This window comes from Acomys russatus, chromosome 12, assembly GCF_903995435.1.
Source record: "Acomys russatus chromosome 12, mAcoRus1.1, whole genome shotgun sequence".
Taxonomy (NCBI): domain Eukaryota; kingdom Metazoa; phylum Chordata; class Mammalia; order Rodentia; family Muridae; genus Acomys; species Acomys russatus.
The window spans coordinates 18,381,837-18,453,686 of NC_067148.1; the positions used below are offsets into that span (position 1 = coordinate 18,381,837).

At 40.3% G+C, this 71,850-nt stretch overlaps 2 protein-coding genes across 8 annotated transcripts in view; one reads left to right on the plus strand and one right to left on the minus strand.

Moving 5' to 3' along the window:
* The first annotated feature begins 3,087 nt into the window (after positions 1-3,087).
* Positions 3,088-58,825, plus strand: Creb1 (cAMP responsive element binding protein 1). Of its 7 annotated transcripts, none has more exons than XM_051153939.1 (9): positions 3,088-3,215; positions 21,593-21,714; positions 28,477-28,623; positions 29,307-29,348; positions 36,578-36,678; positions 40,089-40,231; positions 46,328-46,510; positions 48,449-48,599; positions 57,566-58,825. In XM_051153939.1, exons 2-9 carry the CDS (start codon positions 21,601-21,603, stop codon positions 57,708-57,710), a joined length of 1,026 nt encoding a protein of 341 aa, XP_051009896.1. In that variant the 5' UTR covers positions 3,088-3,215; positions 21,593-21,600; the 3' UTR covers positions 57,711-58,825. The 7 variants fall into 7 exon arrangements, with proteins under 7 accessions (XP_051009896.1, XP_051009895.1, XP_051009898.1 ...); XM_051153938.1 differs by having other exon boundaries at positions 3,186-3,331; XM_051153941.1 differs by lacking the exon at positions 57,566-58,825 and adding an exon at positions 49,272-49,722 and having other exon boundaries at positions 3,186-3,331.
* Positions 58,826-66,753: 7,928 nt separating this feature from the next.
* Mettl21a (methyltransferase 21A, HSPA lysine) overlaps positions 66,754-71,850 on the minus strand; it is a 6,557-nt gene continuing 1,460 nt past the window's right edge. Inside the window, exon 3 of the mRNA XM_051153945.1 lies at positions 66,754-67,312. Coding sequence (XP_051009902.1) covers positions 66,915-67,312 — 398 coding nt within the window. The 3' untranslated portion in view covers positions 66,754-66,914. The remainder of the gene's footprint in view (positions 67,313-71,850) is intronic.

Genomic DNA, 71,850 nt, shown 5'->3' on the forward strand with positions numbered 1-71,850 from the left:
GTAAAAAAGACAGAGGGAAACCTGCCCTACACACGTATTATAAGAAAACTGAACCAGCTGGACATGGCGGTGCACGCCTTTAATGCCAGCACTCGGGAGGCAGTGGTGACTGGATCAATGTGAGTTCGAAGCCAGCTTGGTCTACAAAAGCAAGTCTAGGACAGCCAAGGCTACACAGGGACACCCTGTCTCGAAAAAACAAAACCAAACCGGAAAAAAAAAAAAAAAAAGAAAAAGAAAAAGAAAAGAAAACTGACAAATAATTACAGGTATGCTGAATCAGAAAAGAAAGTGACAGATTACAACTTGATGAGAGTAAAGCATTCTAGCTGGGCGTGGTGGCGCACACCTTTAATCCCAGCACTTGGGAGGCAGAGGTAGGAGGATCGCTGTGAGTTCGAGGCCAGCCTGGTCTACAAAGCGAGTCTAGGACAGCCAAGGCTACACAGAGAAACCATGTCTTGAAACCCACCCACCCCCACACACAAAAAAGTAAAGCATTCTGGGGAAAGGAAAGCATCATGCAAAAGCCTTGAGGTGAGAGCCTGCCCTTGAAGGGAAAGGAGAAAAGCCTGCAAAATAAAGACTAGTTAATATGGCTGAAGAACAGAAAGTAAAGGAGACAGTTGGAGGTGGCAGAGACAGATCCAGAGTTTTAGCCAGTGTTTATGAAGAAAAGGGCTTTCGGCAGGGTAGCGACCTGTCAAGATCGATGCCACTACAATTCATTTGGTAGCAGGGCGGCAAAACAGACTGGAGGGAGGCAGGAGCACTTTTCGAGAATGCAGATGGTGGCCACCACTGCAGGACCACAAGCAGGAGATGAAGGCAGCTTAGCATAGAGTGGTGCTGAAGGAATGTTGAGTGGCCTGGGGGTTAGAGGTCACGCAGCCAAATTTTCAGGAAGCAGACAAGCCACCTGAGCCTAACTTGTGTCAGAAGCGGGCTAAGTTTCTAGTGCACTTGAAGAGATGTCCTGACCCTCTTACTGAGCTAAAGATGGCGAGAGGGAGGTAGGGAGGGAACAGGACAACAAAAGGTGGGGAGGACTGACATCCTGTGGCCATCCATCCACACGGACCTGTAGCAGAGGCTGAAGACCAGAGAGTCTGAGAGAGAGGAGAGAGAGAGAGAGAGAGAGAGAGAGAGAGAGAGAGAGAGAGAGAGAGAGAGAGAGAGAGAGAGAGAGAGAGAGAGAAAGAGAGAGAGCATCTCAAGGCAGTAGAAGAGGATGAGACCACAGAGGGAAAGAGACTGTGGTGGGACTTGTGGAGGAGCAGGGCTCAGAGGATTCCAACACAGGAGTCAGGGATAAAGGAGAAGCTAGTTGTTCAAGAGTAGGGCTAAAAGGAAAACTGGCCAAGAGAATGCTGGGACAGTCTTGTAAATGAAGGACTGAAAATTTTGCTAGGGAGGAAGAATGTGACAGTTCAGAGCCACTGCAAATGGAGACGGGTGGTAAGAGACAGGTGGGACTCTGAGAGGGATTTAGGGAGGACTGTTTTTTACTTTATTTATTGGCCACGCATACTACTGTGTACTTTGATGTCAGTGCTGAGGTCAAAGGGCAACTTGTGGGAGCTGGTTTGCTCCTTCTACCATGTGGGTTCTGGCACTTGACCTCAGATTATCAGGCTTAGTGGCTAGGGTCTTTATCCATCTCACTAGTCCCAGAGATTTTTTTTTTTCTTTCTTTCTTTTTTGGTTTATCGAGATAAGAGTTTCTTTGTGTAGCCCTGGCTGTCCTGGATTTGCTTGGTAGACCAGGCTGGCCTCAAATTCACAGAGATCCACCTGCCTCTGCCTCCCCCAGTGCTGGGATTACAGGTGTGGGCTACTGCACCAGGCTCCCAGAAAGTTTTGTTGTTGTTGTTTTTCGAGACAAGGTTTCTCTGTCTCGAAACTCCCATTGATCCGCCTGCCTCTGCCTCCTGAGTGCTGGGATTAAAGGCGTGTTAGCCACCATGCCTGGAAAGATAAAGAATGGAAGAGGTGTTAGAATGTTGACAGTTCTGGTTAAGGAGCTGGGAGTGGTGGTGTAAACCTTTAATTCCAGCACTGGAAGGCAGAGGTAAGTGGATTTTTGTGAGTTCAAGGCCAGCCTGGTCTACAGAGTGAGTCCAGGACAGCAAGGGCTAGATAAACCCTGTCTTCAAAAACCAAAACAAATAAAACAAAAGGAAAGGAAAATCAATGACTTTTCAGTGCAATGTCCCTGGGAAAACAGGGATAAGACACAGAATGAAAGCAAATTCAGTGTTAGAAAAAGTCAGTAAGAGCTGAAGACCAGCAGGAACAAAATTATAGGAAGAGGGCAGAATGGCTCAACAAAAAAGGTAAAGAGCTGGTGGAGAGAGAGGAAACCTCAGAGAGCGGTTGCGGTAGTTGGAGGCTACGGAAGTCACATTGTGAAGTTTCAGGGTGCAAAGGGTGGCAGCTGCGCCAACGCAGCACGCAGCCGCAGCAGAAAAGGCAATGCAGGATGCTGCCTGAAAAGAAGGCAGGCGGGTAGGGTGAGGGTTTATTTCTAGTATTGGCAGCCGCACCGACCAGGGCAGATCACTTCTTGGGCATCGGCGGGAGGACTACGTATCGGGGCCTCTGGCCGTCCGCCCAGCAGAGCTGAATCCAACTTGCCACATGTTCCCAGCAAAGAACCAGCTCGCCCCCTAACCCCCCATGCAGACAGTTCTCTGCAGATCCTCCTGGTCGGTGGCCCGTGTCTGCACCCTTTCTAGCGTCCCCTGCGGCTCTGGGTCCTCTCGAAGTGTCAAAGTCTCCGGGCGGCCTGCTTCCGCCGCAGGAGCAGACCGCGCGGGGTTTCCAGCAAGTCCCCGCCACCCCGGGAATCCCCTCATCTGGCCACACACAAAACCGGCTTCCTCCAAATTTCCTCAGCAGGCGTCCGAAGCCTTCGCACAGCCGCCGTGAGGTTTGGGCGGCTCCTCCAGAGCCGGTCCCAGACCGCCTACACCTGCCTTCCGAGAGCAACCTTTTCGCCGCTCCCGGAAGGGACCGAAGGCTTTCGGTAGGTTCCGCAACTAGCGCGGGGGCGGGGCCTCTCGAGCGGCTCCGGGCGGAGCTCGGCTGTTTCCGTGAGTGGCCGCTGCGCACTCGGCACTGGGCGGCGCTGGCTGGCTCCCTGGCTGCGGCTCCTCAGTCGGCGGCGGCTGCTGCTGCCTGTGGCCCGGGCGGCTGGGAGAAGCGGAGTGTTGGTGAGTGACGCGGCGGAGGTGTAGTTTGACGCGGTGTGTTACGTGGGGGAGAGAATAAAACTCCAGCGAGATCCGGGCCGCGAACGAAAGCAGTGACGGAGGAGCTTGTACCACCGGTAAGAGGAGCAGGAGGAGGAGGCAGGAGCCCGAGAGAGCCGGGGGGACGGAGGGGGGCCGGGGAGGCGCCGGACACCCGCACTCGGGGCCTTCCCCTCGCAGGAGGGGCCGCGGTAAAGATGGAGCCTCCGCCCGAGCCCCACAACACCGCCGCCGCTCGCAGCGAACAAAGAATAATGGCGGCGGACTGGAGCCAGCGGCTGCCGGGCGGCAGCGACTCTGCCTGCAGCCAGCGGCGGCGCTCATGGCGGGGGGCGGCCGGGGCGGGGTGCGAGCGAGCGGGCGGTCGGCCGCGGCAAGCTGGCGCCCGCGTTCCCGCCGCCGGGCCGGGCCGGGCCGGGCGCGGAGCCGGAGCGGAGCCGGAGCGGAGCGGAGCCGCCCCGGGGGAGGCCGCCCGCCACCGCCGCCGCCCCCCGCTCCTTGCCGCCGCCTGCCAGCCCGCCCGCCCGCTCGCTTGCTCTCTCGCTCGGGCAGTGCCGGGCTAGCCGCCCGGGCCACCGCCTGGGTGCCCGTGGGGGGTGGAGAAGGAGGAGGAAGAAGAAGGCGACAGTTGAGGGCAGAGGAGGTGAAGGTGCTGCCACCTTCGCGGCGGTGCCCGCTCGGCGAGCGGACGAGCCACAACGTCCGACCTGCTTTCCTCTCCGCTCTTTGTGCAATAAAGTTCGAAACCCAAGGTTTTCTCTGGTGCTGTATTTTATTCTTGCCCCTCTGCCCTGTTCCCACGCGGTTGGAGAAAATCCTTCTTTCTGCCCTTGCCTGTTTTAAGGGGGGTTTAAAAAAAACACTGTTTCCCTCACTCCTCGGTTTTGAAGACGAAGAAGAAAAACAACTCGGTAGTCATGGAAATCTATTCTTTTGGGAAGGAAAGGGGTGCTAAGAAAACATATGTGCAATAACTTTACAGAAACTGTTGGGATCTTGTAAAAGGGAAGCTGGTGTTTGAAAACAGTTTCGGTTTTAACCCTTTTCAGTAAGATAATAATCACTTGAGGTCAATCGTTCTGAAACCTTTCTTAGAAGCGAATATTACCCTAGGTATTTTTTGTTTTATACCACTGGGGGAGGCAACCTTGCCAAGGTTTCTGAGTCATCCGGATCTCCCCTTGCTCACTCACTACCATGTTTTCTCATGTGCTTGTCTAAACTTTAATGGAGGGTTGATATAATTCTCACGCTAAAAATAGTCGTTGAAACTATTCATTATTTGTGTATTCCCAGTCTGAGGTAGATGACAATTTAAGCCAGCAGAGGTTGTGGTGTTTCTTTTTTCCCTCTTCACCTAGAATATTGGCAAAGGGGACTGTCACAAAGTCATAGACACATTAAAGACAGAAAGACATTTTTAAAGGACATTGCAGTATGACCTATTTAAACCTGCCATATCCTCTCAAAAGTTAAGGGTTTGTTGCTAGCCTCAGTTTGCATCGCATCTGCCTTCTAAAGATTTAGCATAAGAGACTTTTGGGACATCTATTAAAATCTTGTGCCCCTATGGATCATTTCCCAACTGAAAAGCAAAGCCCCAAATCTTTGCTTTGGAAACGCACAGTTGGCTTTTAAAACAACCACTTGAATTGTGATTGATTTCGTACAAGGCTTTTGGTTAGGAATACATATTCATTGGTAATAGAACCATTGCGTTTGATTTTCTTGTGTGTGCTAGTAAGGACTCTGAAACTTGACTTTGTTGCATTGCTGGTCTTTAGCAACTCAACAATTTGCCATTGTCAAGAAAGCTAAGACGCAATAGTGGGAGTGTTTCCATAGGATTTGAGGAAGTTATAAACGGTAATGATAGTAAAATAGTTTTTTTTTTTTTTCCAAAAGCTTTTCAACAAACCAATAGTGATGATACGTGAAGATGAGTCTTCCCCTGTGAGAATAAAAGAAAAATTCCCTGATGTGTCTTTTCTTTAGTGTTGAGATATTTAAATTTTATTTATGGAGTCTTTTATGGAGAATCAAATTGACTCTCAGCAATTGCAAGTGAAACTTGGAACACTTTTGGTCTACATTAATTTTTAAGCATTCACATGGAACCTGGCAATACATTGTAATTCTCCCCTAGGTCAGTGAAAATTATAGCAGCATCCTCTTCCTTCTTTTATTTATTTATCTATTTATTTTTATTTTTGGATGAACCTGTGCATTTAGCAAGCTAATGAATTATTTGAAAGATTTACCTAATGGACACTAAGTGAACATTTCCATTTGGAATTTAAAACGAGTTTTAACCACTTTTGAACAGTTTTTCATATAAGAGCCTCAAGAAACAGAAACCTGATCCATAAAATTCCTTTTTCCACTTTTAGAAACTTATTTGTCAGATCTGAAATTAGGAGAAATTTCAGTTTTCTTAGAGAAGTAGTTGTGTCTCATAAGACTCATTGGTTTTGTGAATAGTTGCAGGACACCAAGCATTTTAAAAGCATATATGCCTTTAAAAAAAAAAAAAAAAAAACAGAAGAGAACATTGTTTACTTGTGACAGTGCTTATACTGTGTCACTGAAAAGTAACATGTTAATCATTTCATAAACAGGTTAGCAAGTACAGCCATATAAACTTGCCTACTAGACATTCATGTAAACATCTTGCTGTGTTACTTCCAGTGTTGGCTCCTTTATTTTGAATAGTTAGAGCTCAAATCTGAGCTTAAGAATATACAAGGTATCAGAAGATAGACAATTACAGCAGTTTCTCTGTGCATGTGTGTGTGGACTTGACTGTACTGTCAGAACACGTGACAGTAACCCATAATGATTAGAATATTTAATAACGTCCTGTGATGGGCAGCATAATGAAAGAGCAGCCATTCGATTTGGGGAAAAAAAAAATCCTAAGTCTGGGTTTGAATCCTAGCATTGCCAATCCTGTCACATGCCTGCACTTGGGGAATTTTGTGACCAAAGGAAAGTAATCTAATTTCTCTGCCTCAGTTTCTTCATTTGCAAAATTACAATAATAGCATGTATTTCTGGGATTTTTGAGATAAATAGTGCTTTTCCTAAGGTGGTTCTTCAGCAAATAACTGTTCATCTTAGCTTTTACCTACTTTTGGGGCTTTCTATATATGGGTGTCTTAATTTCTCCAAACTCACTGTATTTAATATACTGGGGCAGAAAGACCAACAAACCCAATTAGGAATTTCACTCTCTTTACTTTGAAGGAACTGTTGGAAACAGTTATTTGTCATTAGAAAACAAAGGAAGGAGACCACTTGGGAAGGTAAAAAGGGATTGGGATTTTTTTTGTTTGTTTTTATATTTTTAGTTTTGTTTTTAAAAATTACTCAGTTGTAGTACAAAATATAAAGTATAGCAAAAGTATCCTATATTCTGTGGCATCTCGCGTTGCCTATGTGTTTTCAGAGATGCTGCGTCCATATTTAAGTAAGCGTGTGTATCTCCTTGTACAGACAATGACAGACTCTACAGCTTGAATCCTCTTCTCCTTCCCTCTTTGTCCTTCTGACACTTCCCCGGGCTACTTATAATGGCTTAGCAATTGGTTTGTATAAACACATAAAGCCCCCTTTAAAAGCTCTTTAAGTTTTATGTGTATGTATGTATATTTGAGTGTATGAATGGGCATCCTGTCTGTGTAGGAGTTCAAGATGGTCAAGACATTGGATCCCCTGGAACTGGGGTTGCAGGCAGCTGCGAGCCACCATGTGGGTGTTGGAACCAAACCTGGGTCCTCTGAAAGAGCAGTACGCTCTTAACTACTGGGCAGTCTCTCCAGCCTGAGCCTTTTAAAAGAAGCAAATCTATTAGCCATTTACTAAGCTGCTTCATGCATGATATTTTAAATTGTAATGCCACCAAGCTTGGTAGTAGTGGATACTTTTAATCCCAGCACTTGGAGCAAAGGCAGCTGGATCTCGAATTCAAGGCCAGCCTTCTCTCCAAAGTAAGTTCCAGCCAAGGTTACATAGTGAAACATGGTCTCAAACAAAAGCTTTTAAGAATTATTTGAGTGAAAAATAATGGAATAGTTTGTCTGAGAGAGGAACTTTACATTTCAGCTGCTTTATTTTTAGCTCTGCTTTATAAACATTTTAAAAGATTAAGATGTATATAGGGACAATCTGTGCAAAAAGTTAACAAAGTGAATTTACTCTGACTTGTAACTTTGCTTCATTAAAATTCTTAACACCCTGAACGGTCAGTTATTATTTTTTTTCCAAAAGAGTATTGGAAGTTTTCTCTATTGATTCAAAAAAAAAAAAAAAAAAAAAAAAAGATTGTTTCATTTAGGCCAGTGTTTTGTTTCGTTTGTAAGAGAGGATGAGTCTTTATTTTTGTTTGGGTTAGTTGAGGAGGGTCTTGCTACATAGTCTAGACTATCCTAGAACTCATTATGTAGCCCTTGCTTGCCTCACACTTGAAATCATCTGTTTTACCTTGTACCTGTTTGTGTACTAGGATTACAGTACAGATATTTTCTTTTGAAAAGGTATTCCTTAGTTTAGCTACTCAGTGAGTTTTGCATTTCTTGCCACATAGACAACAAATAGGTTGGCACACACCTGTCCCCTGAGGCTCCCACTGTCCTGCTTCAGTTTTTTGATTGTTGAAAGCCCTTAGTCAGTCAGCTGGACCAATAAACTGCATCTCAGCCCCAGCACGGCTCAGGAGCTCTTTGTTTCCTTCTGGGCTCTTCAAAGCAGTGTTAAGCTATAGTACATTTTTAGTATACGTGTTACAGATTTTCTAAATAGTGCATCCCACTGTTGTCTTTTAGTCACTAAAGAAGGTCGTCATGATAGACTTGTTTGTAGGCTTAAGGGATTAAGTTGAGAATGACAGTGTTGTGGCCATGCAGGCTGTTTTGTCTTGTTTTGTTTTTTGTTTTTCAAGACAGGGTTTCTCTGAGTAGACTTGGCTGTCCTGGACTCACTTTGTAGACCAGGCTGGTCTGGAACTCCCAGCCATCTGCCTGCCTCTGCCTCCAGAGTGCTGGGATTAAAGGCTTGCGCCACCACGCCTGGCTTGCAGGCTGCAGTCTTATAAAACTACTCTTAACTGTTACTTGGAGGGCTTCTTAGTATTGTGAAATATTAGCATACTACTTGTACCTGCGGCGTAATTAAGGTGTGTACCAAGCAGTTATAGCGATTAGATGAGTGAGAATGGAATAGATAATTGAAGTTTACAGTCAGATGTCTTCTGTGTATGCGCAAGTTACCAGTCAGGTAAGTGGTTTCTCAGTGTCTTTAGTTCTTCCTCCAGTGTAATGTTTTATTAGAATTGTTTTTGTTTTGTTTTGTTTTTCTAAACAAGGTTTCTCAGGCTGTCCTAGAACTTGTGATGTAGATCAGGCAGGCCTTGAACTCAGAGATTCACCTGTTTTCTTTCCAAGATTCTGAGATTAAAGGCATGGCTGATTTAGAATCATTGTTTCATGCATAAAATGCTCAGTTTAATTTTTTAAATTTTACAAATAAAATAAGTGTAAACTTCATCTATAAATGTAGGGTTTGTTTGTTTATTTGTTTGTTTGTTTGTTTTTTGAGACAGGGTTTCTCTGTGTAACAGAGCCCTGGCTGGCCTGGACTCTCTTTGCTGGGCTCAAACTCACAAAGATCCGCCTGCCTCTGCCTCTGCCTCCCAAGTGCTGGGATTAAAGATGTGCGCCACCACCGCCCAGCTAAATGTAGGTTTTAAGGTTTGGATAAGGGTAGCCATTTAGTCTTTTCCATCATTCAAAATGCATTTTTCCCTTAATATGTGTACACTCTTGCGTATGTTCTCTTGTTTCTTCCAAATAAGTGCATTTAAAAATATTTATTATATTTTACCTAGATTATCTATTGGATTACCTGAAAAAGATTGCCTTTCATATTCTCATTCATTTTAGCAGATAAATTTACCTATAATTTATGCACACATTAGATATTCTAGCCATGAAAATTGCCCAGAATTAAGTACTTAATTCTTGAGGCTATCTACATAAATGTCAGCAGTTGTGACTGGTCATGTGCCTCAGTGAGACCACTTACATGTAATGAACAAGGCGATTTGATCTGAATAGATCAAAGCAAGGTTTGGTAAGGAGGTGATTGATAGAGGTCCCCCCCCCCCCCGAAAAGAGAAAGAATTAATACTTGGTTGAAGGAGAGTGAGGCAAGTGGGAAGATAAAAATAGCTAAGTAAAGACTGATGGAGGTGCCGGGTGTGGTGGCGCACGCCTTTAATCCCAGCACTCGAAAGACAGAGGCAGGCAGAAGGTTGTGAGTTTGAGGACAGCCTGGTCTACAAAGCGAGTCCAGGACAGCCAAGGCTGAGAAACCCTGTCTCCAAAAAATAAAGACTGATGGAGGAGGAAAGAGCAGGTGTGAAAGTTGACTACTGATAACAGTAGTGGTGGAAAGTTCTTTCCCAAACATTAATAGATCCTCTTTGAAACTTAAGATTTGTTTAATCCATTTTGGCTTATTCCTAATAAACTGGTTATTTACATGTGAGATTCTGTTTGTAATTAAGATATAGATGTAACAAACAATGCTAATTTCAACCAGGATATAGTAAAACATTTTTCAGGTTTTTTGTTTTGGTTTTTTTTGTTGTTCTTTGTTTGTTTGTTTGTTTGTTTGTTTTTGGTTTTTCAAGACAAGGTTTCACTATATAATAGCCCTTACCTGTCCTGGAGCTCTTGTAGAGCAGGCTGGCCTTGAACTCACAGAGATCCGCCTGCCTCTGCCTCCCAAGTACTGGGACTACAGGCATGTACCAACTTACCCAGCATGGACTTTTCGTTTTGGTGTGATTTTTGTTAGTTTGTTTGTTTTGAAACAAAAGTCTTCCCACTTACAGCTTGGCTGGCCTGGAACTCACTTTATGGACCAGGTTGGCCTTGGACTCAGAGATCTACCTATCTCAGCCTCTTATGCTGAGTGCTGGGATTAAAGGTGTACCCCACCACAGCCAGCCACTGTTACTCTTAAGGGGTATCATTTTCTTGAATCAGTAGAAGCCTTATAGTTTGCTGCAAATAATAATAGTAATATCCTGCTGTTGTGTGTTGCTGTTTATAAACCTAATTTGTTCATGGAACATTTGGTGATCATCAATTCACAGTTGGTAGAATAATCACAAGAAAATTTATTCAGGTAGTTAGGAACATAATTCCTGGTTGTTAAGTGTTAGACACTGTGAGTAAAGAAGTCTGAATCCATCTCCTACCCACAGAGAACTTGAAGTACATATTGTGGGGTGTGGTGATGAAGGGACAACTCAGTGTTGTCGTGAAGAGTTTAGAAGAGAAGAAAATTCATTTGGGAACTCACTCTGTAGTTCTGGCCTCGAACTCACAGAGGTCTGCCTGCCTCCGCCGCCTGAGTGCTGGGATTAAAAGTGTGTGCCACTACCCTTGAGGCATGAAAGTTTTTATTTTTATTTCTGGTTCATCAGTTTTGTTTTTCTTCTGTTGCTTGTGCCTTTAGTATCTCCCCCCACCCCCAGCACACAGGGTTTCTCTGTGTAGCCTTGGCTGACCTGGACTCGCTTTGTAGACCAGGCTTGCCTGGAACTCAAAGAGATCAGTCTGCCTCTGCTAGTATCTTTTCTTCTTTTTAATGTCACATTTTTCCAAGTAACTCTGAATGCCCATCAAACGAAAGCACTGTTTAATGAAAAACAAGCAACTGAATATATGTGGAGCTGTATTCTGCCTTCTGCTCCTCTCCACTAATCTGCGTCCATATACTTTTTTTGGAATGACTTATGAAAGAAAATGAAGATGAAAACCAAGAATTTACAATTTTGAATATAACAAAATAACTGGCTAGTTTTGTTTGTTTTTAGTAAATTTATAGTGTCATTGGGTATAGTGTATTATAAACTACTTTATTTGGGAAATTTAGTCTTTTTTTTTTTTTTTTAAAGAGAGACTGTTAAGTTTAAATGAGGTACTCAACTGTCACAGGGAAGCATTCTTTTTTTTTTTCCTTTCTTTTTTTTTCTTTCTCTCTTTTTTTTTTTTTTTTTTTTTTTTTTGTAGCAGTATGTCTGGAAAATGTTTTCAAGGCTCTTATTAATAACTACAAAAGTTTGTCTCTAAGCATTATCAGCTTTAGTTTATAAATAGCTCACTTGGAGAAAATATTGTAGTGTAGGTCGTGGGAAAATGCGTTAATTTCATTGTTTTATTAATCAGATCTGTAGCACTGGAGAAGCCGTGGCCTCCAGCCCAGTTTCTTCTATCCCAGCCATTTCCAACTTACTAAATAGTAATGCTTGTTTAGAGGGAATGTTTATAGTAACCAGGTCATAACTATTATTTTATATTTCTCTCCTTTGATATAATATTTTGTCTCTAACTAGATTGTAAGCTCCTTGAGAGGACATTCTTTTGTGTTTTAATCTGTTACCTTCCTGGTTTTCAGCACAATAACCATTGTGCAGGAAGCCCAGAACATTTCTTTAGTGATTTACTTTTTGAGGGCCATAAATTTGAAAGTACTGGTTAGCAGTGTTCTTCTAGTGTTGTACAGTTAAAGAAAGCAAATAAAACTATTTAGATGTTTCCTGTAATTGCAGATTTTTCTTCCCTTGAGGCAGGATTCTCTCTATAGCCCTGGCTGTCCTGGAACTTGAACTGTGTACCAGGCTGGCCTTGAACTCGGAGATCTGCCTGCCTCTCCCTCCTGAGTGCTGGGATTAAAGTTGTGTTCCACCAGGCCTGGCTTAACTGTAGCTTTTTTTTTTTTTTTTTTTTTTAAGATAAAGAGGAAGTTTATTGTTTGTAGCTTAAAAAGTGTCTTGTGCTTTGAGTTTTCATTAATTCTGATGCTTTACGTAGTAGTATCTTCCTCTGAAGCCTAAGAATAGTGTTGCAGTTATGTTCATCAGAGTGACTTTGAGAAATCAGTGTCATGATAGTAAAAAAGTACATCTCCCTGGAAGGTTGGACTTGATGTTAATTATTTCAAGATCAAAGATGAAAATACTGAACTTAAAATAACTTGTCTCAAAACGGTACATAAAGAAAAATATTTTGTATAATACTATAATGGGAAAGTATCTTCCTCTGAAGCCTAAGAATAGTGTTGTGATTATATTAATCAAAATGACTTTTTGAGAAATCAGTGTCATGATAGTAAAAAAGTATATCTCCCTGGAAGGTTGGACTTGATGTTATTTCAAGACCAAAGATATGAACACTGAACATAACTCTCTCAAAATGGTACATAAAGAAAAATATTCTGGGGGACAAACATGGGAAGCGTCTTGCGCAGGTGCAGGCAGTCCTCCCGGAACTTCAGGGTTTCTGCTGGTCAGTTTTCCTCATGAGCTGTCTTTTTTACTATGTTTCAGCCTTTAGTAAATTGTGTTTCTGAGGTTAAAAAAAGAAAGAAAATATTTTGTATGATACTATAATGGTAGATGTATGTCATTATATATTTGTCCATATTTAGAGTGTGTAACACCAACAATAAACCCTAATATAAAAAAATACAATAAAACATAAAATTTGTACCATTGTGTGCATGATAATTTATCAACTTACAGAATATCCATGGTCTGTTTTAAGTATAGTCTTTTATATCTTGGGTTTTTTCATTTGCCAACTGATTGGTAAGCAACATATAATTAAAATAAATTTGGTTTTTTGCTTTTGTTTTTGTATTCTATAGAGCTTCCTTGTTGACTATACAGACAATTCTCCACTTTTATAATATTGAAGGCTGTGCGCATAGCCCTGAAGCCTGTACATTCCTTACAGACCTCTCAATATCTCCAGTAGTTTGTGAGGTAGGTCAGAGCTGAAGCCAGAGAGTGGGTTCTAAGACCCCTGCCCTATCAGGGACCTGCTTTCACTGTTCCATATCTGACTTGTAAACATTTCACCAAGAATAGCATTTCAAGACAGTTCAAAATAACTAACTAATGCTGCTGCTTTAAAAACACATGGAGCCGGGCATGGTGGTGCACCCCTTTAATCCCAGCCCTGGGAGGCAGAGGCAGGCAGATCTCTGAGTTGGAGGCCAGCCTGGTCTACAAAGTGAGTCCAGGACAGCCAGGGCTACACAGAGAAACCCTGTATCGAAAAGCCCCCCCAAAACACACACACACACACAGATCGGCGCTCAGGGTCCGTTGAGTGCAGTAGTCTCACGTAGTCTTTAGGCCTTGCTAACCACCTCAGGTAGAATGCTAAACCTTTACCTTCAGCTCTTACATCGCTTTGGGGTCCTTACAGTTTGGGGATTGAACTAGCTTATAAAGTAGAATTTAAGGATAGCTTTGCCCTCTGTCAGTGTGAAAACTGCTTTTATAAAAGTAACTACTTGTTGAAGGTGTGTAGTGTTTTTTATTTTTAGGAAATGAGCTTCAAGGTCCATTTTGTATCACTTTACATGTAGTCATTGCCTGAAGGTTCGGCTTTTTGAAAAGGCTTAGTGTGAAACTCGATATGAGGGGGATGGATGTTCGCAAAGAAAGTTCACTGGGAAGAAATGGGATACAAGTGTTGCCAAAAGAGGCCAATGGATGGCTTAGTGGGTAAAGGGGCTTGTTGCCAGGCCTGGTGACCTGAGTTCAGTCTTAGGAACCTACATAGTAGGTGAGAATTCACTACAGAGTTGTCCACTGACCGCCATACTTGTACATGCACATGATAAATGCTAAAACAAAAAAATAAAAACAAAAGAACAAGTCTAGGGCTGGAAATAGGCTCAGAGGTTGAGAGCACTGGCTGCCCTTCCAGAGGTCCTGAGTTCAATTCCCAGCATCCACTTGGTGGCTCACAACCATCTATAATGAGATCTGGTGCCCTCTTCCAGTGTGAAGGTGTAGATGCAAGCAAAACACTATATAATAAACAAATCTTTAAAAATAAATAAGTAAAAGACTAATACCATCATTTTAAAAAAATGTAATCATGTCAAATGCTACAGAGGTATGCTTTCTTGTCAGGCAGCACTGTCTCCGTGTGACCAGATAGCAGAAAGCTTGTTTTCAGAGCTATGTGTAGTCTTAACTTAAAGAAAACAAGGCAAGAGAATATTACCAGTACTTTAAAAACAAGACAAAAACTTTGGATTGGATAATGTTCGACAGCTTTCTTTTTTCTTTTATTTATTTATGTATTTATTTATTTATTTTTGGTTTTTCAATAAAAGGTCTCTCTGTATACCCTTGGCTGTCCTGGTCTTGCTTTGTAGACCAGGCTGGCCTCTAACTCACAGCAATCCACCTGCCTCTGCCTCCTAAGTGCTGGGATTAAAGGTGTGTGCCACCACTGCCCGGCCTGACAGCTTTCTCATTGAAAGGAACTACATACTAGATTTTCATAAGTGACTGCCGTAAGTAAGTTACACAGTTTACACAATCTCTTAACATTTTCCCAGTTCACTTTTGGAGATTGCTTGTATTGAGAACTGTCTTTTTTCTTAAGCTGTGTTACATGTTAAACGTGTTAAAACTGGCATTCCAATAACCTGGTAATTACAAAACTCCAGTAAACCATTCAGTACTGAAATTAAATTTTCTCTGACTTAAATAAATCAGGGCATCATTAAGCAACAGTGCAGTGTTGCTTTTGCTGCCTCCACTTGGAGCAGTGGTTAGCTCACTGTGGTATTTACAGTGGGTACAGCTTGTCTGTGAAAGCATGAGAACTATAAAGCCTTTCTTTCCATCTGGAATTTATTTAAGGATTTGTGTGTGTGTGTACACATGCGCACGCTCTAAGTTTGCAGAGCCAGAAGAGTATGTCTGATTTCCTGGAGGAGGAGTTACTTGTAACTTATAAGTTAAGGAGGCATTTGTAAACTACCTGGTGTAGGTGCTGGGACCTACACTTGATCATGGAAGAGTAGCGAACACTAACCAAGGCTCTCTCTCTCACTAGCCCCTAGAATTAAGTTAAGTTGTTACATTACAGTTGCCTTCATATTACAGGATTTCTTTTCTTTGTTATCTAGAGAAGAGAGTTTAAGTATAGATTTATTCTGTTTGAAAAAGGCCTTGGTAAGGGCTCAAATTTGAGAACAATTTACTCAACTTCGTATAGACAGCAACTTATTTTATTTATTTGATGTCTTTGCCTGTCTTGATTTGTTCTTTCAAAATACATGCAACAGGGTTAAGACATCAGTTGAAGTTGGTAAGTATTGAGTTAGGTATGTCTGTGAAATGGGATGCATATGATAAGTGAATATGCCTTTTTCTTACCTGGTTTCGAAGAAGGGTAGCTATATTTACCACCAGGATACTATTATTAGTCTCAGAAACTTGGAACATTACTCAGTTTCTATTGATTACATACGTCTCAATTCTGATAGATTAGACTTAAAAAACAGATAAAACTCAATGTTTCAGGTGAATAGCCAGGAAGAATGTGTAGGGATGGGGGTGGGATAAGGCAGGGGAGTGTAGGCAGTGCCACAAGTTACTGCCTGTGGGACCCAAGCATTTGCAACTCTTCAGCGACACTTGAGAAAAGGAGTATCCATCCAGAGGTGGAAGGATGGATGCGTTGACACGGCTTTTAAACAAGTACAAAAGAACTAGAAATTATTGTGACCCATAAACAGCTTGATCTACTTCTGCAGAACATGTGTATGTGTGTCTGTCTGTGTGTGCATGCACGTGCAAGTGTGTGTGAGTGTGAGTGCAAGTAGCTGCTGAGGCCAGAGGTATCCGTTCTTGTGGAGCTGAGTTACAGCTCAGTGTGATGTGGCTGCTGGAAGCCATACACAGGTCCTCTGAATGAGCAGCACACATTCTAACTGCTAAGTCATCACTAGCCCTAGTCAGTTTTTAAATTGTGTGCCCAAATGTGCCTTTTGCTGAAGTTGCCCAGGAAACGTCCACCTTCTATTCATGTGGTCTCCTGAAATCCCTGGAATGAGTTGAGGATGAGTTGTGATCTCCTTGGGTTGAGGAATCTTTTCCTCATTTCTGATGAGGTTATTTCCATGTTGTCAAGCAGCAGCTGTTTTATTAGTTAGAAATGCATTTCTTTGAAGTCTTATCTCACAGCGGGGCGTGGTGGCGCACGCCTTTAATCCCAGCACTCAGGAGGCAGAGGCAGGCGGATCACTATGAGTTCGAGGACAGCCTGGTCTACAAAGCGAGTCCAGGACAGCCAAGGCTACATAGAGAAGCCCTGTCTCAAAAAACAAAAACAAAAACAAAAAAAGAAAGAAATCTTTATCTCACATCTTTTTGTTGTTGTTGTTGTTGTTGTTTTTTTTTTTTTTTCAAGACAGGGTTTCTCTGTGTAGCCCCTGGCTGTCCTGGAACTCTCTTTGTAGACGAGGCTGGGCTCAAACTCAGAGATCCACCTGCCTCTGCCTTTTGAGTGTAGGGATTAAAGGTGTGCACCACTGAACCCAGCTTTTATCTCACATCTTTAAAAGAGTTAAATTTGTGAATTTAGATATAGGAGCTTAAATACCTGGGTTATAAGGAAGATCGATTTGTTTCTTTTTTAAAATTTTTTTTTTCATTTTAAAATATGTGTATGCATGTGTGAGACTAGCATGTTTGTGTGGTGCTAGCAGAAGCCAGAGGATAGCTTTGGATTCCAGAGGTTGGAGCTACAGGTTATTGTGAGCTGCCTGTCATGGGTGCTAGGAACCAAACATAGGGCTCTGCAGGAGTAAGTAAACAGTCTGCACTGCGGAACCATATCTAGCCCTGTGAGGGTGGATTGTCCAAAAATGTGTAGAATGTTGAAGATCTTAAGAACTGAGGTTTTTATGAAAGTCAGAATATTTTAGGAAAAAATAAGTGGAGGTATACAGCCACTTTTCACGTAGTGATTGTAAAAGTGGCAGTTTGACTTTCTTTGATGAGCTTTAATTTGCAGTTTGATGACAATTTGTGTTAACTTGGGATAGACACGTAGGGAGGTAGTGCTGCCAAATTTATTCCTGATTCAGCACACTGCTGTGTAGGTGCTAATTAGGGGAATTTAAACGCTCCTTGTTAGGACAGGTTCAGTGGTCAGCCTCCATGGTACAGATAATATGCCACACAGAATACCAGCAGGACTTTTACTAAGCTGGTTTTCCTAACTTCCACCCTCTGAGATGGTAGACTTTTTATTTGCCTGCTCTCTTGCCCTGCTCCTGCACTGCAGTATGCAAGCCCTAGAAGGAAAAGTTGTCTAAAGTTTTATTCTGTTTTTCGTTTTCTCTTAGTTGCTAGAACAATGCTTAACATGTAGAAGCATAATGCATATAATGTAGATTGATTGAATTTAAGTCTATAGTTAGTAAAGTATATTAGTAAAGGAAATTCTTTTGTTGTAAATTAGCCCATTACAATTTAAAAATTCTAAGTCCAGTAACTTTTAAGTGTTTTGATTTAGCTGGGTGGTGGTGGCATGCGCCTTTAATCCCAGTATTTGAGAAGTAGATGCAGGTGAATTTCTGTGCGTTCGAAGCCAGCCTTGTCTACAAAGTGATTCCAGGACAGGCAGGGCTGATACAGAGAGAACCCCTGTCTCGAAACCAAAAAGAAAAAGAGTTATGATTTAAAAAAATAGAATTGTGCATGATGGGTGTGGCAGTGATGGCAGTTAGAGGATGCATGTGTGGAGTCCATTTGGTTTTCTCTTTTTACTATTGAGGGGGCTTCTGGGAATCAAACTCGGGGTGCCAGGGTTGCATGGCAGGCACCTTTACTAGCTGAGCCATTGCCTCGGCACCAGTCTGAGTCCCCAGTCCCAGGGTATAAGTTTTATATTCTTACTTGTTCAGGACCCCACAAATTGTTTCTGATAGGTAAGTCTGTGCCTAGATACAACACTGGGGTTAATGGGAAAACTGAAGATGCTGTCCATGCTGCTGCAGTCTTGTTCTTCCCACACTAGAGGACATGAGCAGGCACGAGCTTTTGAGGTGTGACGTAAGTGCTCCTACTTCACGTGTCAGTCAGCTCAGGCCGACTGGCAGAATGGTGGTGATGTGCCTTCAAGGTGAAAACTAAGAGTGTCTGCTGCGGTTGAATCCAGGAACCTTCTCATCTGCCTAGCACCTACCAGCACTGTTTTGTTTGTTTTGTTGTTGTTGTTGTTTTGGCAATGACTATTTGTGCCATTGCCCATTTGGTTGGTATTTGTTAAAGCTAAAAGTTAACCGTTTAAAGCTGGCTCCTACCCTGAATAAGGGTCAGTAGCCACCTGAATGAGGTGGCAATAAAATACCAGCGGTTTAGTTGGAGACACCATACCAGTGAGAAAGATATTATCTAGTTGGGGTGGGGGTGGATGTGAAAATCACAGCCCTGTTTTGAGTGTCTTCAGCTATAATTACTTAAAATTTCTCTTTTATTGTAATTTAGTAATGAATCTTGCTTTCTGCACCAAAAACTCATAAAGAAGCTTTATACCTTAAATTAAAAAAAAAAAAAAAAAAGTAGTCTCAGGGTGTTGTCAATAGAAACAAGGAATGTGACCCATCTTAGACTGCCTTGCATCTAATGGTAGGTCAAATGGTAGAGTGAAATATGTGTGGGTAGCAACATAGCTTTATAAAGAAAAAAATGTGGCTTGGAATAAAGTCTTTTAAAATGATTGTATATGTTTCATTTACTGCTCCTGAAATGAGTACGTTGTCCCACATGCTGTTCCTTCAGGTCAAAAGTGTACATACATTTTGGGATAGCTAAATTGTTTTCTTCTTACATGCTATGTTTTTCTTTAAAATTTTAGAGTAAAACCGCAATGATAATTTAGTAAAGTTTCATAATTGGGTTATTTTAGCCCCTCCTCCCATTTGTAAATACAGAGTAAACAGTTTGCCCAAAATAAGTAATTTTATATTAAAAAAGAAAAGTGAGGTTTGAGAAAATGTCCATCAATGGGTCTCTCCAAATCATTATTGAAATACAGTTTTTGGGCTGTAGCGCAGAAATATTTTTCATGATTTTTGATATTCATGAGTTTTTTCTTAAACTTCAAACATTCTTTTTTGTAGTTATTTTTTAAGTTATGCTAACAAATAGTGAATGAGAACAGAGAAAGAGACAAAGAAGCACTCGGCTATACAACAAAGACAGGACCCAGAGTGCGTGTGGGTCAGCCTTGCGTACACAATGAGAAATACAGGTGGTGGTGACACATTGTAATAGGCCCTCCAGCTCCCCTTGGTCACTGCCTAAGCCCCAGATGCAGCACATCCGAGGCGACATAGGATCTGCCACCTACAGCTCAGAGCACTCATTCAGCATGATGCCTTTATTGAGAGATGTCTCAGTGTCTGGCTGGTGGACCCATGGGGATAGCACACATCTAGCTATGGCACTTAGGAGTAAGGGGAGTTACTGGTACCCTAGGAGTGTTTCATCCTTGCTGAAGATGGCAGGAGGGTGGTGACAGTAACAACCCATGACCAAGCAAGGGGCCTGTTGAGGTGCTTCATGATATCTGTCCATGGCCATGCAATGAGGCAGAAAGGGCAGCTGCTAGGACAGCACTCAGGCACCTCTTCAAACAGTCTTAAATCAAGCCAGGCATGGTGGCACATGCCTGTAATCCCAGCACTGAAGGACGCTGAGGCAGACAGGTGGATCTCTGTGAGTTTGAGGCCAGCCTGGTCTACAGAGCAAGTCCAGGACAGCCAAGGCTACACAGAGAAACCCTGTCTCAAAAAAGCAAGTAAACAAACAAGAACCACTCTCAAATCTATGTTTTCTAGAAGGAAAATAATCTTACCAGTACTGATACATAAAAATAGTACCAAATGGTGAGACTTGTCACCCTAGAGGAAATGCTGTAGATACCACTTCCGGCTTAGTGTTTAATTCCACACACCCGTTCCATGGACATACCTTCACATCTATTATTTTACTCTTTTTTTTTTTTTTTTAAATCATAAATGAGATTCTTTTCTATTAGTGTCATTACATTGTAGACAGGTTTCTTTTTATTGCATTAATTATTTTGATATCCCTCTTAAAGATAGTATTTCTAGTTTTGTGGTATTAAAAAACAAGTTCTACATCAAATACTTTTGAACTAGATTTTTGTGAACTAAATATTGAGAGTTTCACGTTGACTCATAGTTGCACTTTGGGTGATATTGGGGTGGCCATGGCAGTTACTTCTGAAATCCCAGGAGCTTTATGGCTGTTTTAAATAATGATGTTGTCAAGTCTGGCGACATTTTTATTTTGTCATCTGTGTGTTATGGATACTGGTACTTCTAAGTTTTTATATTAATTTCTGAAGGGGCATTTTATCTTCAATTTAAAGTATTATAAATAACGAGGTGTTGAATACTGGATACATTTTTGATAGTACATAATGATCATGAGGATGAATTTCAATTTTGATAATTAGCTTTAGAGTTGTTTGGTAAAGCATTGAGGTTTCTCTGTTGGAGAGATGAGTCTAGTTACCATTCATGATAAAATTCACTTTTGTCTGTTAGTATGTAGGCACTGAGTCGTAAGAGGGGTACACCAGAAGTATAACCTCCCCTCAAAAAATATTTAGAAAGGATTGCTTTCCTGGTTATCTGAAAACTTACTAAAATTTGTATGTAACTTCTGCAGCTGGAAGCTCTTCTCCCTTGGCTTTTGCTTCTCTCAGGTGCCAGAACACTACAGAAATATGTAAAACTCTTAGCAAAACAAGGTCTAAAAAGCACTAAAGTCCAGTGTTGACTTACCCAGAATTTTATAGTTAAACACAAAACGGTGTTCAGCTCCTCTCTCTGTGTGTAGTGCCGTGTTGTGCTCGCCATAGGGGAGGAGTGGAGCCTCAAGACTGTCTCAGTGTTTGGCCATTTATTCTACCTTTTACCTCTGTATCCCACTACACGGGCTTTTACAACTTGGGCTGCTTTGCCCTGTCAACAGTTACCTCCCGGGGAGCAGTTTACAGTTGCTCTGCTTCTTGCTCAGATAGGAGGATTTTGAGACTCTCAAACCTGACCCAGGCTCCTGCTTTCTACCCTCTTTCTGAACCTGACTGGTGCAGCTCGGGAGAGTCAGCTTTGCTGCCACCTCTCTAATCCTCATTAGTAAAGGGAAAGTCGAGAGAGGGACCATTCCTTATTTCCTGTTAGAAAGCAGAACCACCCAAAGGAAGACTTTGGATGTATTCATTGTTTGTTTTTGTTTTTTGAAGGTATGAGGGTTTCTAACTGAGCAGATGTCTGTTTTAACTAGATGTCTAAGTACGTTTACTAGCTGAACCGTCATGCAGGCCTATTTATAACTTGTAGTTTGCCTTTAAAGTCACAAAAGTACAAAGCACTGTAGTGCTTGTAACAAACACTCTTCCATATTATTGTAGGTAACTAAATGACCATGGAATCTGGAGCAGACAACCAGCAGAGTGGAGATGCTGCTGTAACAGAAGCTGAAAATCAACAAATGACAGTTCAAGCCCAGCCACAGATTGCCACATTAGCCCAGGTATAAAATATGTGGAGAGATTCCAAGCTGTGTCTCTTCCAAGAGCAATATGTATCCAAGAGAATTTAATTTTCAATAAAAATAGACATAGACTGAATGAAATTTTCTTAAGAATATCAGAATTCCTGCTACTATTAGCAATAGTGTATGTTTAGGAATTATAGTAATGATTAACATATTAGTAAAATGCATCATTAAACTTTAATATAGTATGTGTAGGGAGATGACCCAGAAATAATTACTTTTTTACTAACTAATTAATTGGCCCTCTCAAGGCAATGAAACCTTGATTATGACAGCTGCTTTGTTTTTTTAGTTTTATTTTGGTTTTGTTGGTTTTGCTTTTAATACCATATAGACTTACTTTGGGATGTGGGGGTGCAGTTAATTTGAAAGCTTAAGTTTATATATTCTTATACTAAAAAGCAGAATAAGGAAATTAATTGATGTGTGACTTAGTCCTAAGGATGATAGCGGCCTCTGTCCTGTGCATTTTAAACACATTTAGTCTGGTTTTGTTTGAAGTGTCCTGTCCTTAAGGCTGTCATCTCTTTTTTGTTCTCTCTTCCCTTTGCTGACATCTTTTTCTAGCTATTAGTGAAGCAATGCTTAACATAAACGCCAAATAAATAGAAACCTGCTAGGGTAAAATGTGGTATTTCCTTTTCCCATTTTTGGACACAGAATGTCCTGTGTAGCCTGGGGTGGCCACAAACTCCCAGAGATACACCCTGTGGATTAAAGGTGTGTATACTACAACGCTTGGCTGTTTTCCTCTTTACAGTGAAGGCTCTCCGAGAAAAATAATCCTGGCTAAACTTTGCTTTGTCTCCCTTCAATTTCTCCAAGAGCTAAAAATCTCCAATGGAGTTGGGCATGGTGGCACTAGGAGGCAGAGGCTGGCAGGTCTCTGTGAGTTCTAAGCCAGCTTGGTCTACAAAGCAAGTCCAGAACAGCCAGGACTGCAAGAGAAACCCGATCTTGGGGACGGGGAGGGGATAATCTCCAATGGAAGTGGCTGATGAGAATAAATCCTGGGAAATTCAGAACTCAGCCCAGCTGCGATGAGGGTGGGAGTGAGTCAGAGACTGGAACAGGAATTGTGAGTCAGAAAGAGTAAGCAGGCCGACTGGGTTTTCTCATAAGAGAGCAGGGTTCCCCTGCAGATGGCATGAGTGAAACAGCACCACATAGATAAGCTTGGGGATATGTTAGTGTATCAGATGAGGTGACACATAGTGCAGGCTTGGTAAAACCTGCACAGAGAAATCAGGGCGCATCTGAACATTTAGCTGAGCAGGCTCCTTAAGGATGGCACCCTTCAGCATGTCTTATGTCCTGCTCACCATATTCTTTCTGGCCTGGTTGTTCCCTGAGTTGACTTTATAGAGTCATCTTGGAAATGCTTTCTGCTCTCATGACTTTTTCTTAATTTGTATCCTTGATTAAGTAGAACATGTAGCTAACAGAATCTTGAGAAGAAAAGATTAACTGGCATAAGAATTCTTGGTAAGACTTTTTTTTTTTTTTTTTTTTTTTTTTTAAAGTTTTTTTATGGTCTACTTAATGTTGCTTACAAATTTTGAAAAGACTTAATTTTACTTCTTATATCTGTTATATTATAAAATCCTTAGAGCTCTACTTATAATGAGTACTAATAAATTGGTTTGTTTTTACTCTCTGTATTCAGTGGCTCTTTTATCGTGGAAACTCAGACCCTTGGTCTTGGGAGATTTCTTTCAATTAGTTGGTTGTTTTTTATATCTTCCAGAATCCTTGTGATCCTGCTATTATGCTTCTGGGACTGTGTTTTGTGGTAGTTGATTTGTTTGTTTGTTTGCTTGCTTGCTTCATATTCCTCATTTTCTTTGATGCTTTTTAGTCTTTTTGCTCTACTTCCTAGGAGTTCTTCAATACGCTCCATCCTGACTGCTGAGTTATTATTTTGTTATCATGTTTCCAAGAGTTCCTTTTGTTCCCTGGGTGGATCTTTGGTATTTTCATAGTACCCTGTGTTTCATAAGGCATTATCTTCTTTTATCCTCAGAAAGGGGGCATTTGTTTGGGGCTTCATTTTGAGTTTCTTCTTTTCACATGGCCATATAGCTCTTCATCTCCATTCTCCTTACTCTCCACTTTCCTTATAGAGGCCTTCACCAAATTGTTAACATTCTGGATGTCTGCTTGGCGTTAAAATGGGGCGAAACTAGGAGGTAGGATTGTAGCTTAGTGGGAGAGCGTATACGTACACATAGACAGCCCTTGGCTCATGCACGTGCAGTGATTAATAGACAGACCTAAAATGACTAATAAGCTACTTTGGAAACTTTGTGAATATACTTGGAGCCCAACAGCTCCAAACCATGAACTTAGCTGTTAGGCAGTGGTGGTCCTAACTGTTAGTATCTTGGATCTTCTTAAATTTGACCAGGTTCCCAGTGGTTTCACTAATCCTCTGTTTATATGAAAAGGACCTGGGAACCAAGAGAGAGAAGGGACCAGGGGTTTCATACTCACTTTCAGTCAACCTAAAGTGTTAGATGATTAAGACCCATCTGTATAATTCTCCATTCGTCTCTCACAGTGGGACAGACTTTTCTTCTACAGTGATTGAGAAATACTCATTTCTTCCAAAGAGCTTACAGTGCATCCTTTATTTATTTTCAGCCCTTCTTTTCATGCTGCTTTTTACAGTGTGGGAGCTCCTGAGCATCCGGGTTTTTGTGCTGCAAGTCAGGCTTTCCTTTCCTCTATGTTCTGACCATCTGGGGCCCTCTTAGTTTGTACCTGCTGATCCGTCTGTTCTCTAGCCTCCAAAACTACTGCCTTCTTTTCTAGTCTCCACACTTACACGATCATACATATAAAAGTGAAATCAGTTTCATGAAATATGATTTGGAATTGAGAAGGAAACATGTTCAGTTTATTATTAGGCAGTCCTCCAGCATTGAAGACTTGAAAGTGGAGTATGTGGTTGAACGTGGACTTTAAGAAAACTTAGCTTTTCTCCCTTCTTCTTGCCAAGTTACAGTTGTAGTTTTCATTTGCTCATCCAAGTTCCGTAACAAACACAGCACACTTACACAAGTAACCTTTTCTCTTTGGACGGTTTGGTGCATGTGTATAATGTGTTTGGGTCAGGGTCATCACATCTTTACCCTGCTGCTCTCACCAGGCTCCGTCCTTCCATGGTCTCTTCTAGTTTGATGCCTTTTCTGCTTGTTGTTGTTGTTGTTGTTGTTATAACCCACTAAGTTTGACTATGATTGCTTACATGAACATGAATGGGGAGTGAGCTACTGAAGCATGGACCGCTTGTCTGTGGCTATCCCGCTGAAAACTACGTCTGTCCCTCTCCCAACAACCAGCTAATAGTTCCTCACTCAGAGAACTTAGGAAGCCCTACCCCAATCCGGGATAGAGTGCTACCAGCCCCATCTTACACATGGCTCGTGCAGGTGATGAGAGCTGTAGTGAGCATGTTAGTGTCTCAGCTGTGTCATGTCCAGAACAGCATTTCTTCCCATCCTCTGATCCTTACATTCCTTCCACCTCCTCTCTACTAGTGTTCCCTGAGCCTTGGAAGAAGGTGTATATCATAGTTTATGAAGACAGTGCATTGTGTCCCTAGGCTGGCCTCTCACTTGGAATAATAGTCCCGCCTCAGCCTCCTCAGTCCTGGGATTACAGAAATTCACCACCACATGCAGATGAGGATGTAAAATTACAATAAATCTAAGTAAAAAGTAACAATAGGACTTTATTAAACAAATAACGAACTTCTATTATGTAGCCATGTTTTTACTAAGACTTTGCGAAGATACTTATGATTATTTAAAAAAAAAAAAAATAGGTTCCATGGTAGTGTGTTGTAAAAATTGAATGCATCTATGTGTCTTGAGAAACATCTGTCAAGCACGTCTCACTTGTGACCAGGCCACAGGCTTCCCAACTTAGTTGTGAATGTGGCAAACACGTTTGTAAGTGGCAGCATTACAATGTCAAATTAGGATGCCTGTGATCGGAAAGTGCTTGCCTAGCAAGCACAAGGCTCTGAGTTTAATCCCTGCCACTGAATAAAAATAGCTAGAACACAGCAAAGGTTGTATAGTAGTTCTGGTAGTAGGAGTGTGAGGGGTGTTGTAGCCAGGCCTTGTGGGACAGGCCTATGATAACAGCTTCTTGCGAGTCTGAGGCAGAAGGACCACAAGTTCAAGGTCAGCCTTGGTAATCAAGTGAGTCCCTGCCTTAAAATTGAAAAAGAAGGATTGGTGATACATGCTGGAGGATGTTTCTGCTTCCCACCATACAGACAAGAAACAGGGAATTAGGCTTATTTAATACTTTATTTTAAACTTATATGTCTATGTAAACTTAAATGTGAGGCGCCTTGATGAATAACTGGCATAGAAGTCACTGGGTTAACTTGTTATGCTCAGCCTTGAAGGATGCATGGAAGATGACATTGACACACTAATTGCTTCAAACATTCAAACAGCTTTCCTTGGGATTAAGATGAGATACTCAGCTCGTAGTAACTGTATTGCTGAGCCTTTCAAACTTGAGGGGACAGGATCCTTAGTTTCTTCTTAGATTCGTCATTATAAACAGAGTAACCTATGTGGCTCTGAAGATAGTCCTGGCATCACATTTAGAAAACCAGGTAAAACTAGGCATGACTTAAGGTAACCAGAGAGAATAGGACTAATACAAAGGTTTGTTTGTTTGTTTGTTTGTTTTGACTGTCTGAGAAAGGAAACTTCTAGCTTTGTTTGGTTGGTTGGTTGGCTAGTTGGTTTCATGTGCATTGGTGTTTTGGCTGCATGTATGCCTGTATAAGACCCCTAGAGCAGGAGTTACAGACAGTTGTGAGTTGCAGTGTGGGTGCTAGGAATGGAGCCTGGGTCCTGTAAGAACAGCCACTGCTCTTACCCACTGGGCCATCACTGCAGCCCCAACACTTCTAGTTTTAATCTGTGTGGAAAGACACTTATTTCCCTTGACTTGAAGTGTCCACTTGTTGCTGTGCATCTCTGTGGACGCACAGTCGCCACTACACCTTTCATTACAGCCCCGCCACCCCAAACCTTGATCCTCTTTAGTTCTGTTTCAATTGGCACATTTGCCTATTTTCTTTCATCTTTAATTCCTTTCCAAAGCCAGTCATCCTGAAAGCCCTTCTTGGTCTGCCTCTATCCAGACTTTCATAAGTTGCTTCTCTCTGCCCTGTCCTTACCACTTATGGCCCTATTTCTGGCCTTTATCACTTTTCTCAGGGATAGGCTTTCTCATGGTACCCCATCGCCAGTTTTCTCTCTCTGAAGTGTGTCTCTGTCATTCAGCTAAAATTCAAACCTCACCATATGCTTTTTAGTTTAAAAAGCCCTTTAGCAATTCCTCCTATATTCTCAGAATAAATAAAGGTTATTTTGTTTTTGAGACAGGGCCTTGAATGGTCTCAGTCTGGCTTTGCTTGAATTTACTGCAATCCTTCTGCTCCAACCTCTTTAGTGTTACTATTAGCAACAGGTACCACTCATGTTGAATAAAACACAGGATTTTTGTTTTGAGACAGGGTCTTACTGTACGCCTGCTTACATGGAACTCAGAGTGAGCTACCTACCTTTGCTTCCCAAGTGCTGGGCTTTAAGGCATGTGCCACCACACCCAGCTTGAAAGCTTTTTTAATGTGACACACAGAGAGGTTTTATGACTAGACCATTGAATGAAGCCTTTTCAGACCTGTTATTGTATCTCTACTTCTGACCCTGAGTAGCAGTGTCTGTCTGTCCTCCATTACACACACATGCCCGTGTCTGTGTGTACATGCTGCACATGGGCCAATAACTTTTTTTGAAAGCAGGGACCTATATCTTTCCCATTTTTGTGGTTTTTATTATAACATTGTTCTTGGTACGTGACTCCTGGTTACTATTTACCAAATGAGCAATAAAATTTCTATCTTAACTATGTTGGAGCTTAGGAATGATAAATACTATTTGATAGACATGTCAATAAATTTAGGACTTGGACATTTAGTTATTAAAATTGCCTTTTTTGTGCTTCAAGAAAAAAAAGTTTTATATTCTTTCAGCTCTGCTCCTTTATTCATCTGCCTGTTACCAAATTAATGTTTTTTGAAATGGGAGGAATTGAAATATTTTAATTACAGTGCATGTACTTTCTTGTTAATGAAAAGACATGCTTGTAGTTAGTCTAAAGTAGAATACTAAAATGTATATTTTAATTTGTTGTTCTAAACTTACTTCTTTTTGCCCAGATTTGAAAAGTTAAGATTTTAAAACATGGTTTAACACCAGAGTGTTCTGAATACATTTATGCTTATGGCCAGCATGTCTGTTGTTGACCTTACGTGAATTCATCTCTTAGCGTAGCTTTGCCTTTTAGTAAAGATAATCCTTACACTTAGCCTTTAATTTAAAGAAGAATAGAAAAATTGGATATAAAAAAGCAGGTCGAAAACTGGAAAGTACCATATGAATGAGGTGTCTCTTAGCCTCCCACTGCATGTTTTGGTGCTATGTAAAATAACTGGCATTTATTTTCCTGTCACTTGGGATGGGATGAAATGAAGAGGGGAGGTGAGTTACAGGGTGTATTAAGTCATTGATTTCTTCCACGTGGTTGAAGTACTTATCAAGTAGGAAGGTCATATTTTTTGCTTACTAGGACTTACTTTATATTAACCCTGAGTAGTCCCCGAGGTTTCCGTGATGGTAATTGCTGTCCGTGTTCCCATAGGTATCCATGCCAGCAGCCCATGCGACATCATCTGCTCCCACTGTAACTCTAGTACAGCTGCCCAACGGGCAGACAGTCCAAGTCCACGGAGTTATTCAGGCAGCCCAGCCATCAGTCATTCAGTCTCCACAAGTCCAAACAGTTCAGGTATGTGTATAAAAAGTTCTGCATATACTTCAATAACTTGTTTTTGGCCATTTATGTCTCCTTTCATTAGATGTACAAACAAGGACACATCTAGTTTAGATTGATTTTACTTGATAGTGAAGAACTATGCAGTATCTGTAGGACAGGCCTAAAGAAAATTACCTTTTTTTTTTAAGCTATAGAAGAAGAAGCATTTCTTTAGAGAGCTAGATATTAAATACATGCGATACATGGAAGTGTTGGGGAAAGACCATAGGACTGATGTACCTCAGTTAAGGAAAGTTAACTTAAAATGAACCTAAGTGTGTATGGGGAAAGGCTCGATAAAAATTACTTGATAACCTTAGCTGTGATAGGATTTGTACTTAGAGATCACATCAGACATCATATTGGCTGTGAAGAGTATATAACTTTAAACAATAATACATGCAGGAGGTGCATCATAAGGCTTCTTGATTCTATCACATATACTACCTTGAGTCTTCGGAGAGTTTGCTCTTTTGGGGTGAAGGGAATAAAGGCACTCTAGATGTCTGAAGGTGACTGCGTAGGTCTAGGGACCCAAGAGCAGTAGCAGTATAATTCTTGCAATTCAGCTGATTGAAGGAAAAAAAAAAAAGACTGAACATTCATGCAAGTAGGCCATAACCCCAGCCTCCCGTTTCATATTTTTTACTTCACAGTCTTCCTGTAAGGACTTAAAAAGACTTTTCTCCGGAACTCAGGTGAGTCCTAGGTCCTAGATTTGAAGAAAACTATTTTTAGAAAGGAAGGTGAGAAATTATTTCTGTCTTTGTCCTTCTCTATGAACGTGGAATTTCAAGGTTTGAGTCGAACTCTAAGCCTCGGTGTTGTACCTACTCATCGCTTGGTTATTGCTTAACTCCTCTGTGACATTTCTCCTCCAACTGGCAGTCCAGAATTGCAAGATCACATTAGGAGAAAGAAAGCTTTACCTCCTGCGGGCTGTACAGTTAGATATGAATGAAGCCTAGTTGCTGAACTACTGTGTGGCTGGCCAGAGTATATATGCCTTTTAAAAATTGTGACCGGGTGTTTCCAAGAACAAAGCCGATCTAGTTCTTCTCTGTCAAGTTACTTCCTCTCCATTCTCTTTCCCACACCCTTCCTACTTTAAAGAAGATTTCCAGGTTCAACAAGCTTCTGTTTATTAGTATGTGGTGTAACATTTGATTTCTCTTGCTCAGCCTTGGTTGTTTGCTTCTGGCTGAGAGAGAGCTGTTGTGTTTTCCTTGTGTGGTAGCCAGAGCTGACTGATATTTTTGCCAAGGGGAGCTTTGCTTCCTCCTTTCCTGGAACCATTCTGTTACTGTTACCATGTCAGGTTCATGAGCTTTACGCCGAGCTATTGAGATGCTGTTACGTCCTCTACTTTTTCTTGCCTTTGTGTTTGATTCACTTTTAACACTTAAGGGAGTAGAGAACTGTTGTCATGTAAAAATCCTGAAGTTACCAATTTCCTGAAGATACTGGCACTTATTAACAAGTCGGTGACAGTATCATCCAAGGAAAGGCCTACTTCTGAGAAAGCACCATGGTAAGAAGTAGCCTTCGCCTTAGTTTCTATTTCACTGAGCACTGCTTTGCCATCCTCCATATATCTCATTACTAACTCCAGGCCTGAACTCTTCCCTAGAACGTAGTGGGGAGAACTTGGCATGCCAGTCACAAGTTGTAGAGATTAGACTGACTTTGGATAGTAATAAGTCACGTCACATTGAACATAAATGGCCCTTATTTTCTCTTTTTCACTTACAAAAGATTTTTGTTAAAAAAATTAAGCTACAAAATACAAACTGTGTATTACAGTTTTTAGTTAAGAAAATATGTTTAATTGTTGCTTATATTCTTAATTTTAATCTTATTTGGGGGCGAAATAATTTAAATCCAGGTAATAAATGTCCTTAACTTGGATAGAAATCTTTATTTGTGTTTTCAAGGATACATTTTTCATTATAGTGAGTTCTACTTATAACTCCAAAAATAAATGTTTGAAAAAGAAAAGTTGGACTCCTTGAAACCTGGACTATATGGAGATGTAAATGTGTGTTTCTTTTTCATTAAATACTGTAAACCAGGGAGGATGTGCTTAACTTTGATGGTTATCTGAATCAGCTAGCAATGGTTAGTGTTAATAACTAGGAAGTAGTGGTTTACAAGAGGTTATCAAACAGAGTGAAAGTGTCCCTCAGACTTGTAGATGGTAGAACGTTAGTGTTGCATAACAAAGTTTCCAAAATATACAAGATACACATCTCTTCATGAGAGAGTCAGACTAGTGGGGCTTCTGTTGATATATTTTAACATAGTAATGTTAGAGACTGAGCTATGTTAATATTTCACATATACCTTACTGCTCTAATTCTTATATGTATCTATCGCACCTCACAGATAATGTGACATTTCAAGAATAATGGCAGTTTCACAGTATATATAGAGTTGGTAGTGGAGTTATCAGTTTGCGCCACATTTCAAAATAGTGCTGTCTAAATGTACCAGAAAGGATTTATAGGTTTTTTTATCTTTAAATTATTATATCCATTTCTTCAAAAAATGTTTATTGATCACATGCTATGTGCCAGTCATTGTTCTAGGTGCTATCAAAGACAGCAGTGAACAAACAGTACATCTCTGTTCTCATGAAGATCACATTTGAGTGAAGAGAGACATACTATGAGAAAATAAAATATGTCAGGTGAGGATAAGTGTTGCAGAGGTTAATAAAACAGGGGAAAGGGCAGAGAAAGATGCAAGGGGAAGGGTGCTCTAACTCATTTCAGGTGGTTGGGGAACACAGTGAGCAGAGACCAGAAGCAGTAAAGGCAGCTGAGCAAATGATAAAAACAATCCAAAGATGTGGAAGTGAGGATGCTTGGAAACTGAAAGAATAGTGTGATGCTGCTGGCTACCTAGGTAAAGCCAGTGAGGAGGAGAGGGAAAGTGGTTGGAGAGTCAATGTTGATAGACTCTTTTTAATACTTTGTGATATAATGGAGCCAACAGTAAAAACCTTGTACAACATAGTGGTTCTGTACTGTGGCCATCAACAGCATCACTGTCGTCTGATTTAAGAGTGGGCAGTGGGTTTGGGTGTGAGGGGATGTTTGGCTTTTGTTTTGTTCGTCCAAGACAACATCTTCCAAAGTTTCTGATCTTCTTGATGATGGCAAGCAAGGCTTTTGTTTTTTTGTGGTTTTTGTTTTTTTTGTTTTTTGTTTTTTTTTTCCAAGATAGGGTTTCTCTGTGTAGCCTTGGCTGTCCTGGACTCACTTTGTAGACCAGGCTGGCCTCGAACTCGCAGTGATCTGCCTGCCTCTGCCTTCCAAGTGCTGGGATTAAAGGCGTGCACCACCACGCCTGGCCTGGCAAGCAAGGCTTTGAAGGGATATTTTACCTAATAGAAATTCATCTGTACTATCATTTGGGGGAGGGGATGTTTTAGCCATAAATGAAAGAATAATTAATTTTTAGAAAAAAAAAAAAGCTGTGGGGAGAAATTTAAAAATGCTTTCTTAACCTTTTCATGGTAAACAATGAATGTACATTTGCTTTCTTTAAAAATTCATATCTATACACTTTCAAGCCTTAGATTTTTCTTGGTTGTATCAGAAGTCTTAATCTCAGTAGCTTTTGAAGTTTCCTACTAAATATGAAACTAGCTGGGCATGTGACCACACCTTTAACACTGGCACTGGGGAGGCAGAGACAGGGGGATGGATCCCTGAGTTTAAGGCTGGCCTGTTCTACAAGGCAAATTTCAGGCCACCCAGAGTTGTATATAGTGAAATCTTGTGCAAATAAGAAAGAAGGCATACCTTCTTGCTAGAGTGCAATACAGTAAGGAGCTTAGATTCAGAGATAAATACATTGGATCAATCTCATGGACAGCGTACCTCATTGACAGATGTAAATGAAGAAGAAAAATTTAAAAGCACAGCTAAAAGGCACTTAGTTTTATTAATGTCTGCATTTGGAGTGCTCTTTCAAACTGGTAGGTATCTAGTCACATTTCCAAAAACTTCAGCCTAGGTGGGCAGGGTAAGCGTCACTATATACTGTTACTACAGTCCTGTCAGGCTCTGCCTCAGTGCCGGGATTAAAGGCATGCACCTTTGTACCTGACCCAAATCATGCTTGAAGGAGGTTAATAAATAATACTTTTGTTTGGTTTTTTGCTTTATTTTTGTTTTTTTTGTTGTTGTTGTTGTTTTGTTCTTTTCTTGAAGCAGGGTTTCCCTGTGTAGCCTTAGGTGTCACAGAACTAGCTCTGTAGACAAGGCTGGCTCCCAACTCACAGATAATGCCTGCCTCTACCTCCTGAGTGCTGAGATTAAAGGCATGTGTCATCTCTGCCTGGCCTGGCAAGCAAGGCTTTGCCTGGCTGTTAGTTATATTTTAATGAAGCACATTTAATGATATTGTTCTTACTATTAGTGAAAAACTTAATTCTACTTGAATAAATTAAATTATTTAATATTTAGCCTATCCTAAGAACTTTTTAAAGAAGTAAAACTTAAAATTTACAAATAAATATATATGCCCATATGAGATTTTCTTACTTGTCTGCATGTATGCCTGTACAAGATGTTCCTGTGAATGCCAGAAGAGGGTGTCCTAGGGACTTGAGTTAGTAATGGTTGTGAGCTGCCATGTGGGTGCTGGGAATTGAACCCAGGTCCTTTGGAATTGCAGCTGGTATTCTTACCTGAGCCATTTCTCCAACCCTCGGTTTTCTTGTTTTTAAGGGAGATAACTATATCAAGTTTTAAATCAATATTCTAGGCTTTTACTAAGCTTTGTTGATCCATTGAGTGCAAAATTATCTAAGCCAGGAGTCTTAACCCCAGCCAAGCAAAACACTCAAGTTTGCAAAGGATTGTATAGTTTTAATAATGCTTTATCATTTCTTAGTTTCTAGTCACTGTATATATAGTTTATTTATAAAAATATAAATAGTTTATTTATAAAAATAAATCATGGTTTTGGTTTTTTTTGAAATGTCCAGACTCTTAGAAATGACCAAATGTGAAGACCTATTTAAGGAAATTGGGGAGTCAGTCTTTAAGAGACATGGCAGGAGGTATGAGGACAGGAGGGAGATTCTGTTACTGGCATATGATCATCGTGGAACCTGTATTTGAGTTTTCATTTTATATGGTTACTTTTAATTTATTATATGTTTTTTGAATAGTTATAAAATTGGATTTTGATGATTTTATTAGTATTAAAAGCATATATCCTGCATGTTTTAAGATTTCATTTTTCAAGAGCAGCTTGTATCACAGCAAAATAGAGAGTTACAGAGTTTTCCCCACATGCATAGCTCTTCCATGTTAACACCCCCACACACCAGATTGCCACATTTGTTAGAACTGCTGCATCATAATCATCTCAGTCCAAGTATAACGATGGAACACAGGCTCCTTGGTGTTGGTCCGTTTTACAGTCATGTGGTTTGGGTTTTTCTCATTTTAGTTAATTCTTTCTGTCTGAATTGACAAAATGGTTTAGATAGGAGAAGGGCAACAAAATCTACCGAGTTTGTGTGAAAGCTGCAACTAAAAAAGCAATATTACATTTCAAAGCCAATTTATACTTAGTTTATTTATATATTTTGATTTTTGTTGTTGAATCATATAGCCCAAGTTGGCTTTGGACCTACTATGTGGCATAGATGACCTTAAACTACTGATCCTCCTGCCTCCACCTCCCCAGTACTTGGTTTACAGGCACAAGCCACTGTACCTACTTTGATATGGTGCTGGAGATCAAACCCAGGGTTTTGCTCATGCTAACCAAACACTCCACCAACTGAGCTCCATCTCCAAGCCCAGCATGTGAGTAGCCAGCTCCGAGAGCTTGTTTCACTGAGTTTGAACATGAATGAGGTGTTCCTGTGTCAGTGTGTGTCCTTAAGATCCTGGTAGTTGTTACAAGCAAGGGCATGGTAGTACATATCTATAACTCCAGCACTTGGAAGCAGGGCTGGAAGGACTGTCTATTTGAGGCCAGCTTGAGTAGCCAGGAGAGACTCTGCCACCCTTTTCCCCCCAGGGGAAAGTAATAAGATAGTTGTAAGGATAGGGTATATCATCTGTAAGAGCCAAGCAGAGGTAGAAAGAAAGCCAACGGGGAGCTAAGATTAGCAAAATTAATTATTCTTGATATAGTAGTGCCCACAAGAATTTACTTATTGGCTGTTGACTTTCTCTTATTCTTTTTCCCCCCAGTTCTGATCTTCTGTTTATCTGTGAGAACATTTGTGTAGAAATACTTAGAGGCTGGTTGTAATAGCTAAAGCATTCCTTATTTCTCTCTGAAGAAGTGAGCGTATGCATCATGTAGTGCTATCAGAGCCAAGGGTGTCCACCCTGGAGTCCTTGAGCTTTGGCATGTCTCAGGTTTGTCTGAACATGGTTTGCGTATTGCTGCTGCTGACTATTTTAGAGGTGGTGCTGACCCACACAGGCTCTCTCGTCTTGCTGAAGTCCACTTGTCATGTGGCAGCATCACATGTGCCTCATGGAGGACGCACATAAGGCCCTTGCAGGATAAACTAGAAGAACTTGATAAATACAAAATTTACAGACTTTGAGTCTGGAGTGATCTGAAGTGCTGCAAGATTGTTGCTACTGACAGCACTGCCACTGGGATCACCAGGGTTGTAATGCTCTGCTGGTAAAGTCTAAAGTGGAAATGCCGACTACAAGCAGGGGACCACACTCCTTAGCTTTGTGGCTCCAGTGAGTTGCCTACCCTGCTTGTGCCCAGCTCTTCTATCTTCTTCAGTGAGCATAAGACCTGGACTCATCTGGTACCTGATGTTTACTGTATGAAATAATGGACTATATCAATACATTAGTATGAAATCTGGCACATAATGTTTATTAGTAAACTCTAGTTTCTGCTACCCCACACAGTCTTTATGCACTCACACTCATTTTTCAGTCTCAGGGCCCTTAACAGAAACACATAGTTCATGACCTTGATGTTTTACTCAAAAAGAATAGTAGAATGGCAACTTTGTTCTCGTGGGCATGGTTATGTGTAGTAGAGGGTGTTTACTGACTTGGAGGAAACAACCGTGTATTTGTTAGGGTTACTGTTGCTGTGGTGAATGACCATGACCAAAGCAACCTGGAGGAAAAGGTTCATTCGGCTCACACTTCCACTTCACTGCTCATCATCTAAGGAAGTCAGGACAGGAACTCAAACAGGGCAGGAAACCTGGGGGCAGGAGCTGATGCAGGCCATGGAGAGGTGCTGCTCACTGGCTTGCTCCTCATGGCTTGCTCAGTCTGCTTTCTGATAGAACCCAGGACCACCAGTCCAGGGGTGGCACCACCCACAATGGGATGAGCCCTCCTCCATGTGTCACTAATTAAGAAAATGCCTCACAGGCTTGCCTACAGCCAGATCTGTATTTTCCCAGTTGTCTACAGCCAGAAGCATTTTCTCAATTGAGGCTCCATTCTCTTTATGACTCTAGCTTGTATCAAGTTGACATAAAACTAGCCAAGACAAACAGTCTGCAGTATGGTAAGGAATCACTGGCTTACCTGTACAACTCTAAATATGTGGTTGCGCAACAATTACAGGAAAATACTATTGCTGTCGACTCAGGTGTGACTATGTGTTCTCCTCGTGTCAGAGACCTTATTTTGGTCGTCAGTTGTATTCTAATAACTGCAAGAAATAGTTGCTGTTGGTGACATATCAGGATTGATTGCTTGGGAGAAATTAAAGACATTTTCTAGACAAAGGTTTTTGTTTCCATGACATCATCTTGGTCTGTAGATGAGTTTTATTGATGCAGGTGTCTCCATTAAAAACTGAAGTGTGTATAAGGTTTATATATACATTCTTAGTATTGGGCTAAAATTTTATGGGAACTAAATTTGATAATCAAGATAAAGTTATTCTTTGTTTTCAGATTTCAACTATTGCAGAAAGTGAAGATTCACAGGAGTCTGTGGATAGTGTAACTGATTCCCAAAAACGAAGGGAAATTCTTTCAAGGAGGCCTTCCTACAGGTATGTAATTTAATAGAGTGAGGGACATGCAGAAAGGCTTAGTACTTGCCTGGTAAAGATGGCAGAACACCAATAAAGCTGTTCCAGCAAGTACCTTGCAGATTATTTCTCTTGAGTTACTTCTATACAAAATAAGACTACTTACTCTAAAACAGTGGTTCTCAACCTGTGGTTCATGATCTCCGAAGACCATTGAAAAGCAGGTATTTGCATTATGATTCATAACAGTAGCAAAAATTACAGTTCTGAAATAGCAATGAAATAATTTTTTGGCTGGGTCACCACAATATGAAGAGCTGCATTAAAGGGTTGCAGGCTCAGGAAGGTTGAGAAGTACTGCTCCTACAGTTCTGGGAAAGCATTCCCTGCGTCTGCTGTGTAGCTGTGCTGGCTGCTGCTTTTCCTTTAAAAAGTTTGGGATCCATTTGAGTTCTAGCATTGTTCTGGGGTATAGTATTGATATACTCACAGGCAATTTTTAAGTCATAGTCTTTTGCAAACACCTCTTTTAATAGTTTTCAGAGGCCAGGCACCTGTAATCCCAGCACTCCGGGAGGCAGAGGCAGGTGGATTGCTGTGAGTTAGAGGCCAGCCTGCTGTACAAAGGGAGTCCAGGACAGCCAAGACTGCACAGAGAAACCCTGTCTTGGAAAAAAAAATTTTTAATATATTTTAAATAGTTATCAGGGTAGTACTTTGTTAACATCCTCTTGTTTGAGTTCAGCTTTGATATACCTATCTAATGTATGCCTCGAAGAAAGGTCAAAACACTTAGTACATGTATCAGTTGGCTCCATGTTAAGTATATCCAGAAACAACATGCCCACTAATCTCATAAGCTTACTTTAGATTTCAGTAAACTTCAGAATTTTATAGTTACCTTCCCTGATAGTTTAAATTATGTCTATTTATGTAAGCTCTTCCTGTTCTTTATTATTTATTTTAGATTTATTTTGCCTTATGTGTATGGATATTTTATCTGCATATGTCTATATACCAGTTGTGTGCATGGTGCCAACAGAGGTCAGAAGAAGATATTGGATCCCCTAGAACTGGAGTTCCACATGGTTGTGAGTCACTGTGGATGCTGGGAATCAAAATCAGTCTTAGAGAGGAGTGGCCAGTTCTCTTAACCACTGAGCTTTCTCTCCAGCCGTGTCCCTTTGTTTTTTGAAAGAGTAGTTGATGCCTTACCTTCCTTCGGGTACTTATTATTACGGAGCTCTTCTATCCTTACCCAATTACAAATTCTAAATATTATTAGTGAATTAATTTTGAGGTCTTAAGAAATTTTATGTTGTGGGATATATATTATAGACACTTATATGTATAATCTTTACTATTTGTTTTTATCTTATGTGTGTGTTTAAATGTATTCCTGTGCATGTGTTCATGAAGTACCTGCAGAGGCTAGAAAAGGATACCAAATCCTCTGGGACTCGAGTTACAGTGTGAGCTGCCATTGGTGTGGGAGTTAAAGCCAGTAACTGCCGAGCCATCCCTTCAGCCCTTTGCTTTTGTTTTAAATATAGCATCTGTTAGATTTTGAGACATTGAAGTATATCTCGTTAGTATGTAACACCTTTGATCCTGAAGCAAATCCAGCAAAGTATTAAGAAATAAGTCACATGACTTCTCTTAAACCCCATGCAAATCATAACTGCAAGTCAACCAGATGGCTCTAGTAGATAAATATGCTTGCTCAAGCTTGGTGACCTGAGTTTCATCCATGTAAGGATGGAAGAAAAGAATTAACTCCACAAAGTTGTCATATGACCTCCACACACATGCCTCCTACCACGTTCACACTTAGGAAAAAAAAAAAAAAAAGAACAAAGATACCCACTTTATATTGGAGACAGTATTTGCCTGAAAAATTTTTTTTCTGGCCCAAATCCTAGCAAATGTTATTTATTTAAATAATTAATGCTTTACTAATCAAATGAAAGCTCTAGAGATAACACATGTAGAGAAAGAGTTACAAAGGGTAATGTTTTCTTACCTTACCTTATACCCAAATTCTCCTATGAGATACTATTTATATGAGGTTTATGAATTCTGAATTGTAGCCTTTATATCTAGATTATAGGAAGCTATGTAACAGATGCTTAAAACATGCTTATGAGGTTGGAAAAATGAAGTTCATTGATAACATAAAATAGGTTTTTATTGGAACAACTCATCTTTATAAAGCAGTTAATTTGTATACAGCTGGAAGGTGATCTGTTTAGTCTCTTTTTGCTTGATATTTTCACCAGTAATTGATGTGGGAAAAACATACCAAATTTGCAAGTGGTAGAACCATAGGGTTAATAAATGTCCTGGTACTTAGAGAATGAGAATCTTGAACAGGCAAAGGAAGTGGTCTGAAATAAATAGGGTGATACTGTAGTGATAATTGCAAAATCTCCAGAACAGATTATAAAATAAGCCAGTTACTCAAAAATTTTATCCTGGATTGAGAATTTATTTCAAAAAGTTATTTACTCTCTCCAACTAGTATGGTGTAGAGTAAACAGAGCTAGAATGTGAAGAGTGTCTTAGTCGGTGTGTTTGGATTCTCATACAAATGGGAGCCAGATTAGATTGTGAGACTATGTTTAAACTCCAATCATAATCATCTTAATAAGGGATGTATCTTTGTGTTGTAGTCTTATATAGTTATCCATAAATATACATATTTAGAACTAGGTATGCAGGGTGCATACTTTTAATTCCAGCTCTGGGGAGGCTGAGGCAGGAGGATTGTGATTTAGCGAACCTGAGATTCATAATAAGACACCGTCTTAAAAACCAAAGTAAGATGCCTGGGCTTGTGTTTAATCTCAGCACTTGGGAGCCAGAGGCAGACAGATCTCTGAGTTCAAGGCTAGTCTAGTCTACTGGGTGATTTCCAGAATAGCCAGGACTACACAAAGAAACTTTGTCTTGGGGAAAAAACAAAACAAAGCAAAAAAAGAAATAAATATAAATATATAATGGCTTGCGTAGGCTGGAGAGAGAGAGAGATGGCCCAGAGAGTAAGATCACTGACTGTTCTTCCAAAGGATCCGGGTTCTATCCCCAGGACACATACGTCTGTAACCCTGGTCATAGGGTATGCAAGTGGCCTCTTCTGGCCCCTGCAGGCATCAGGCACAGGCAGAGAAAACACCCAAACACATAGAAAGAGAAGGGGGGAGAGAGAGGGAGAAAGGAAGCAAGCATGTGTTAGTTTTTTATTACACCTCTCCTCAGGACCAGCACCTAATTCTTATATTTGAAGTCTCTGCTTTGCTTGGACTTTATTTATGTACTTCATGTATTTAAACTTTTGTCCTATATGTTAGCAGTTTTCTGATCTTCTTCGTTACTTACACTTAGTGAACTTTTTTTTTTTTTTTTAATTAAATAGCTCCTTACTTTTCTAGGAAAATTTTGAATGACTTATCTTCTGATGCACCAGGGGTGCCAAGGATTGAAGAAGAAAAGTCGGAAGAGGAGACCTCAGCTCCTGCCATCACCACTGTAACGGTGCCAACTCCGATTTACCAAACTAGCAGTGGGCAGTATAGTGAGTAACAAGTTTTTCTGTTATGAAAAGTGATAAATGCCAAGGCTTTTGCTGCCGTTACTGTTTGCCCTACTGTCAGAAATCTGTAATGAAGGGCTTTGCTTTCTTTGTTAGGGGTACATGAGTGTGTAAGTCAGTTAAGTTTTCTTCAGTTTAGTGTAGTTGCATGAAGAAGTCTGAAAGGTTTGAGAGATCTAAGTGTCTTAGATTTTAGTTCTCATAATGTTAAGAGAAGATGTTAGGGTTTTTTTTGTTTCTGTTTTCCCAGATAAGGGAAATACTGTTTATACTGCCAGAAATAGGGCCATCAATTTAACTATTTTTATGTAATCTCACCTTCTAAAAATAGCATTTAAAAATCTTTGTGCCTGGGCTGGAGAGATGGCTTAGTGGTTAAGAGCACTGGCTGCTCTTCCAGAAGACCCGGTTCAATTCCCAGCACCTACATGGTGGCTCGCAGCTGTTTGTAGCTCCAGCTCCATGGGATCCAACAACCTCATCCAGACATACAGGCAAAACACCAGTGCACATAAAAGAAAATAAATAAATCATTAAGAAAAAAGTCCTCGTGGTTAGTGATTGAGGTAGGAGTAGTCTTGTTGTGGTCTCCCTGTGTATTTAGTTACTGCTCTTTCCCCCCGCCCCCCTCTCTTTTCAAGACAGAGTTTCTCTTGTAGTCCTAGCTGGCTGTGCTAGACTAGCTTTGTAGACTAGGCTGGCTTCAAACTCCCAGAGATCCACCTGCCTCTGCCTCCCGAGTGCTGGGATTAAAGGCGTGCACGACCACACCCTGTGCCATTGCTCCTTTTTATATATAAAGTACATAGTGAATTACGACACTATCAACATAATTGCTAACACTGACAGGCACTGTCAGCTCTTTAGTTTTAAAAAAAATCCTGTGTGTGCCAACGACATGGTGGCACCTGTCTGTAATCCCAGCACTCATAGGCTGGTAGCCTCTGTGAGTTTGGAGCCGGCCTGATCTACATAGTTAGTTATGGGACATTCTAGACTGCATAGAGACCCTAACTCAAAAAACAAAAAGATAAAATGAAAAGAAAAGAAAATGACTGTGTATTGGCGCTTTGCCTACATGTATGAATGTGTACCATGTGGGGGCCTGGTGCCTGCAGAGATCAGAAGATGGGGTGAGAATCTCCTGAAATTGAGTCACAGATGGTTGTAAGCCACCATGTAGTGCTGAGGACATACCCAGGTACTTTGAAGGACAATTAGTGCACCTAGCTGGTGAACCATCTCTGCAGCCTTGCCTGCTTTCTTGAAAGTAAAGGTCTCTTTCCACAACCACACAGCTTTCATTCATATCTGTTCTGCACTGAATTCCATCTTTCTTCCTTTTGGGGTCTTTTACCTGAACCCATTAGAAAGTATGAGTTGATACAAAGCATTTGTGGAAATCTCACTTTTCTTTTTTCTTTTACTATATATATCCTTGCCTTCCAACATGGCCTCTTACATGATTCACACACAAATTACTAGCTTTTTAATTTCAGCATAATGTTGGTTTGCTTGCCTGTAATTTGCATTCCTGCTGTATTTAAAGTAGATTTCTAAAGCAAAGTTTTAGCTTTTCCAACACTGAAAGTTTTGATACTATTTATAAGGGAGGGCATTTTTAAAAGATGTAGCCTTTTTTATTTATATGTGTGCCTGCATGAGTCTCTGTGCACCACATGTGTGCAGCTGCTCTGAGAAGCCTATAGAGCACATCTTCTAGAACTAGAGTGACAAGTACTTGTGAGCCACTAAACAGGGGTGCCAGGAACCAAGCCCTAGTCCTCTACAAGAAGAGTAAGTATTTTTAACCACCAATTCTTGTGTCTGACCCCTGGGGAGGGTGTTTTTGATAAACTACTATTTATGATAACTGAGCTAATTGAACTTAGGTGAATCTTTTTCTTTCTTAAATTATTGGCAACTGTAAAAGGTACATCTTCCCCCACCCATGTCTCCCCCCCCCCCCCCCCCCGTGTGTGTGTGTGTGTGTGTGTGTGTGTGTGTGTGTGTGTGTGTGTGTGTGTGTGTGTGTGTTTAGGATAATTTCATATCCAAATAAGTTTAATGACTCATGTTTCTTTTCTGACATTGTGCAAGACTTCTTTCTCCTCCATCATGAGGGGAATAACAAATTCCTGTCAGAAAGTCTCATTTGAACTAGAAAGAATGATGTTTTTAGAAGAGATTTACAGAAGCTGAAAGGGAGAAGTATTGGATTACCAAGCAGTGCCCTTAGATTATTTTTAAAACCCTTCCAGCAACTGAATGATAAGTTTAAATGTACTATACTCTGGGACTTTGTTAAAGCTTTATTCATTTTATCTACTATCATCCTTGTACATGCATGTTGCCTTTGATGAAACTGATTTAGCATTATGTTCTTGATTTTTGCTTTTTCAACTAAGAAACAACATAATGGGGCTGGAGAGACGGCTCAGAGCTTAAAAGCACGGTCTGCTTTTCCAGAGGTCCTGAGTTCAATTCCCGGCAACCACATGGTGGCTCACAACCATCTATAATGAGATCTGGTGCCCTCTTCTGGCAGGCAGGCACACATACAGGCAGAACATTGTATACATGACAAATAAATAAGAAAATAAATGTTAAAAGAAAAAAACGAATGCATTTATCTATTTAGTAACTTATTTTTAAATTCATTTCTTTAATTTATGTGTATGGGTGTTTTACCTGCATTAAGGGCCAGAAGAGGGCTTTGGATCCTCTGGGACTGAAGGTACAGATGGTTATTAGCCACCAAGTAGCTGCTGGGAATTGAATTCAAGTCTTGTAAGAGTAGTCAGTGCTCCTCACCTCTAAGTCATCTTTACAGCCCTGTTTTGTTTTGTAACTTGTAAAACATGGTTATCAAAACTTAAGGGTCAGAGGTTTTATAATATCTATAAACTGTAAACCTCTTTTTCATCCTTTCCCAATAGGAAGGATTGTATATATCTCTCCTTTTTTATCCTATTTTTTCCATAAGCTGTCCTAATGTATGTTGTACAGAATCTCAGCAAATCAATCAATTTAATTGTATTTAGATTATTTAACTTAAAATATAACATGATTGTATTTCTTGGTAGCAATTACACCTAGAGATAAGAGTTATAGGTTTTAATGAATTTGCTTTTGTCAAAACTACTTTAAAATAATCAATATACAAATATACAAGTAAACATAACACAGTTAAAAACATGTTTAAATCTTAGGTGAGACTTACAATTGCCATATAAATGTGACCTTAATTAATGTTTACAACACCTACACATCTGTTATTTAAGAGCAAATGTCTTTAGATTTCCAGGAAAAAGAACAAAATCAACTGACTGTGTAATGGACTAGATCATATCTTTTCATGTCTAGTTCATTCCTTCCTTTCACTTTGAGCTCATTGCTATGTAACCAAGAAAAAAATTGGAGTTAAATACATTTGAATTTGAAAATTTCTTGTAAGTACCCTCCCCCAGCGCCCCATGTATTTTTATCTTATGTGCACGGATGTTTTTCTTTGTGCATCAGATGTGTGCAGTGCCTTGCAGAGGCCAAAAGGAGGTGTCTGATCCCCTAGAACTGGTTGCAAATGGCTGTGAGCCTCCCTATAGATGCTGGGAATGGAACACAGATCCTCTGAAAGAGCAGCCAGTGCTCTTAACTGTTCAACCATCTCTCTAGACCCTTTCAAGTAATCTTACAAAATTAATTGTAAGATAATTCTTAGACATAATTCTTAACATAGGAGGATTGTATATGCTAGTATGTTAATTCCCACAATTTATCATCTTGATGAAGTGACCAAATAATAACAGTAAACTCATACCTATTGATAGAGCAATGAATTATCAGTTTTCTATGTGCACATCACTTAGGATGGTATAATTTCCCAGAGATAATTGATAACCCATCCCAAATTAATTTACTTCTGATAAATAGTAACAAATTTAGGTTCAATACATTGATAGTACATTTTTTAAAACTTTGTGGTTTTTTTTTTTTTTTGTTTGTTTTGTTTTTACACTTTCCTTTAAATGCAATTATAATTCATTGTGGAGAGCTGTGAACATAACTCAGTTGATAAAGTGCATTACTACCGTGTGTGAGGGTTTGATTCCTAGCTCTTCACATATGGCTGTATGTGCACACATACATTATTAAATTGCTCAGGAAAATTATAATTATTTAGTCTTCTGGAAAACTTGATCCTTAGATTTATCTGAGGAGAATTTGTAGAGGACGGTCATATCCAAAGACCTTCTAGGTCTAGGTGATCCGGCTGGCAAGAGATCACATTCAAAGATCTTCTAGGTCTGTGTGATCAGGCTGGAATACAGACACACCTTTAATCCAGGGGACAGAGGCAAACAGATCTGACTTCAAAGCCAGGTCCAGGCATGGTGGTATATGCCTTTAATCCCAAGCAAAGATAAAGTTAGTTTGTAGGAGGAAGCACCCACGTTTGAAAGTGATGTCTAATTGAATGGCAGAAAAGGTGAGGAATCAGAGAAGATTTGACAGACTAGGATATGTCCAATTCTCAGAAGAGAGGAAAGGGAAACTACTTAAGAGTCAGTTTTACAGAGAGAGGAGGCAGTTTTACCAGGATAGAAATAAGAGAGATGGGTTACAGAGAGAGAGAGCACAGGTGAAGACAGGATCGAACCAGAAAATGAGAAGGAGCCAGAAGATTCCTGAGTTAGTTTGAGGCCAAACAGAGCAATTCTGGGCGGAGAGAGAAGCCAGATTAAATAAATCAGCTGGGGGAGAAGTTTGAGCCAGAACAGCTGAGTTGAACCAGCCAGCCCAGAGCTCAGAAAGAACAAGTAAGGGTGAGCTTATTAAGCAGTAAGACTCAGAGGCTGAAAACATTCTAGGCCTGGATTAGATTGTATGAAGGCTAGAAGCTTCCAAAACTAGGCCTCGGTTAGCAGAAGGATGCAGTAAGCCTCCCAGACAACAATTGAGCAAGGAGAATAAAAGTTACTTTTACAGGGATTCAATCATATTTTCAGTTCTGGTGTCTAAAAGATTATGTCTTCCAAACAAGGTAATAACTTACCTTTCAATCAACTTTTTCTATGTACTGTTGTATAACTGTGATTTAGGGCTTTTAAGAATGAAATGTCTATTAAGTATTTATTAATTTATTTGCCAGATAGTGGTGAGTGTATTTAATCGTCAATCATCAATGGAAGACTCTATATGAGGACTCAGAGATGGAACTTACAACTAGTGATACTTTGTCTCGGGGATGATTTGGTGCTCTAATTTTAAACTTCATGAGGCACCCATAATAACTAAAGTCTGGAGAATTTCACGTCTTTCATTGATGAGATTTTTGTTGGGAATGATGGGTGGTAGGTGTCGGAGACTGAACCCAGAACCTTGAACGTTCATGGCAAGCTCTGTCTGTATTACTGATTTCTTCTTTTTCTTTTTAAAAAAATATTAGTTATTTTGTTTATTTATTTTGAGACGAGCTCTTACTATTTTTCCCAGGCTAGTCTCAAACTCCTACACTCACGTGATTTTTCTGCCTTAGCCCCTTGAGAGGTATCCTGCCATTTTTTTTGGCCTTTTAAATGCATTACTAACAGTTTATAAATTGCAATTCACTAACAAATTAATTATACTTTAACACATTTATTGAGAGCTTCTTATGTTAATTAATTTTCTACCTATAAGAAATGCGTTTACAATTAAGGCAGTAGATATTAAACAGTATATATGAGGCAGTTAACGGTGCTGTAAAGAACACTGTCGTGAAGCAGGACCTCCTTGAAGTTTAAATAAGTTCAAAACAAATCTGAGTTTCTTACTTACTTTTTATATTGTTATTACTCATTATTTGTTGTAGCACAGTTTATAGGATATATTTCTTGTACTTGTAGAAATAGTAGAAATTGGATATGGTTTCCTGCATACGTAGTTACTTGAATATACCAAGTCTTTCTTGGTGATGTTACTTTCTAGAATAACTTCTCCTAGGTTATGCTTTGCTAATTGCATGGGTTTAGTGTGTTTTAAAAGTCTTATGTGGTATTAATTAAACTTGTAACAATAAAATTCATTGGGTTTTAGTTGCCATTACCCAGGGAGGAGCAATACAGCTGGCTAACAATGGTACCGATGGGGTACAGGGCCTGCAGACATTAACCATGACCAATGCAGCTGCCACTCAGCCGGGCACTACTATTCTACAGTATGCACAGACCACTGACGGACAGCAGATTCTAGTGCCCAGCAACCAAGTTGTTGTTCAAGGTAATAGAACTAAGAATTCATACGTATGATACATTCTTTTTAAAATTAATGTGTATACTCATGAAAAGTAAGTATATTGCAAAGCACTATTGGAATAGTTTTCATCAGTATAGATTTAGATATTAAAGATTTAGATATGTGTTAATACATAAATAAATATTTCTGACAAAATTTTCCATTATTCTACTTGGATGAAAATGTCATGGCATAAAAACAACTATCTTTAAAAAACAAAACAACTGTCTTTCACATGTAAAGGGGTAATACCTATCTTTAATACTTTCAGTGTCAGGGATAGAGGAAACTAAGGAAGTCATAGTTAGCTCTGCGGCCTTGAGTAACAGCTACTGTGGGCCTCTTCTTTCCTCTTCATGGGTGCTAAGTCACTAAAGAGTTTTCAGGGGATTCTGCTCTCTGGTTTATTTGTTTGTTTTGTTTTGTCTTTAATCTTTATTCAAAAGCAACTTAGATCTTTTTCCTAAAGTCATCAATTTTGATTTCAGATAAAAAGATCCCAACAGAACCTCTGTCATTGTGTAAAGCATCTGCTTTTTTGAGAACAAATTGTCCTTAAGTCTTCAGTGGACTGAAGGATTTTAGTTTTTTCCCTTAATTTCAAGATTCTGGAGAGTGTTAACTATTCTCCATTAATTCATGCGAACAGTTCATAGCTTATACCAGATTAAAAATTTATAGACTGTAAAAATAATAACATTTGTTTCTAAAAATATTTTTGTTAATAATAACAAATGGCTGCCTGTATTCATGAGAGTTATAACCTTTTACCATGAAAAATTACTTTGGGATGATATCAAAACACCAAGTAGGAAGTCCTTTATTTAACAGTTCCTAATATATTTATACTATATATCTTGATATTAGACCAATGATATTTGAAAAAAAATACTTTGCTTATTAGTGGGAGTAAAACACCTTTTCACTTTACATGCAGGTACTCAAAAAATTGTAAAGCAGGATGTCAGTGAATTTGAATTCTCAACGTCAGTTTGAATATGGTAACATGTTTAGTATATAAATATTTGTCCTTCAAACAATACAATTGGTATTTTTAACTGATATGGATGATTTTATAAAGACCTTCAAAGTCTCTCATCTAGTGTTAGGTTACTTATTAGGACAGTGTATCATCAAGCTGATTTTAGAAACAAATAATTAACTAGTGGTGATTATATTTCTTTTCACATATGAGTAATAGTGTGGTTAGAAAAATTCAAAGCTGAGCGAGGTAGCTCATGTGTTTAATCCCAGCACTTTGGAGGCAGAGGCAAGTGGATCTCTGAGTTCTAGGCCAGCCTGGTCTACATGGCAAGTTCTAGGACAGCCAGGGCTACACAATGAGACATCTCAGAAAATTAAAAAAAAAAAAAAAATCCAGTTTGCATTTTAGTTATCACTTACATTAAAAATCCTTACATATACCATGATTGACATCAAATAGTCCATTTTTTCATACCTTTGAGTTTTGTTTGAATTGGAAATGTATAATAGTTGACCATATGCTTATTTTCTCTTCCATTTTGCTATTTTATGAAAAAAATCATGGTCGTTTTTATGTCGTGGCAAGAGTCTACTTGAAATTTCTTAATATGAATTTATCCAAATCAGAGGAAGACACTGAGGACTATGTCTAGGAAGATCATCTATGTTGGGCCCCACTTTTAGACTTAAGCTTGGTAAGCATGTAAACCACAGACTAGATCTGCATTCCAGTACAGCGTTAACATAAGGCTCAGCAAAGGCACCAAGACATCCTTACCTGTACCTGTGCTGATTGTACAAGAAATTAGAGTTTTCTTTTTAGCCAGAATCACGTTCCCTGCTTCCCTTCTAATCTAATTATGTTTAGATTGATTGACACACACTTGAATTAAATTGTAGTGTTTCTGTGTCTTAGACCTTGTTCACTCTTTTTTTCAGCTGCCTCTGGCGATGTCCAAACTTACCAGATTCGCACAGCACCCACTAGCACCATTGCCCCTGGGGTTGTTATGGCTTCCTCCCCAGCTCTCCCCACACAGCCTGCCGAAGAAGCAGCACGGAAGAGAGAGGTTCGTCTAATGAAGAACAGGTATAGATATTCCAGATACTTAAATGCTGTGGGCCAAGCACGTCTATAAGTTCGTCCATGTGTGCTTTTACATTTGCTTACAGTAGGTTCTGTTGCATTTACTTTTCTTTTTCTGGTAGAATTAATGGATTTTGCTACCACTTCTTTATTTATTAAGCTGCATTTATAAGATGGCTCATGGGACTTAGATCACTCTTCAATCATGGTTTTTTTAAATGGTTTTTCCATTAGAATTTAATGCATAGTTTTAGTGAATTTGTACTTTATTCCAGCCAACTGGGTAGGTTAGTTAAAATTTTATTCATAAGTAATATTCATAAGCATCCTATATGTGTACTAACCTTAGAATCTAGTTTATTGGCATTACATTTATTTGTAATAAATATATGGTAGCCATTTTGATAAATAGTTCCTTTTATATTTACATATATATTGTTTGCTTGTTTTTTAAGACAAGGTTTCTCTGTGTAGCCTTGGCTGTGCTGGACTCACTTTGTAGACCAGGCTGGCCTCGAACTCACAGTGATCCACCTGCCTCTGCCTCCCGAGTGCTGGGATTAAAGGCGTGTGCCACCACGCCCGGCTGTATTTTTATATACTTTTACTCTAAAAGTTTACTTATATTTTCGTATGTATGTATGTGTACCACACATATACTTGGTGCCCCCACAGGCCAGAAGAAGGCATTAGACCTCTTGGAACTAGAGTGGCAGGTGGTTGTCAGCCACCTGATGTGGGTGCTTTCTGCTGAACCAGGTTCTTCAGCAAAAATAGTAAGTGCCCTAACTGCTGAACTCTCCAGCCTCCTGTTCTGTTTTCTTGAATCAGAGTCTTGTTGTGTGGATCAAGTGGCCTGGAATTCTTGATTCTCCTGCGATGTCTGTGAGAGCTGGGATTACAAGCCTGTGCTACCATGCCTGGCCTTAGGGGGCATCTGCTTTCATTACTCAGAATAATAATTTAACATCCAAATAATCTTTTAAATAGAATAATTCTAAAAACTATGATATTCCTGATAAAGCCAGACCTGGTCTACAAAGTGAGTCCAGGACAGCCAAGGCTACACAGAGAAACCCTGGCTTGAAAGACCAAAATAAACAAATATGAAAGCAAATTAAAAAACCCTGTCTCAGAAAATAAACAAAACAAAACAAAGAAAGAAAGAAAGAAAGAAACATACTTGCTTTCAGATGCTTTGAGATTTTTGCTATCTAAGAACAAATGGACTGGGAGGTGGCTCACTGGAGAAGGTGCTCCACCCATGAGCAAGAGCAGTGGAGTGCAGGTCCCTGAAGCCCACGTGAAGTGCTGGGTGGGGCGCTGTAATTGCAGGCTGGTGATGGAGATGGGACTCCTGGGGCAAGCTGGGCAGGTAAACTGCTTGGTCTACCTGTAAGCTCTGGGATTTAAGAAACCCTGTCTCAAGAGTAAGCTGCAAGCAGCACCAGGAAGATAGCCTTCACATACAGGAACATGCGAAAAGAACAGTCTCTGGGCTGGAAGGTGGGTGAAAACCAGGAAAGAATCAAGTGTACATATAAAGACAGAAGCAAGCTGAAGCCCGGGTGTGGTGGGGCAGTCAGGGTGGGGCAGGGGAGGCAGAGGCAGGCTGATGCTGTGAGTTCAAGGCCAGCTAGATCTACAAAGAGAGTTCCAAGACAAAGAAACCCTGTCTTGAACCCCTCCTCTCCATATGTAAATACTTTTAAATCAGTGAAATTCTTGTTTTTACCCCAAGAATGCAAATACTACGATAAAGTAAATGAAACGGAAATTGTACTTAGAAGATATAGCTTCAAGTCCTGGATTCATCCTTTAGCTCTGATTCTGGAGGAACTCGATAACTTTCTAAACTTAAGTTTCTTCCTTTAAGTAAAATAAGGTCCCTCCTGGCACCCAAAGCTAACTCTTTAAGAGTCGGGTAAGATAGCACTTGGTAAGTGTAGTCTCCAGGAAATGCTACTTCTCCTTAAGCACTTCTGTGTTTTGGCGGGTCAGCCTCCTCATTCCTGAAATAGTCTTTACTGTCGCAGTCTTGGTACATTATATCTGTCTGTGAAAAAGGAGAAAACCATTCTGAGATATTAGAGGACACTTGGAAAAAAACCTGGTGACCTTTATTGTGCACCAAAAAACTATAAGTAGTTAAGTCATAATAGAAATGGAAATGCCTAACTCTTATTTAAATGTATTTGAAAGTACGAATTAAATTACACATTAATCTGTTTAGTTTTAAAGTATTTTTGGTTGACCTTTTCTAAAATAAGAAACAATTATGTTTAACAAGTCTCAAGTAAAACCCTAATTATAAAATTTAAGACATCATCACCTACTAACAAAAACAATTCTGAGTAGACATAGTAATCAGAAATTTATTTTTAAAGGACTTTAGATTATGTCTGGGTAATTTGGCTCTGTTGAATAAAAGTCCATCTCCTTACAGAGATAGAGAAGGTCAGGAGGCGGTGGCACTGAAGCTTCTTTCCTCCTCCCCTTGTAGTGCTGGGGACAAATACCCCACCCCAACCCTTTTATAATCTTAAAACTCTGAGCAGATCTTGCTGTTACCCAGATTGGCCTGAATTCCCTCTGTAGCCTAGACAGGCTACATTCAGTCTTGTTTCAGCTTCCTGAGTAACTGAGATTATAAACCTCTGCCAGCCAAGCCTGTAGCATTAAACCTTTCCCGCGTAGAGCATTACAAACTCTTTAAATATCCATTTATTTTCTTTTCAGTTTTGTAATTTCTCTGTGTTAGCATTCTAAAATCTCTGATGGAACACCTGAGAAGTCAATTTAGAGAAGAAAAGATTAATTTTGACCCTGAGTTTTAGCAGTCATGGCCATTGGGTACAGTTGTTCTGGGGCTCGTGGTGAGGCAGAGCATCATGGCCAGGGGCCTGCAGGGGGCAGAGTGGCCCACCTTTTAGCAAACTGGGGCCGACATAGAGAAGCGGCAGAGACTGGTAGTGGATCTCACACAGTGGAGAGAGAATGGTCTCCAAAGTTGTCCTCTGTTCTCCTGTGTGCTGTGGCATAGATACACCTCTAGTTACCTCCCACTACACACACAAAATAAGGAAATGTAAAAAGGTGACAATGTAGGAAATGGTAGAAAATGACACTCCTACTGACCTGGTTCCCACAAGCAGATGCACCTTTCAGACGTGCCCATATGGACGTTACACATGCTTATGCCACACACTGATAGGAATGCGTGCATATAAGTAGTTTTAAGTGACTGTAAATTATAGCGCAGCCTCCAAGGGCGCACCTTAATACCCATTTCCCTTCAGCTAAGTTCCACCTCCCAGCCTTCTCCATGCCTTCCTGCGCAGTTACGAGCTTACCCATGGATAAGTGAGTAAGTTGTCAATATTGCTTTGTTGCCAAGCCTTTCCAGGAGCATTTCAGGTGAAGCCATAACACATCCTGCTACCTCCACACCAGGTTAGGAGGAGAGCCACAGTGCTTAAGATCCTTGCTTATGTGAGGTCTATAAAGCTGCCTGATTTAAAAACATGGACTCTAATAAGATGTTTTTGCTTAGACTTAGTTATACTTTCCACTGAAGGGAAACTGTCCACACTCTGAAGTGGTCCCCTTTCTTCTTCCTCGGTTACTTTTTAAGCTTCGCTAGAATCTGGCTTCTGTGACACATGTGAGGAAAGCACAGGCTCCCACACACACCGGACAAGCCTACTGGCTCATTTACCTTTACCTGTGCCGAGTAGATGACCCTTGAGCTCATCCCCCAGTCTTCTTCGGGTTAAAAAGAGACTGTCTATGTCCGCATAATATGATGGGATCTTACCCCACTTTGCAGAGGAGAAAGAAGGTAAATATCAGAGAAAAGGTAAATACAGGTCACAGGTCCTGTATTTTAAGGAACATGTAAGACAGTTTGAACCTGTGTCTGGTGACAAACCCTGTAAACTTGTTACTTCCTGCTGTGCCTCCAAGCAAAGTGAACAAACAGCACAGCGTCAGGATCCACAGCACTAGGAAATAACTGTAGGATGCTTTCCTGGGATAACCGTTTTGCTCAGGGTCAAGATAAGTAAACTCCAGTTTTTAAGGTGAAATAAGAGATTCAAAAGTAATCAATTCTGTAGTAGTTGATTTAAATGATGCCACCAGAATCACTATATTGGTATCATTGTTACTGTAAGTTCTTCAGCAGACAAGTTAGAGCAGTATTCACCAGAATAAACGATTCTAGTGTGAATTTAACACAGCCTGTCTTGCCCTGAATTCGGATAGGAAAAAATTAAGGAGTCCAAAAATTCTACGGTGTGTAATTTGTCAATTATTCCAAAGTAAAGATAATTGGCAAACAAGCATTTTGTCTTACTATAACAGGTTACGGAGTCTCGGTGCCTTACAACAGCATGACCTCTTCCTCTCCCTTGCAAGTTGTACATTGACAGCTCCAAGTCAGTTGCCATGGCTTGTCTTCATATCTCATCCTCATTGCCAGCTGCTTCCTGCATCCCCACTGAAGGAGAGCAGCACTTCCAAGACATAGCCTTTCTATGGAAACAGCGAAAGGGCAGTGTTGCTTTTATTTCTGCATTTGAGGGTGATACCTCAGTGTATAGAGGTCAGAGAACATTTTCCAGGAGTTGGCTCCCTTCTTCCATCTTGTTTTGAGGCACAGTCTCTCGTTTCTGCTATTGCACTGCATTAGGGTGCTGTATTACAGATCCAGCTTTTCACCCAGGGATGGAGTGCACTGTTAGGCTTGCTCACATGTGCTTCATCCCCTGAGATGTCTCCACAGCCTACCATTGGCTTCCAAATCATTTGCTTTGGCTCTGGTAAAGATCGTGTCCATTTGCGTCCACTGGCTGCAACCCTGGGAAGGACAAGCCAAAGTCAGTGGGCTATGGCTGGGAGAGTCTTCTCACAGAGAGGGCATGATTTAGAAGGGAATAGAGCTTACTGCCCGTACCTCCCGTTATATAGCCTACAGTATAGAGGGATTTAAAGAGGATTTTCAAAGATGAAGTTAATAAACAGTTAAATAGATTTGACCTTATTAAATTTAGAAACCTAGCCAGGCGCAATGGCACACACCTATAATCCCAGCATTAAGGAGGCAGAGGCAGGCAGATCACTGAGTTTGAATTGAGGCCAGCCTGGTCTACAAAGCAAGTCTAGGACAGCTAAGACTACACAGAGAATCCGTCTTAAATAAATAAATAAATATTTTTTAAAAATTAAAAATCTTTCTTCAGTGAACCAAAAAAAAAAAAAAGAAAAAAGAAAGAAAGAAAAATAACAGCTAGGCGTGGTGGCGCACACCTTTAATCCCAGCACTCAGGAGGCAGAGGCAGGCAGATTTCTGTGAGTTCGAGGCCAGCCTGGTCTACAAAGCGAGTCCAGGACAGCTAAGGCTACACAGAGAAACCCTGTCTCAAAAAACCAAAAAAAGAAAAATAGTAAAGTAAACATTAAACTAGGTTTTAAACAATGTTAGATTAGAATTGAGGATATCGATTGGCAAATTTATAAAAAATGAATATGGTAAAAAAAATATGAAAAATTCCAAACAATAAGAATTTGAGACTGGGCGTGGTGGCACATGCCTTTAATCCCAGCACTGGGAGGCAAAGGCAAAGCGGATATCTGTATCAAGGCCAGCCTGGTCTATAGAGTGAGGCCAGGACAGCCAAAGCTACACAGAGAAACCGTTCCTGTCTTTAAAAAAAAAGAAATTTGGTATTAGGTGCTTCCATTCAACTGTATGCAATTTGGCATTAAAAATAAATCTTGGGTTTTTTGTTTTTGTTTTTTAAGACTTAGCTATTATGTATACAGTGCTCTGCCTGCACGTATGCCTGCATGACAGAAAAGGGCATCAGATCACATTATAGATGTTTGTGAGCCACCATGTGGTTACTGGGAACTGAACTCAGGACCTTTGGAAGAACAGCAAAACAGTTAGTGTTCTTAACCTCTGAGCCACCTCTTCAGCCCAATAAATCTTATTTTTATTGTGATTAGAATGTAAGACAAAAATTAGGTTACCAAAAAAATTAACATCATTTTTTTCAAATCCGTACAAGTTTAAAGATACAAGTAAAAATGCTTATTATAAATAACTTTAAAGGCGTAAGCAAAAAATTTAACTGCCTCTAATTACTTCATCTAAAATATTAAAATCTTGCCTTGTCCTGTGTATGTGAGTGCATACTTATGTAAATACATACACATTTTGGCATATAATTTTTAAGCTTTTATTTAAAATACTTTTAGATTTACAGTAGAATGAAAACCCTGTCTTGGGGAGCGGGGGAGAGTTCCAAATACCCCTCCTTCAACTTTCTGTCATCTGAACTATTATGCAACCAGAGCACAATTATATACATTAGCTTGATCTTCGGAAGGTCTGTGGATGCTGGGAGTTCCTGAGTGCAGTGGTTACATGGTATCCAAGACAGTACTTGACAGCACCCCTCCCCCACACCCCAGCACAAGCTCTCAACAGTCCCTTATTCATAACACTTTGCTCAGTTGGGAGCCTCTGTGTTGAGTGCTGCACACACTCAGACCCAGGTTAAGAACAGCACTAGTCTATGGGTATGAACAAATATTTGGAAGGCAATTTAACAATATGTGCCCATTCAGCAAAACAAGAGGACTAGGTTGTCAAACACACTCCAGTCCCTGTCTCGGATTACATCCTCCCAAGCCATGGGCATTTGAGCATGTTTACAGTAATAGGCATGAATTTCCTCCTGTGGAGCAGGCTTTGAACCCAGTCAGAGAGCAATTTGTTGCCCTCCTATGTAACTGTCATGTCATCCTTTCACATACCCGTGGGCATATCTTGCCAAGTAGGGTGGCATTGTAGCATGCAGGGTCTACCGTGGGAAAGCCCACTGAAGTGTTCAGAGTAGCGCCATTCAGCGTGGTACAAGTCAGCCAACAGAGAGGAAGTTCCTAGGTCAGTTCTGGCTCGATTTTTCTCTGTCCAGCAACTAAAGTGTGCTGAGTTTTTACGAGTAGTGTGACACCAGGTAGTAGTATATTAAGTAATTAAGAGTCATGGTGATAGCCTGTGTTGGGACTCTTTGAGGGCTACATGACTAGTAATTTGTGCGGGGGTATCTCACTGTGCTGATACTTTTATTTAATAACCCACGGCTTCTAGAAGCCACACTGTCCATCCATGCACACTACAGTACCATTCTGTTGGGCAATATGTGCCCACAGGGCTTTGCAGTAGTGGTGTGAGTGTAAAGGGACACTGATTCCTGACTGGCTGTGAGGCCTGCTCCACAGACGGGAATTCATGCCTGGTACTTTATGTTGCTTTGAAAAATACCTGTGAAAAATTTAAGGGAGGGAGGTAGGACTTTGGTTTGTAGATTAGAGGCTTAAGTGCCTTGTCAGCTAGATCCATTGCCTTAGGCCCGAGGTGATACAAACTATTATGCCAGCACAAGCATGTGGCTGAGGCTGCTTACCTCATGGCAGATAGGAGTAACAGACAGGGGTCAGACCCACGCCCTATTGTTCAGAGGCATGCCCAGAAATGCGCTTTCTCCATATACGCCCTACTCCCCGCAGTGCTAGTGTGTTTGAGTCCACCAGTGAGTGGAAGCATTAAGTCTGAGTCCTTGTGTTCTAATGATCTCTAGATATATCCTCATAGACAGATGAGCATGGTTATGATGTAGCCAACCCTCTCCCTTGCCCCACACACCCAGCAACAAAGCACAATTGGCAATCCCTGTGTGAGTAAGTAGGATGCGATCTAACAGGCAGGTGTGGTAGTACATGCCTGTAATAACTGTGCTTGAAGCTGAGGTAGGCGGGGCAGGAGACCTGGGTTACATAGAGAAGCCCTGTCTCCAAAAGAGTCTTACTGTAAGAAAGGACCCTTTACTTCCCTTTCTCTCTCAATCCAGCCAATTTAACAATCAAGATTAAATATGCTTTTGGTATTAATTTCCTTTTGATTAGTATTTACAGAGTATATCCTTCACCAGCCTTTTGATTCTTATATACCTTTGTCTTTTGAGGTAGGTGTCTTCCTGAGAACATACAATTAACACAGTGCCTGGGGGCTACTTAGTTTTTTGAGGCAGGGTTTCTCTGTGTAGCCTTGCCTGTCCTGAATTTGCTTTGTAGACCAGGCTGGCCTCAAACTCACAGCAATCTGCCTGCCTCTGCCTTCTCAAGTGCTGGGATTACAGGCGTGCACCACCGTGCCTCCTGCCTGGTGACTGACTGGCTGACTTGTTTGTTTGTGTTTGTTTATTGTTTAGATCAGGAATTAGCAAACTGTGTACCCCTGGATCAAATCTTAGGGTAGCATCAACTCATTTATATATGTCCATACATGTGCTCATATGCCAACAAACCCTAAAATATTTATTCCTATCTGATAGATTTTTTAAAAAATTTGTCTTCTGATTTAACTTTTTAAAAGGTGTATGCATATTGTAGATGTGCGTGTGCATAGGTGTGTATGAAGGTCTTAAATACTTACACAAATGAATGTGAAAGCCAGAGGATGACATTCTTTATCTTGTTGCTTACACAGTTCTCTTACTGGCCCAGGGCTCGTTGATTTGCTAGTCTAGCAGACCAGTGAGTGTGAGATCTGCCTGTTCCCACCTTCCCACCCACATAGGCCCTCATCTGTAGCTTTTACGTGGGTGGGGAGTGTGTGTCACACACGAGCGCTCACTTGTGTGCACATGCACACAAGCACATATGTAAAGAAAAAAGTAGGTCTGGCCTTCTACTATATGGGATTCGGGGTAGAACTCGGGTTGTTCTGCTTGGCAACAAGCACTGTTACCTATGTGCCGTCCCGTCAGGCAACCTCAGTAACATTTATTGTGTGTACAGTACTGACCATTTGTTCCTTTCAGCTGCTTCTCTAGAAAACATGCTATTCTAAAACTGGAATTCATGAACATAAACTTTGTGTGTGTTTTCATTTTAAGGGAAGCAGCAAGAGAATGTCGTAGAAAGAAGAAAGAATATGTGAAATGTTTAGAAAACAGAGTGGCAGTGCTTGAAAACCAAAACAAGACATTGATTGAGGAGCTAAAAGCACTTAAGGACCTTTACTGCCACAAATCAGATTAATTTGAGATTTAAATTTTCACCTGTTTTGGTGGAAAATGGACTGGATTGGCCACAGCCAGAAAGACAAAATAAACATTTATTTTCTAAACATTTCTTTTTTTCTATGCGCAAAACTGCCTGAAAGCAACTACAGAATTTCATTCGTTTCTGCTTTTGCATTAAACTGTGAACGCTCCAACAACTACTTCACTTCTCCCTCAAGAAACGTGCAGCACCAGGAATCACCAAGAGACGTCTGCCCCGTCTACATCCTCAAGAAGTAATCATTTGTTTATTTGTACATTGTCGGGGGAAATGAGGAAAATGAAATCTTGGCTTTTTTAATTTTTGTTTTAGGTTTGTTTTGTTGTTTTTCTTTTTAATGACTTCAAGGTTTGTGCTGAGCTCCATAGTTGCCTTAGGCACAAAGTTACCTAGCCTCTTGAGCTGCAGTAATGAATGGGACGCATGAGGAAGTAAGCAAGGTGCAATGACGAAGCGTTGATTGCCAAATTGATGCTTTTACATTTTCATTGTGAATTATGTAAAACTGTTCAGAGACATGCCCTCTAAATAAGGATCTTAGTTCAGTGTTGAGGAGTAAACTATGTATGTTCTTTTTTCAATACTGACTGAAAGTTGTCCTTGGTTCTGAGAAACATTCTGTATTAGCCACAGCTTTTATGTAGGGCAGTTGTTGCTTCTTAATTCAGTTCTGTGTGTTCAGCAATTTGAATACATTAAAAGAAGTAACCAACTGAATGAAAAGCATGGTATTTGAATTTTGAGTTAAGTTAAAATCAAAGAATAAAGCTTATTTTGGCTACTATTAAATCGTAGTGAGCAGGTGCTGGCCAGGAAGCCAGCTTCTTGAGTTATATATATAACAAGGTTTTTAATAAATAAAAGCTTTTTTCCTTGCTTTCAAAAATCCTTACATTGTCACTCATTTACCCGAAAAGCTATTTCTGGTTCACTGTTGCATTTGCGTTGTGCCACCAACAGTTTTCAAGATGTCCAAGTAGAGTACTAAATTGACAGCCTTTTCCACGTTCACGTACTTTATCAGAAAATCTCTTGCAATTTTTTTTAAATGAAAGAAGTTACAAGGATGTAATTCTAAAACATGTGTTAAATGCTCACGAAAAAAAAAGGACACTCAGGCATTAGGATGTCTGCTGTGGTACAATATTTGGCAAAACTTTTTTTCTTCCCCCCCCCCCCAAAAAACCGGGTGGTTCGGTAGGCTTGTGTAGCTGTTCTCTTTCTAAAGATGCTCCCTACTTAGTCCTGCCTCAGTCTGCACTTATGTGTGACATTGCTTCTGATAAGACTTAGTGATGACTACTTTATTCATTAAGTCTGATAAAATCTAAGAGTTAACTCTTTAAAAGACAGCTGTGAGGAAGGTGGAGGCTGGCATGCTGAGTTACTGAGCTGAACTCAGGAGGGGTTGGATGTGCTTGGGTAGTTAAGAACGCTGGGTTCAAGGTCACTGTACATCGAGGAGCAGATATTTGGCCCATGGTTAACAATAAGACTTTAGGTTACTATCTATAAATGTTATACACTGTTTGTAACAAACCATTGTCTTTTTTCAAGGATGAACAGTTTGTGAAGGAGCATCATTCTAAGACTTGAGTGATGTAATCCTTATGTTTGGACAGTTCACCAGATTCTCAAGAAGGCTTTCAAACGACTAAAGTTTGATGTTTGTCCTGCTGAGCTAACTGGGAAAGAGATAGCATAAAACTGTCTGTATACCAGCATGTAGACGTATCGTTTGCTAAACTTGGTGAAACAAAAATGAAGCAAAGTCATAAATCTGTTGACAAACTGGAATTACTTCACATTAAGTCAAGATGTCAGATTGAGCATTTTAAATGTCACAAGTGGAAAAGTTGCCTAGTGTTTTGAAGTTGTAATCTTTTTAAGTGTCTATCTTCAAAAGTTGAGACTGCCTACATAATTAAGACATCACTGATCTCCTTAATTCTTTACAAACCAAGGCAGTCTCAATCACACTAGTTGGATGGATCATAATTTACAGAGGCCTGGGCCTTTATCCCTGGGGCATAACTGTACTGGTTTGAAGCCAGTTACTTAATAAGGTGAGAAATACATGGTGTTGCTAAGTCTGACTTGAAATTTTCAGTTTATAGAGAAAGAAATCAAGCCTCTTTAATGCCTTTTTTTTTTTTTTTTTTTTTTTTTAAGAGAGAGAATTAGGGAGAAAACTGTTTTTGAGCTGTGTGGAGAATCTTTATTTAAAAAATGACATAATTTTTAAAAAACTCTTATATCCAAGATTGTATGTGGCCACATTACCAGTGATGTTTTTCTCTTCATATTGGCCAAAAGGGAATGAAAATGTTGTCATAGGAATCTGTACATATGCTACTGAATTGCCTAGAAAATAGCAAGTTTGGTATTGCTCACTTTGCATATATAGGGCCATGTGGCACTTTTATCTATAGTACAGATTAACTCTAATAAAAATGAAGTGGGGCGGGTTTATTTTTGATATATTACTCTTCTGAGTTTTCAAGCTTTGATAGTGTTTAACTGAAAGTGGTTTAGAAAGGGCTAGATCCAATATGTTCATATTTAAAAAATTGATAAGATACAATTTAAGTTCTTTATCAAAAGCAAGTACCGTATTAGCAACCATCATTTTGTCATAGGTGCTGTGCTTGTTTAGGTGTTATGGAATGGGTAGGGAAGTGGCATTTGTAATATATGTACATATATACATACATACGTATATCATCTAAACGCTCTGAGAGCTAGTGTGTCAGGAATGCTGAGTATCATAGCATATTGAGGTCAGACGAAATTCCACAGTGCGCATTCTCCTGCATCTCTTCTGGTGTTTCAGTGACTGTATTACTCCAATACTCATAACTGGGTTTTATTCTTTCTTCCAGTTTTTTATTAGGTTTTTTATTTTTTGGCTTGATGCTTTTGGGTATGTTACCAGTCACTTGAAAACTAACCCCCAAAGCTTTCTTTTTCCCCCTGCTTTGTTTCTGGCAGCTATAACATTGGTAATAACATTTTGAAAATAGCTTTCAAAAGATTTTTTTTTTTCCAAGAACCATATTGGGCAAAGACGCATTTTTGAACAGGGGTTTTTGTCAGGAAGTGTGTTTTGCTGACAGGTCAGCAGCAGTGCTAGTGTCTAAAGCACAAAAGCAGCCACGCAGGCTGCCCAGGCAGAAGTCATCTGGCTGGAGGTAGTCTGCCTCTCGGGGCTCCTCCCTACTGTCTTCCACCATTTGGGTGACATGGAATCATGCAAAGATCGGGGCTTAGAAACATACACTTAAAAACCAGGAATGCTTTTACTTAGTTGAAGTGACTTCGGTCTACATGTCGTCTTTCCTGTTAGGAAGTGTTAGTTCTCTGCCGACTCCAGTCAGCTAGTAACACGAGTTGCTTTCTCTACCAATAGCTGCTTCATTCTCAGTCCCTTCCAGAGGCTTTGGTTTTGCCTTTGTAGCACTGAAAACTTGGCATACATTCCCTGGGCCCAATACAAAGGTTGTATATTTACTTGGGGTTGTAGTTACATAAATTCTTTGTAAATGTTTGATGTAACTTGCACTTTTTTTTTAATGACCCAGTTTGGGTATCAGCAACATGGGATATTCCCCCACCAGTGAGTTCTTAACTGGCTGACCCTCTTGTCTTCCTCCTCTCTTCAAATCATGACTCCGTTATGGGAGCTTTTTGTTGATTACAATATCATAGATAGCCTTAAGCACGTTATAAAAGCTAAATATCTGGGAATTAGATTTGACTAGTCCAATTAATTAAAAGGTGAGCTGAGACTTTTTCACCATGAGCAAATACTGAAGGAAAAATACTTAGAATTTTACATTTCATCCTTATCCCAACATTAATTCTCTATAGTTTGGAAAAAAAAAAACCAGAATATTACAAACTTTGTTAAAGCAATCAACTTGTTGTCATCACAGGAATCCATGTGATCATCGTTACCAAGTTATTTTAATTTGGTTTTGTTGGCTTCAGAGAAATGCTGCCTAAACTTGGCCGGTTTCAGCTCGGGGGGAATTAAAGTATGCTTTGTTAGGCCTGTGGGTGAGTTAGTGTAGAATAAACCTGTTCACGGAGTTGCACAAAGCACAACTAGAGTTTCTGTTGGGTGGCTTGTGTGTGTCTTGATTACTTTCAATGTTAATTAAGTTAACAGTCACTGTTATGTACTAGGAACTGGTTTCCTTGACTTTCTAGAATCAATGGCCAAGAGCGGCATATAATCCTTGAGGGGTTGAACGTATCATGAAGTTGAGTCAGTATGGAAGAATTTCAAACAAATCAAACAGGGTGCTGAAGTTCCGGCTGACTCACCTGCTCATGATATGCTTACTGATTTGTGAATGTAATTTTAAGCCTTTGTATGTGTCCTCAGGGGCAGACAAACTTTAACAAGGACCAGATAACATTTGAATGGAGGAATTATATATTTCAGGTGTTTTAGCTTGAAATTTATTTTTTAAAAAAAGAAAAATTAAAAAAATAAATAAGAAAGCAAAGTTTGGGAAGCAGGTTGGCAGTATAAAAACAGGCAGAGCAAATGCAGGCTGACCTGTCGCCGTTCTGGTACTGTGGGAGCAGGTCCCAGCTGGGTAAATGTTCAGTTATTACCAGCGAGCAAAAGGAAGATGAATAATCTATAGGAAGTAACTGAGAAGGGTCAAACAGTAGGAAACTCCTACTTTCCCAGGCATGGTTTACTACTTGCCCATAAAAGTATGACATGTCTAAACTTCTGCCTGAGGGACATCTTTGAGATGAGAGTAAGTCTGAAATGTTAAAAAAAAATCCAGGAGGGATGAAAGATCACAGCGATCATGATCTATGTTAGCCACATGAAATGATTTATTATATTTGGAAGGTTTTATTTTCTTATGTTTTTTAAAATTGAATTGGTAAATGCTTTATAGACGTATTTTTACCCAGGTGCCACTTCAATGTGTATGTAATAAAATTATTTATATTAAAAGTGGGAAATTTTGTCAGCATTTTTCTGTGCGTGTAGACTTATTAGGATGGTGAAGGAGCGGGCTAGTTCGCAGTTCCCTGTGTACAGCTGTCTTCACCTGCTCTGTACACATCAGTTATAATGCCCCAGTGGAAGGGATTGTTTCCAAACTAGACATGTCACTTGAAACTTTTGAAAAACAAAATAACTAGGGAAGGCCTAGAACATATTTGGTGATTTGGTTTTTCCTTGAGTACTGGAGTCGAGAATACCTCCCCAGAACTGTCAGCACAAAGCGGGGTAGGGTGTCAGCTTACCTCTGATGTTTCTATTGGAGTTGAGTACAAACAACTATGAGGAGGGAAATACATTTCTAATAGAGTTCCCCACAATCTAGAAATAGCCCTGTTTAAAATTTTTTATCTAAATCTTTTTGTGTTTTATGTGTGAAGAATAAAAGTACCAAGATGCCGTGCATTTTATTAACACTATGTACATACTGGCTGCTTTGTGTTCAGAATGGTAGCAGTTGCTTTGTATATTAAAGTGATCCTTGTGAATTTGTGAAATATTGTCATAAAGTGCTTTTCTTACTGTAATCTTTGTGGTATCAACTGTCATAATGCCCTTTTTACACAGACATTTATGTGCAGTCACATAAACATGCTTTTAAAAACTCTGTAAAAGTCTCTTTTTTGGGCCTGGGTTGTTTTGTTTTTTCCTAGCTAGTACACGTTTACCCTTATTTTCTTGGACTTGAGTTTATTAATTTTGTCAAATGAGCAAAGACTGCATTGAATATATCACAAGTTTTTACTGCTTAGCAACAGAAAATTGTAATTCACACATCTAAATAGTCAGTTTTACTGAACTCCTTATTTTAAGCACTTTTCAGTATGGTTGAGCAGTGACCTAAAATAAAGGTTCACAAGTGCTGGTGTCCTGCTTACAGTTAGGTAATGTGTGTGTGCACTGAAAACACTATTGTACCTTCTTGGATCACCTTTACTCTGAATTATGTGATTGTATAAAACGCAGAGGATACCAATAGCATGCTCTTGTAACACCAGACTCAGGGACACAGGAGGCAAAACCAAGGCTGGGTTGGGCTATCCAGTGGAGATCCTGTGGGGAAGGTGTGAAGGGTAAAAACAAACAAGGGGACTCGGGTGGGTGTGGTTACCACTGCCAAAGAGCTAAGAATAAAAGATACCTGTAATATTCTGAAGTAAGCTCTGGTACTGGCAAAAAGTTAACCATTTATTCCTAAGCTGTGTAGTGTTTCTTCATTGTCAAATGTGGTCTTGAGGCACAGGTGACGAGGACTTAATGTTTCTCCCTTCTGCAGAGCAACCACACTTACTGAAATACTAAAACTTTTTTTTTTTTTTAAGTGAAAGAATGGAACCTGGTTGAGAGGCAGAAGCCAGCCTGGTCTACATAGTGAGTTCCAGGATAGCCAGAACAACATAGACTCCTTCTTTTAAAAAGTGCAAGGATGGTATGGATTTTATGAGGTCAAGAGGTGTAAGCCAGGATTGTGTCAAGCAGTTCAGTCCAATGATCACTTTACTTGTACGCTATGGAAAAATGAAAATGCCTGTCAACATGCTGGCTGTCATTTGACATTCATTTGAGGACACACTTCTAAGAACTGGAGTGACAGAAGATTTTTTTTTTTTTCTCAAAATCTAAAACATTTCTCTAAGAATATAATTGTAATAACTTTCTAGTAACTTGGTAACCCTTTCCTTTGCAATGAATTCTAGACTTTCATGTGTTTGTTACACTTACTGGAAAGCACAGGTCCCAAACCGAACTTCTAATTTCTCCCAATCTGTCTCTTCAGGCATTTTTCATGACATATATGGTACCACTTTCCATAAATTGGTTGTCAAGCACAGGAAAGTAAGTGCTGTGTTCATCCATGCCATCTTGCCTATTAGATACTGCATTTGCTCCACATTTAAGCACTCACCAGGTAAGGACTAATATCAAGTGAAAGGCAGGCTCATTTCCAGGAATGAACATTATTTTGCTTTTTAACTGAGATACAAGTAGCAGAATTGTATTTAAGTGAACTACTTACTGATAACTGCATTCATACACTTGTGCAACCACCATTTCCATGCAACAAGAATTTCTTTCACCCACTAAAATTCTACACCCACTAAATAGTTAGCTTCCCCCCTTTCTTCCTGCCTCTGGTAACCCATAATCTCCTTTCTGTGAATTAGGCAATTCCAGATATTTCAAATAAAAGGAATCCTAATGTATATATGACCTTGTGTCTAGCTTTTTCCTTAAACATGTTTCTGTGACACTGGAATTGAAACTGCCCTATGTCAAGGGCTCTCCCACATCCGGTATCTTCCAAGTATGTGAGGATTGAACCCTTGGTTCTTGCATGCTAGCAAGTAAGCTGACCTGCATCTCAAATTCTTCTATCTCTGACTCCATCTTTGATGGTTTTAGACAAGGCTCAGACTTCTAGTCTGTTAATTTTCTCTTCTCCCCTAATAATTAGCATGCCATGTTGACAGTATTTTTTTTACTCAGGATTTTTTTTCTGGTTATAAAACCTTTATTATTTTTTAGCAAGAATATTAGGAATATGACAAATACAAATAAGAAAAATTCAACTTTCAGAAGTTTCTAGGTGCATATGAAACATACCAAGGTATTCTCATCTTTCCAAATATGTTCTCATTATTTGTAACCTTTTCTCATTTTGTATCCCATCAGAAGCTTTTTTTAAATAACAAACCAGTAAAGCTCTTTTATTAAAAGTTAGAGATGAATAGATTGGTTCACATATAATCAACAGTAAAATATGGACAAGAGATAGATCTCAACCCACTGACAGCAACAGATTCAGAGTAGGAAGATGGGCAAAGGCAGATCAGAAAAATGCTACTAAAAAGAAAGCTATATTGCAATGGTTATATCAGATAAAATAGAAACCAAAGCAAACTATATTAAGTAGGGTAAGGATGGTTTCTATTAGCTTTCCAAAGCATCACTAAGTTTGTTTCTCTCTCCTTATCTATTTCATCCACTTCTTTAAACATCTTCACTGCTCAAATGCCTGTTGTATATGTCCTCTTTAAAGTCCTGAAGAGGCTCAATCAGCCTCTCCCTAATTTCTTCTGGTTCTTCCCCCTCGTCTGGCTTTTTATAATATGCTATGGTCTAAATTACTTAAGCTTTTAGTTAGACATTTCAATGTAAAAGGAAAAGCTTGTATTGATAATTTTATCTACAGTCTACCCAGAGAAAACCAAACCACAGCCTCTGGCTAGGGATGTAACAACTCAGGGTTAGTGTTTGCCCAGTGTGTGCAAACCACCCCTCGCACTGCAAAAAATTGAGGACCTCTAAATGGAATTTGCCTTGATTTTACTGGACACTGGGAAAACAAATGAGAGGCCTCCCTGCAGCTTGCAGCCCACCAGGGATCTGGATAGTGAGTGCGTGATAGTATTGTACCTTTGTGAAGAAATGAGATTTAACTTTTTTAAAAACTGGCATACTGAAAAGAGGCAGGGAAAAAAAAAAAACCTAATAGATAACACTGAGAAACAGCAAAATTGAAACAAACAAAAAAGCATGGTTTTGGAAGAAAGTTTCGAGCCATAAGTTTAGGTAATTTCAAAGGTAAAATTTTATTTTGATTCATTCATTTGCTTATATACTTACCCCTGAAATCTAGGGGAAAAAAATCTAGAAAACTCATCCTCATCTCAAGGTGCAAGAACCAAGTGGTAAATCATGTGACATGGCAACCCAGCACTCACAGGCAGAGGACAGAGAACAGCTGTGAGCTTGAGGCCAGCCTGGTCTAGTTTCAGACCCAGCCAGGGCTTTAGTAAGGCCTTATCTCACAAAAAAGAGCAAGAGTCTCCAACCAAACAAACATTTCAGGAAATACATGTAGTAAAACACTTAGCAGAAAGGAAACGCTGACAGACACCATACAGCTAAGAGTGCATGACTGACTCTCACCAGTTTAACATCAGCCAAACCTCACATGTGCATTTACTTCTCAGTAGTGAGTGAATCATAACTGACAAGCATGAATTTGTCTGCAAAGTACACATATGCTTTGCCCTTGCGCAGCTCTGGTCAGACAGGTTTGCTGTCTGCCACGTCATTAGCATGGTCAGAGCTGTAGCTGTAAGACCTTGACTGACACATTCAATTAGAACATAAAGCCACTACAAGTCCTCCCTCTGCGCTCTCCTCTGCGCTCTGTAAATGTGCACATCCTTCTCAGGATCATAGTGAACCCTACTCACAGTAAACTGCCTCTCCAGCATTGCCAAGAAGTCACTATCCCGTTCATATCGAATTCGGCAAGCTAAAAGAATCACGGAGTGGTTGCTACAGAGATGTCCCAGTGTTCGAAGAAGGTCCATGAAGGTGTCTTCTAAGTATATGACATCAGCTCCAAGTATGAGATCAAATTCTCCAGGTGAGTAACTTTCCAAATTTTGTCCCCAAGTTAGCTCCTTCACAACAACCTTGGGTTGGATATGGGGAGGTAAGTTGGCTTCAACATTTGACTTAAGAAATTCTAATGCCACTTTTCGATCTGTGATAGTCACATGAGCACCTACAATGTGGGACAAAGAGAAAGTAAGGTGAATATCATATAACTGTAGTGGAGAGGGAGGGTGGGGCCCGGTAAACCCAGGGCGTTATCTACATATCCCAGCTATTATGCAGAACACCACACTCTTCTGCAGGCAGGTAACCAGACCAAAATGGGACTCCTTTTATGCCCATACAGAGCGTAAGCCTTCAGCTTGCTTCTGTGGCACACTTACTGTTGGCCAACGTGCTTCCCATAAATTTCAGAGTGACACAGCTGATGCTCCTAGATTCTCCAAGCAGAGCTGACCCAGCCCATGAGCATTCACCGCTCAACTTGATTCATTTCACATCAGTAGGGCTCAGCATACAGTAAAATCCAAGAATGGAAAGTCAAGAAGCAGAATATGACTCTCAAGATGAGAAGATACAAACCAAAGCACGTCTACTTTAGAGAAGTGCCACCTTGCCAGTGGCTTACAGTTCCTGATGGTGCTACCAATAAAAACAAGACACTCAAGCTGTCCCAAGCCTGGACCTACCAATGTAATGACTCACTGACAGTGTTGCTGCCCAATAAGCAGAATTCAATGCCTGTCCTCTGGTAAAGAAAACTGCATGCAGCCTTCCTGGTGTGACTTTGTATTCCTTAGCAGGACACAGAGTCATCTCCTCCCTTCGGCTTCACCTCAATACTTACTCCGATAGCTCCTCTAATGGCCATCCTGGGTAGAAGAGCAAGTAGATCTCTACCCACTAGGGACTACTAACGTATTCCAGAGCTGGCATAGGATCTTCATATCAGCTGAACATGACCCTAACATTTCTACTAATTCTACAAATATCTAAGTGACTACCACCAGCCAGGGGTGACCCAGCACAGTGCTCACTCCAGCCACACTCAGCTGAGCTAGCACAGAGCCTGGAAGGAAAACCTACTAAATGTTACCTAGGTTGGCTACAGCCGGTAAATAAGGTAAGGTAAGGAAGGGCATGATGGTGGACCAACTAAGAAGACAGTGATAGAATGGTTTCCTGTAAGATATACACTGCTGCTAGAAAAGCACGTTAATACTATTGTCCATAAATAGCAAAGGAAATGGACCTCGTAAAATCACAGTGTGCGGTCACTCAGGAACAGAAAACAATGTGTAAACCTTTGTCATCGCTTTTAGTTTTTGTTTTGTTTTAATAAGCACTGCTTTACTTTTGATTACACATTCAAACATATACTATGTGATAGAGACAAAGCTGAGCAAGAAAACCCTCACCTGGTCTCCTGAGTGAGATAGCTAAGAATGACTGCGGTGCAGTGGGAGGCGGAACCGCAGGAATTCTGCAAGAGAGGGAGTGGCCAAAGGAGGGGAACCTGAGCTTGCATGTAAGACAAAGCCATGAGCTGGGGAAGGAGAAAAGGCCCTTCAAGGTAAAAGGCACCAGGCATACGCAGTGTGGTCCTGAGAGTGCCTCAGAACATGAAGAAGCTATGTAGGATGGGATTATAAAGCCTTGCCAACAAGCCTGGGATGTGTCCGCAGCAACAGACAGAAAGACATGTTTGAACCCAGATCACAGCATCAATTAATTGCACATTTTAGATAAGTATCTGGCAGCTCCTCCAGGAAGTGAGTGTGAGAAAGCAGAAAGGCCAGGTGGGAAGAGGCTGTAGTCATGCAGGGGACAGATGGTGAGGGCTCTGATCAGCAGCAGAGACACAGTCAAGACGGACTCCACAGTGTTCACTGGGGGTTGACTCCATTAACTCTGTGGTCCCATTCATTACACCACATGAAGAGAACAGTAAGCCAGTCTACTTGTCCCTTGTGGCTGTTATAAGAATGAGACTAAAGACACAGCCGATCCCTCAACTCCTGCGTGACTACTTGGACACTGATAACAACTCAGAACCAAAGAGGAAAGAGAAGAAATGCATTTATCTTGTGCTGCTCGAGGTACTAGGAACCAGCCAGGGAGTGATGCTGGTTTTCAGAAACACAGAAAGTTGTAATAGAATGACAGCAAGTCAACAGAGAGCATCTTCCTAAGCATGGTATTTCAGGACAGGGGTCTCCAGACTTCAGTGGGCATCAAATTACACAGATTTTTAAAATGCAAATTCTCTGATCCAACCCAACTTACTGAATGAATCCTATCTTCAAAATGGAATTTTTATATCCATCTTTCTAGATGGATATAGTTCCCAATTAGCATAAAATTTCAGGGGCTTTTCAAACTAAAACCCCAAGTTTGAAAGTCAGAACTAGATTCAACGTCTCACCATGATTCATAGCTTTGCAAACTTATTAACTCTTTGTCAGCACATGAGGAGAACTCATGATTGAGTCTACCCATGACACAGGTCTGCTCTGAGAATGACACTGTGACTACATAGCCCAACCCCCACACAGGAACTGCTCTTTTCCTGAGAAAGCCTCACACTCAAAACTAACACTCTGCAGAGCATCACTTTTTCTATAACTTGTCTTTACTGGCCCTGCCCTCCAGACTTAAACTATAAGTAAGCTACAATGCCAACCTGCCTGCCTGTCCACCGTGTGCCGCTCACACTGACCCAGCTGGCACTTTGTAAGGAATGCCTAGATTCAGGGGTAAATGACTGAGACTACCAAACATGAGCTCTAAATGGAACAATTAACCCTTTCCAGTGTTTCCAAATCAATACATGTTTTACTTCTGTTTCTATTTTTAAAGTTTTTTTCTTTCAGTTTTTATGGGTTAGGGAGATGGCTCCAAGGTTAAGAGCACTGGCTGTTATCCAAAGGTCCTGAGTTCAATTCCCAGCAACCACATGGTGGCTGACAACCATCTACAATGAGATCTGGCGTCCTCTTCTGGCGGGCAGGTGCACATTTGGGCAGAATACTGTATAAAGTGTAAATAAACAAATCTTTAACATCAAAACTTCTCCAGTCTAATATTTTACACTGTGTATCAAAGTCATGCAGCAACATAAATGCTTATGACAGGCATATAAAGATGTACACACATGTAGAAACATACACACAGACACATAACTGTAATGACAGCTGTGATTATGTAAAATACAGATGGAGAAAGTGAAAGGAAATATATCAAATGCAAATAGGACTTGTTGAAATGATAATTATTTTAAATAGAGCTTCATCAGTTTTAGTTAGTTAGTTAGTTAGTTGGTTTTTCCCGACAGGGTTTCTCTGTAGCCTTGGCTGTGTTGGACTCACTTTGTAGGCCAGGCTAGCCTTGAACTCATATTGATCCACCTGCCTCTGCCTCCTAAGTGCTGGGATTAAAGGTGTGCGCCACCACATCTGGCTCAGTTTTATTTTTGTATTTATTTTTCATAATTTCCAAAAAGTCTTTAATATGGTTGGTTCTTTTGTGTGTGTGTGTGTGTGTGTGTGTGTGTGTGTGTGTGTGTGTGTGTGTGTGTGTATGAATGTGTGAGTACAAGTGCCCAGAGCCCAGAAGATCTGGATCCCCTGGAGCTGGAGTTACAGTCACTGTGAGTCATCTGATGTAGGTGCTGGGAAACAAACTTAGGTCCTGTGCGAGAGCAGCTGGTCACCACCACATGCTAATCCCTGCCAAGCCATCTCTATTGCAGTGTCCCAGTATCGGAGTGGCTGGCACTATGCAAGGGTCAAGGACAATAACAATGAATTATGGTGTCATTTCTCAAGAGCCTCAACCTAAGAAATAGATGCATGAAGCAATTGCTGTCTTTCATTCTAAAATGGTGTTTGAAGAACCGTAGCCTGACTTCTTCAACCCCCCAGGTCTAGATTTTTCATTATAAAACAAGTACCCAGAATAGCAGCTAACACACACACAAAGAGAAAGGGGGGGGGGGGGGGAGGGAGGGAGGGAGGGAGGGAGGGAGAATATCTTTTGTTAGCTAATGAGCTAACCTAGCTAACCACATATAGATGGAAGCTAGGCCATCCTCAACCTCACTGAGGAGCAAATACTGTCACTACCCCCATTTTATACATGGAGAAGTCAGTGTTCAAGGTTAAACACTGTGCGCAAGCTCAAACAGCTGGAATAAATGAGGTGTCAAAATTAACTATAACTACAACTATATACTTATGAACTAACATTTCTCTATACCAGCCAACAAAATTTTGCAGGAAGCCTATGTTTATAGTAGAAGATGGGGTGGGGGAGGGGAGGAAGGCAGCATGCAAAGAACCTCCATTTGAGCTGCTGTGTCTGGCTAGATTGCTTTGAGTCCTGGATCGCTGCTGATAAGGACACTGAAAGTGGCTTAATATCTCAAAGAGGGACCCATCCTCTCTAGGAGGGGAAGCCCAGCTATTTCCTCAACAGTGAAGGACAGTGCTCCTGTGTTCCACTTACCTCACAGGATTAGGTCTGTTAGTCTATGGAATTAGCCTCTTAAGCCAAAGAAACTGTACACAAGGGTTACTGTCCAGTTCTATCGTCTGTATCATAAAAGCAAAGGCAGCAGGGTGATCTCAGTAGAAGCATGGGTAAGCGGGGAAGAGGGAGAATTACTGGCAGCTCCCTGATCGGCAGCGCCGGCAGCTAGCCCACAAT

Coding starts and splice junctions, on each gene's coding strand:
- Creb1 (XM_051153939.1), top strand. CDS start 21,601: ATGACCATGGAATCTGGAGCAGACAACCAGCAGAGTGGAGATGCTGCT. Junction 21,715..28,476: donor AGATTGCCACATTAGCCCAG/GTATAAAATATG, acceptor GTGTTCCCATAG/GTATCCATGCCAGCAGCCCA. Junction 29,349..36,577: donor GACTTTTCTCCGGAACTCAG/GTGAGTCCTAGG, acceptor CTTTGTTTTCAG/ATTTCAACTATTGCAGAAAG.